Raw genomic sequence first — 71899 nt, forward strand, 5'->3', positions numbered from 1 at the left:
ATAAATAGCAATAAATTAGTATATTGAATATAAAAATCAAATATAAATATTAAGATATGTTATTTCACTTACATATCTTTTGAACCATTGGAGAAACTTTCTCATGCCTTTTTTCTATATCATTTGGATTCTCTCTTCTAAGTTCTTCTTTATGTATATTGTATATCCAACAAGATCAAAAAGAAGTAAATAATTGAGATAGTGCATAAAATATTAAATATAATATCTAAATTAATAATTATAAATATTATAATTTTTATGTGATAACATGTTATATCGTGATAACTTATTAATGATGTACTATATTTCATCGTAAATATTTTTTTTTCTAATGATATCTTTATTATCATAAATAATATACTAATCATAATAATTTTTTAGTGATATACTATATGTCATCATAAATGGTATATATTTTTAACTATATTTTATATTATCACAACTAATATAGTAATCATGATAACTTTATAGTGACGCATCACATATCATCATAAAAAAGTATCATTTTTAATGATGCACTATATGTCGTCACTCATAGTATCTTTTTTATAATAATATGTGATGTTGTCACTATTAGTCATGGTATTTTAGTGATGTTTTATATATTATCATAAATAGATTAACTTTTATGATGATATATAATATTATCATAAATAATATATTATTTATGATAATTTTTTATAATGAATAATATGTCGTCACTAATACTTGATATGTTATGACGACATTATATATCATCGCTATTATACTTGATATTAGTGACAAATATCAATATCGTCACTAAAAACTCAATATTAATGATAATTTTTCAAATCATCACTATTATATCATCACTAATACTATCAATTCTTGTAGTGAGAGTTTGGCAAAGTATTCATCTGTGATTTATATTTTTTGCCTCCTCCCTGAATAGTAGTACATATTAGCTATTCATAATGCAACTCTTCAAATATTTTATTATATCATATCTTTTAGTTAGAACTAGTTGGGTCTTGTTTATTTCATAACTTCAACACGTCTAGTATATTTGCAAGAAAGTGCTCTAGAAGCTTCTATTTTGTAGCTAGTCTATTTTATATTTTCTAGTTAGGACTCATCTATTCCATACTTTAACCAATCTAGATATTATTAGGATCTTTTGATTTTTTTAGTGATTATAAAATTAATAAATATTTTGTTTATGCATTTTAAAGTTTTTGAATTTAATATTTTCACTTGCATATGTATGGTGTTGGTGAAGTCAGACACATTTAGCCATGACTATATTATGATACAGATATATTCTCCTTATAGCTTGTACACCCATGTGCCTCCTTTCAATTTTAACCTCATATTATTTTAATCATATTTATTTTAATTTTTTGACTAAATTTCTCATATATTTAGCATATTAATTAATTTACCACTTTTGCATTTAAAAATTGCTAGATTTAGTTTTGACTTTATAACTTGATTGGCTTAATTAATCAATCATTTATTCTATATTAGGAAAACAAACTCATAACCACTTCTAGACTCAAACCTAGCTTTTTTATAACCCAATTCATTTTAATAAATCCTAAATCATGTTTTTCAATTTCTCACATGTTTTAAATATAATTTTCTTATTTTCTATCATATTAGTAGTTTTAGAGCTTTTCAAATCTATCATAAATCTACCATAGATTGACCTTAATCTTGACCCATAATGAACTTAACCCAAGAACCATAGTCTATAGCTCAATTGATCAAAATATCTAGAACAATATCATCCAAGATAAATCTTACAAGGATCTATACTTGCACTTGCTATGTACTATAATGAGAGCTTAATGAAAAATCCCATTGATTATGTCATTAAAAAGAATATTTAGTGAAAATTTTTTTATTAGCTCAAATTAAAAAGCAATCACCATACTTCCCTTCCGACTACTCTTTAGTTAAGTATTCTCACGATGCTAGAATTGAAGCAAAATCTAGAGCACAAAAGAGTGAATGCAATACAGTCTCTAATATGAAATCCAACATCAATTACATTATTTCATAAATCACTATCAAAGTTAGTTTTCAAACAAAACAACCATAAGACGTGCAAGCAACAAAAGTCTAATGTTTGTGGAAAAGACAAGGAATTGCTTTAGGATCCCCATTGATCAGGTTGAGAAGAAGGTTAAGCTATTCTTCAGTAACAATGAGATCACACATTTGATTTATTTAAATAATTTTTCTCAAATATATCTGTTTTATCATATCAATATCCAAAGAGTAAATTACAAAAATTCCCTCAGATTTGATCGAAATTACACTTACACCAGTAGTTTAAAAAATTATATCGACAACCTTGACGTCTATGATAGTTTGCAGTTTAACCCAGATCATTAGGAAACTCATTAACGATGAGTGGGACTCAGCTGCCACGTAATAATTTTTTTTTGAAATGACCTAAATACCCTTCAATAGAGGAAATAAACTTCTTATGTAAAAAGACCCTCTCCTTCCATTCTCTAAAAGTCCTTATCTTGCTCTGGTGCTGTTAGGTGAGGACAGCCTCATTTTCTGTAGTGGCTAGGCGACGACTGCCTCCTTCTTCAGTGCACCTTCCTCTCCAGCTCTAGGTGATGACGATAACTCTAGCTCTAGGTAAGGACAACCTCCCAAGCCACCCACCTTCACGGTTCTCTCCTCCCACCCTCTCCATCTATGAGGCTGCTTGATTTTTCATTTATTATGTTATTGATGTTTAAAAATATACTCTACGATGGGTTCTCTCATATTTTCTTTGCTTATATGAACTTGATCTTAATTAATATAGAGTTGCTCTCCTATTTAATGTTGTATTCTATATCCTGTTCTGAATTTTTGAAGGCTACGGCATACAGCTCCTAACTAAAAGGATGCTTTACAAGAGAAGCTTTTTATGAGGATGGAGTTAGGGCTTGCTTTACAAGAGATAGACACAATGCTGTAGAGATCAGAGATTTGTTAATATACTACTATATAAAATTTTATTACTGCTCCTAAACATATTACAATCACCAGCAATTGATATCAAATAATAAAAAGATTTGAACTGAAAATGAATTTTTCAATTTAGTGATAACCAACTACTCCTCTAAAAATATCTATCTCAAGTTATTATAGTTCATTTTAGACTACTTTAGCTTCATGCATCTATCTCTGTGTGTGTGGACTTAGTAGGATAGTAGTCAGTATTTGAATCTAACTCAATGTAATTGATTGAATCTAATTAGATATAGTATAATATGTTTGTTTTTCTCTTGCAGGATATCCTAATGTCCCAACTGAGTACAAATTCTCAAAGTAGCTTAGCTTGGCTTGAGTATTCCAATAGAAAGTGCCATTGTAGTCGCATAGCTTCAATAAAAATTTCAGCTTTTCAAAAGAATCCAAACAAGTTGTATTATAGTTGCGAAGAATATCGCTTTATGGATTGATGTTTATCTATAAATGATCAATCAAGAACTCACTCATTAATATCGCTTGATAATTCACTTCGAGATATAAGAAAAAAAATTAGTGATTTAAGGATGGACTCAAAAAAATTATATTGTAAAATTAAAGAATTAGGTGAGAGTAGTGCTATGATGAATAGACTGTTAGTTGAAATGATAGCACTACTTATTTTTATAGTTGTATTTATGTTTAAGTGACCTATGACAGTTTGAAAAAATTTGTTACGATAATGAATGTTGAACTTAAATTTTTATGGTATAATTTTAACTTCAATGTAATGAAGTGTGAATGCTAAGAAGCTTTTATATTTATGTTTAGGCAAAGCTTATGATTGTTTTATAGTTCTTTACTTCTATTTTTTTTTATAAAAGCTCTAGATTAGATATGATCTTTTGTTGACTTTTAAGGCTAGTTGTTGTGATCAAAATGAATATAAGCATGAGAACAGAAAACTCTATAACTGAACATTGTTTAAGGATATTGTTAAAGTTTATAAGTGTCAGATTTACAATTAAGCAGGCAATCATTGAGCAGAAAATCATTAAGCAAAAAATTATGATAAAGAAACATGTAAGAGCAAAAATCATGATGAATAAAATACTCATATTTTCAGTTGTATTCTATATATTCTCATGCATTTACATGCAACTATAATATCAAAATCAAGCAAGAGAATAGACTGCATCCATTTATATGCAATTATATGAAATGACACTTATAATTGAAAATTATTTAAGAGTATTGTTAAAGTTTATGGATGCCAGATTTCTTATTGAGCAGAGAATGTAAGGGCAAAGAATTAAGATCAAGACAAGGATCATATTTATTCATATTACATGAGTCGAATAAAGAATACAATTACATGAGCTAGACTACTTTATGACAGTACTCTTCATGCAAATAAATACATTTATCATATAATAACGTAGTGCTCCAAATTTTTTTTAAAAGAATCAGCATTTTACACAAATCTTTGGCATCCAGTATATACTGTTTGGCGTCAACCATGCTAACATCAACTAAGTTTAATAGATTTACAGTTAACATTAACCATATCACCAACTATTATAAAAGGCTACAATGCTTGCATAAGGCTACAAAATAGTATAATTAAGATCTATATTGTCAGATTCATAATTAAGATCTATATTGTCATGATTACAATCCAGTGTAAAACAATATACACTCAGCAAATATAAGTTCAAATGAACCAAAAAATAGACAAAGTAGACATATACCAAATAAAATTACATAATATAGTTTTTATTACTTTGATGAAGTAATATATCAAAAGCAGACAAACTATACAACCAAACATGCACAACAGATAAAGTATTGACAGAGCTAATGTCATCAAAAGCAGCAACCCTCTTAATCCAAACTAACAATCTCCAATGCTACTATGCTGGCTTCCTATGAAATCTACAACCTTTCTCTTCCAGTAAATCCAAAGCTCCCTCTGCTAACTTCTCGTGGCCTCTCTCTTATGCTAGATCCATGCTTGGAAGAAGATGCACCCCTTGAAGTAGATTGTCCTCTTGAAGTAGATTCAGTTCTTTTCTTAAGCTAGGTGTTCCATCATAAACTTGAGATTGCTGGGATCTTTCAGCTTGGCTTGAGGAGCGTGTTTGTGCTTTTTTCTGCAAAAATATAATATAATACTATAAAAAATTTATGTTTTAAGTGAACAAAAGAGCTATATAATTCAAATCTTTTTTGCCACAGGGATATGCTGGTAGGTCTTTGATTATAGCAAATTCTTGTAGTTATCACACCTCATAGTGTGGACTTTTTTCTCCCAATAGATTCATCTTCTTCTTTTCTCCTATTTTTTCTTAGCCTTCCAGACAATCTTTTGAGAGGTGGAGGCTGCAGATTCTCACATTATTTTTTGGATCAAAGTTCACATCCGATAATAGATAAATCACAGAACTATAAGCCTTCAAGTATTTTAGTATGTATAGCATTCATCACATAATTTTTTTAGATTTTCTCTCATATATCCCACACAAAGCACGAATATTTGCATGGCAATCCAATAATCTTCCATCACCACATGTACAACTTCTTAGATTCAAATTAATAACAAATTTTCTAACGCCTTCAAGCACTTGAAACTCTTGCTTACTTGCTGGTATCAACTAATGAAGCCTTGATGCTTGTACATTTTTATCCAACTTAGCCTAGCAAATGGAATTAAAATACCTTCTCAAGTACATCCCTTTGCATATCTTTTTTGTAGTCTGCTCATCAACTTCATCCTCATATTCTCAAGCAATCTAAGAATTGGCTTGCTCCTAAATTTTCCATCCATTGACTTTGCATATCTTTTTTGTAGTCTGCTCATCAACTTCATCCTCATATTCTCAAGCAATCTAAGAATTGGCTTGCTCCTAAACTTTTCCACCCATTGATTAAAGGATTCACATATATTATTTATAATGTGGTCACTTCGAGCTTCTGAACAAAAAGCATGCCTGCCCACATTGATAGAGATATTTTCATCATGTGTTCATAAGTCTAACATCATGCTCCTTCATTCTTTTCTTTGAATCTTCAAATAGTAGATGGTCATATGCCTTCAAAGCATTTCAAAAGTCAAACATAAAAATTTGATTGAAAATTACTATACAAATGCCTAGCACAGAAATGATGGCTGGCATTGAGAAATATTTTGAAACTACCTCTACCAAACCCTACATTCAATACACAGAGACATAGCATGACAAATCAGCTGTACTCAATATTAAATTTAAGACTACACATATGATAATTAAAACTAATTTATTCTATCAATCAATTTGTAACCAAATTATAAGTTAAAGGATAAAAGAGTACATACCTTTTGCTTATCAGACATTATGATAAATATACAATCTATTGTGCCACCATAAATGTAAAGATATAGATGATCAAAAAAAACCTCCAACTATCTTTGCATTCTATTTCCACCACAACAAAAGCCACAGGGAACAGTTCTTATTTTCATTAATAGAAACTGCAGAAAAAAGTACACCATAGGATCCTTTTAAATAGCACCCATCCAATCTTAAAAAGGCCTACAGCCCTCTAAATAACCTTTTTCATTACCTCAAAGCATATAAATATCTTTTTAAATATGGAAGGCTCTTTAGAGTGTAAAGACTTACATGTGACTGAATCTTGACCATTGAATCAGGATTCTTTGGCGAAGTAATTCAACATATTTAGGTAGCATTGAATGGATTCACTGTGTTTTCCCTTAACCCCTTGTAGTGCTTTTCTTTTGGCTTTATATAGCTGCATCATGTGTGGCTCGACATCATATTTTTAGTCAAAATTGATACATTAGGTCATAACTCATTTTTGGATCAGTCTTTAATTGAGGCCCTAATACCTAACTAGCTATTTGGAGTTTGCATTGTTATTCTTTATAAGCCTCATACATGTATGATGCTCCCGTAAAGTTTTTATCATGAAGGTCCTACTATTAGCGGTAATAGACACATGAATTCTCCAAGTACATCATTGACCTAAGCAATGGGCAGTGATTCTATTAGATTCATTTTTAACCCTTTTAAGTTCATAGCCATCCATGACTGCATAATCTCTTAATGTATCCTAAATTCATTCACATTAACAAATAATTGTCCATCTTGAAATATAATTTGGTCCCCCTTTGCAATCTAAAATGGTGTGCCCTGTATATTCAATGAAGAAAATTTTTTTTTCTTTCCTTACAATCAGAGTCCTCATCGCTGCTTAAAAGATCCACTGATTCAACTGAATTCATGTCACTCAACTGATCATCACTATCATCATCATCAGATCTCTCATCCTTACCCCACTAGTTGAATCATTCATATCTTCATTATTTGAGTCTTCCTCTATCATCCACAAAGTATCATTTGAGTCAGAGAAAGGATAATCTTCTTCTGAGAGATTAGGCACATCATCATCCTTACCAATTTGACCGCCAAGTTAAAGTTCATCTCCAACATCCTCTTCAATAATCCTTCCTTCTACAACATCCCTTCCTCTACAACACCCCTTCCTTCTACAACTTCCTCTCCAACTTGATCTTCAATAGAATTTACATCCCATCCAAAGGAATAATTACAGTAGGAGTGAATTATTAACATTTTCTTTAACAAATAAGTGTATACCCTCAACTCTTGATGTGTATTAAATATATGAATCACATCACTATCATTTTTAATCAAAATTTTATTGTCATATGAAATAGTAAGGTTCACATCCCTCTTACCAATAAATTTGTACAAATCGGCCACCAATTTCAAATATGAATAGAGATCTTCATCTACATTGTCGATCCAATATTCTCAATCTCTATGGTGCACAATTAAATTATGATAAGCCATTGCATCCCTGTACATATCAATTATTGCATTAGTCAGTGCACCATTTAAATCTAAATATACAGTATGATACACTATCCCGTAATATAAAACATCACTACAACACATATAAAAGAAACAGTGATAAATTAAACAGTTTCTTAATCAACTTTTAATCTTAATCATTAAACAATATCATATTATTGACTAAATCAAATTCTACCTCTAAATCTCACTTGAAGCAAAAAAAAGGATATATATCCAATTAGCAGATAAAAAAAGATATATATCCAACTGGAAAACAGATTTTGTATCAGATCTAACCATGATTGTAGGAGCATCTAAATATACTTAAATAATAAAATATCTAGTCAGCACCAACTTATATTCTACTGTCGGCCAGCACCCACTTGCATTCTAAAAAGGGTAGGAAGAAAAATTATATTTAAAACAAATGGGAAGGGGACCACCTACTAAACTTTTACAAAACTTTATTTACAAGAGTATATGAGAAAGGAGACCATCTGTGACTACTTTTAAGCTATTCCAATGAAACCCGCTACATTTCTATCACTAAGCAACAAAATTGAAGAGATATTAGCAGATTTCTGTCAATATATCGAGATGGCATGCATGCAGTTGGGGGGAAAATGCATGCTTTGTAAAAAAACAAAATCCATCAACAAAAATATAAAAAACTATACCATATCTCAAAGAAAAGGTAGTTGGCTTTTTGTCGCTTGCAAGTGCTTCGTTAATCGAAGGTCCTACTGTGATTCGAAAGCAAAATAAAAAAAATTTAGAATTTCTAGTTAGAAACCCTAATTTTAGAGAAAAAGAGGAGAAGACGGTGAGAATAGGAATAAACAAAACCACAAAAGTTAAAAAGGAGACCGGATTGCTTTAATTTACGAAGAGTATAATGGTCATTTTATCATTCTAACAAGATTCGGCTAATGGCGTTAATTCTGAGGGTGGAAGTATAGGTTTTTGAAATTACTGGATGAAAATGTAATAAAGACAAATCTGAGGGGTTTTTTGTAATTTATTTTTATATTCAAAACAGCCACAGGAGATCATTTCACAAGCAACCTTGGCAGCAGATCCAACTCCCTCATAGAAATTTATATGCGAGTGTCCGCAAGCTGGACAAGCTCCAATTGGCTACATTCCTACCCCAATCATCTCCCGTCCTCATTTCTCTTACAATGAGCCCCTATCCTTTTTGGGCTCGACGCTCTTTGCGTGCCGGAGGAGCCCTCTTCAAACGCCTCGCGATCACCAGCCATCCAAATCCCACTCCGCCGCATCCCCACCGTCGAATCTCGTTTGCCCCGACTCTTACGAATGAACTGCTCCGCACTCGCCCCGTCTATCTCGTCTCTATCCGTTCGATTCGAATCCCCTGTTCTTTCTCTCTCCCCTTCCGCGTCCAACTTCTTAGCTCCCTCTTTTTCCCTTTTTCAAATCGCCGGTTCTCTTCTCTTTGATTCGTGAATTGTTGGAGCCAATGCCGAGGAGATCGCCTCAGTGATCTGTTCACAGTTCTATGGTGAGTTCAAGGAATCATGATGAGTCATTTTTCCCCGATTTTTTTGGTGAATTGATGGCAAATTACGTTTTGGGAGACTGAATTCGAGCTTTGCGAGTTGCTGGTTGAATTTGATCGAATTTGGTAGTGGATTTCTGTGGGAATTGGAAATTAGGGTTTGGTTCTTGCACTTAGTGAAGCTAATTTGGTGTATTCTTGATAATTCTCAATTCCTTTCTTTCCCTTTATTGTGAAATTTACACTGTTATGAAGTTGTTGATGTTTTCTTTCTTTGGTTTAAGTAGTCGTTCATTTGAATTGCATGAGGTGGAGTTTTCCATGGGAACAGTCGTTGACATACAGGTTGATGGGGAGAAGGAGACTGAAGAGAGTGATTTTGGAAAGGCCGGGGTGGAGTTATCCACGGGAACAGCCGTTGATGGGGAAAAGGACACTGAAGAGAGTGATTTTCAAAAGAGTGGTTTTGGAAAGATCGTTGCTTCCGATCCGGTGGTTTACCAACTTGTCAGGGTATTTGTTTGCATTGCTTGTTTGTTATCATTTGAGTACAATTTACTGAGACTTTGTGTGGATGTAGTTCACTTGTGGCATCAGTTTAAAGAAATTAGATAGGGATTTTCGCATCATAGTTATGGGAACCAAAATGCTGATGTAAATATTAAATGAGTATGCTTGGAATTTATTTTGTGCCTCATGGAATTGTGGAGCTTGAGCTACATACTGTGTGTGGCTAAATTATAAATATTTGTTAATGCAACTCTGTTTTAGAACTTGAATATCAGCATATAAGTTTTTATTCATGAATTTATATGTTAAGCTTGCTTGCCAGCCAACTTAGGACTGCGTGGATTTTTGTCCCATGATGTTAGTTGGCATTCACCTTCTGGAGCTTCATAGTAACTCATAAAAAATCCGGTCATTTCATATTTGTCACTAAATGACTGTCATGATGGTCAACTTTCCTTTGCAATAGTATAAACTACCAATTTGGTGCTTAGAAAAACTTGATAACAACTTTGCATCATGTTATGAACAAAAGAAAACACAAGAGAGGTGATTGATGAAGATGGATAGAAGTTTCCAGAGATGATGTCTTTATTGTCACATGCACTTTGACATATTTTTGAAGGAGAATGCAAAAATGTAAATGTGAAAATGACAATTATGGAGATTTGTATGGTTTTTGTGTTTTTCCTCTTTTTAACAACCAAAATTCTGATTGGGATGGTAATTATCTTTCAGTATTTGTAAGATAACAGAGTTGCAAACTTGGGGAAGAGTATCCAAGGAGTACAGAGGTTGTTGCATGAAGCAAAATAGAGGAAACATTGCTGAGGTTTTTAGTATCACTCAGTGGATAGTAGCCATGTGAGCAAACAATTCATCTTTGGGTTTAGATGCTCTTATCTGATGTGTTAGGGTGAAGGAGGTGCAGAGTAGGAGATAAGGTTCAAAAGCTCAGCTTGGTTTTCGGTTTTGGCTGTGATCAGATGATTTTCCATTTAGGTATTTTTGGTTGTTTCAGCTGTTTTTCTCTAGTTTAAGTAGTTGTAGTTTAAGATTATGAAGAAATTCAAAAATCCAAGTGAAATTAAGAGAAGAAATACATAAGAAACATAAAATCAGCTATAAATTATAAATTAAGGATCATTTCAGAATATGTTATATTGTTTGGAACTTTGGATTTTGGAACCTTACAAGAATTGTTTTGATAATTTCCATTTAAACCATTGGAAGATTGAATTTTGAAATGAAGTGATTAAAAAAGTTATTTTAGACTACTGTAATACTGGTCATCCAACATATAGTACTACAACTTTCTAACAAAATTCAATCTCTTGAATAGCAAGAAATGTGTCAAAAAAATATATTTCCTCTCAATCTATTTGGAATCTAATGTCCTCTTGCTTCTAAAATTTTTCAAAACTTGCAAAATTCCAAATGTAGAAGGAGAAAATGATCCTGGACATTTAAATAAATAAAAATTCAATTACTTGGAAACCAAAATATTTATATATTAAATTTGGCCTCGTAATTAGTTTTGGCGAGAACTCCTGAACCAACCACATTTCTAGATTGGGTTTTAGTGGAAAATGAAACTAGTTCTGATAGAAGTTTGGACATGACCTGGAAAGAACAGGGGAGGTACTCATGTGCCATGCGGTGGCAAAAATGAAACAGAAGGATATCAAGGACAAGGGGGGTAACAAGTATCTGCATTTTTGTTCTGTTTGAGTAGTCTCTTTCCTTGCTTAGTACAGTGATCAGTGTTGAGTCACTTTCATGTTTCATTTGGTGATCATCTTGGTAATAGAACAGAAAACCCTACACTGAAATCCTCTCATTCTTCTAATTTTCAATCAACATTTTCTTTCCTGTTTATTATTGGCAGGCTTGTGAATCTGTTCATTCAGATACATATCCATCTGCTAGTCATAAATATTGGTATGGACAAGATAGTCTTCACTTTTGATATTCTAGCTTTTTTGTTTTCAGGTTGAAGGAGATGGAAGGTTAGTTCCTGCTACAGATGACGAGGTTATGGAGGTTGAGCATCTGCTTGAGGAAGACAAAAGTGGACTAGCTTCAGATGAAGCTACAAAATATTTTGATGGATGTGTTTCTAATGAAGGGTTGCCCTCTAAAACATCTGACTTTGAAGGTATTGGTGTTATGTCCTGCTTTTTCTTGTTTTTGCACTTTTCTCTTACGTACCAGGGAAATTTGTCCACTTACAAGTTACAATACATGTATTTTAACATAGCTTTTGGGTGTATACTCTTGTTATATTATTCTTGTCTTCTTGATTTGACTGTAGCCGTCGTGCTGTTAAAAGTGTCATTTTGGCTTTGTGCTTTTGAAGTATGACCTGTATGCTCTCTTCCTTTGATATGTCAAGTTTCTTCTGTCTGATGCATAGGCCGTGTACTTGTTTTATGCTGCTGCTCCAGTTTCGGTTTCTTTTGGAAATGATTGAAATTCTCTCCTCTTTATTTTATTTTTGGTTACTTTAAACTGGGGTAACTGGCTGTCAGAATTAGAAATAGATAGCCATATAATCTGTTTCTTGTTTTGATATATAATTAGACATTTATTAAATCTTTTGCTTCTTTGTGGCATTTTAATTCCCCCTTTGATTTGTAGGAAGGAATTGTTGATAAAAAATAAGTATGAAAATCACTTCTTCTTCTTTGGGCTTAGTTTCCAAAGTGGGTGCAATTGCTCCACACGCACCATGATTTCAGAAAATATGGTATGTGTGAGACCGAGAATTGGAAGAGTCTATTCCGAAAATAAGGAAGAGAAAAGCACCATGCAGTGATGTCAGAAAATATGGTAAGTGTGAGACCCTGAGAAGTGAGAATAGTCTGTTAAAAGAGAGAGAGAGAAAAAAGAAATCAGTTTCTAGGGTGCAATTGCTGGAACACCACATGGTGATTTCAGAAAATATGTTAAGCACGAGACCCTGAGAAGTGAGAAGAGTCTGCTAAAAAAAAAAGGATGGAAACCAGTCCTTAGGCCACTATTAGATTAGTATTTGGATAATTGGATCTACTTCTATATGGTTGCTTTTCTCAGAAACAAATTAGACAACTAATAGTCAATGGTGTGATCTAGGTTAGACAAGGAAAGAGTATGCTACTAATAAGAAATTCCAGACGAAATTGGGGATGAAAGTATTATGATGTGGGTGAGGGATTGGAAAGGCATGCAGTATTCAGAGCTAGTGGGAGTCTTGATAAACTAGATAGAAAGTTCTGGCTACTCAGTGTCTAAAGTATATGCCAAAGACATAGAGTTCATTTAATGTTGCTTCGGTTATTTTATCTCTTGCTACATTCTCCACCATTGTGCTTTCTTCCTTTCCCTATTATGAGTATGTGGCATGTGCTGATCGTAAATAGCTTTTTTTTTTCCCCTTGTTTGTAAGTATTATATTATGAAACACTGTTTGCATTATGCTGCATTGTCTGCTTCAAAAAGGAATAATTTTGAAATATTTCACAAAATCTGTTGTGTAGTTTGGATATACCGTTTCTAACTTCATTTCTGTGGCAGTTGGCTTCTTATAATTAATTAAGAAATAATTCCTCAAAATTAACCCATAAGTTTCTCGCCTTGAATGCAGCACACCTTTTTACTAATTGAGTTTGCATCAGATTTTTGGTTATTTCAAGTCATTGAAGGTTCAGTTATCATATCTACCTTCTAGCCTATGCATATCTCTCTTAGCCCTTTTATTTGGCAACACTTTTATTCATAAGATTTTAAGGGAGCAATTGTCAAATATATTCTGGAAGTCAAATGATGAGCTGCTTGAAATTACAACCAAAAGCATTTCTCATACTCAACACATTTGAACGTGCTTGATTTGTTGCCTCCAACTTACAAAGCAACATCCAAATAATCTCTTTGTTAACTAAGCATTTTAATGAGAAACCTCAATTTCTGTCAGGGTTGATTGGTTTAAAAATCTTAATCTACTATTTCAAGCTAGAATAGTTTACTTCCAAATGCCTGAGCATTGTGTGGCCACATATTCAACCTTCTTAGCATTGTGCGGCTGTGCATGTGGCCTGCTTAACATTTTGGGCCCATTCTATAGCCTGCTCTCATGTGGGTTTTATGGATTTAGAGCGGGTTCAAATTGGTGTTTATGTTGTATGAGAGTTTCACAGGCTTGATACAGGTATTAATAATGTTAATATATTAATTATATCATAATTATTGCTATTGCTTATATGAGAAAATATTACTGTTGTTTTGTTGTTTTTATTGTATTTACTATTTACAGTATTTTTTGTTGTTTTAAATATTTAAAAATAATTACTGTATGTTCACCCACTTATGCAGTATGCATATGCTGTCTGCAACCTGCACATGCATTATGCGTGCGGTCCCTTGACCACCCGCATACGGCAGCTGCCTTTTAAAACACTGAATATAGGTCATATTAAAGTAACAAAGGATACTCTTTTGAATATACGAACAATTCAAATAGAAATTGTTAGATTGAGTAATGAACTGCTATGCTTCAAGATTAGAAGTTACAGCTGGTCCATCATTTATACATTTGTTCAGTTAAAGTTTCCTTTTTTCTCTTCTTTCTATGGGAAACATGGCGAACATGATTTTTGGTGTCAGGCTTTTCTGACTGGTATATACCAGTGAGTAAAGCATCTTGAACTTCATTTCTGTTTACTCTTAAGAAAAGTTGTCCCACTGACTGGTGGTTGATTGATTTGATTGGATATGTGTGGCATCACACCCTTGTAGTGTTTAATATATACGTTTTTTAAGTCCAAACTAGCACTTTATTATCCTATTCATAAGGATAATAGATCTAGTTTGGCCCTCAGGGTCCCGCAATGCAGAATAGAATGGAACTTCATTATGTGCCAGACATGGTCTCACCCATCCTCATTTAGACAATTGCAAAAGTGTCTGTGGAGGCTCTGTTTCTTATTTTTAATCATGCTGTCCTTTTTCTAGAACTTTGTGTCAGTAGGAAAAAGAACTTGATTTACTAAGTTCCTATGCAGATTTTCTTTCAAGGGTTATCTATGACTTACTTTAATACTTTAGATTCCATTGGAACCTTTGCTGTTTCTGAATGATGATATGTGTAATATTTTGAATTGATTTGCCTTTTCATTGTATCTCCTTTCTAGAGAGATTACAGACACAGAGATACACTGGTAGAAAGAGAAACAATGATTAGAAAAAAGTAGTGTGAATTAACCAAGTCAAAACAAAATTATTACATGTAATCAAATAATTACGTAATTAACCCATGGATCAGCTTCAACCAACCAATTTTCAGGCCGGAAACAGTGTGAAACTTCTGATTCAGACCAATTCAATCTAATGCTGCCTATTCATGCCTAACCAAATTTTGTTCCATGTTAAGTTGCATTTAAATATTCTAAAGAGATGAAGTTTTGCAAATATATCAGCATTTAATATATTGATTTTCAAAATATATACGACTCACAGAGCAAATCCAATTAACAGTTATCTAATATTGCTGATATATATTATAATTTTAAATTTATATGTTTTGCACCATCTGTTTCTTGGTTGAGTTAAATTAATATGTCTCTTTCGCATTTACTGTCTCTATTTTCCTTTCATATGTGTCTTTATGTGTGTGCGTGAATGCATGTGCTTGCATGAGCATAAGTGCATGTTTGTTCACACACCATGCCATATCCCAATGAACATTGAATTTTCCCATTTTAATGTGCGTTTACCATTTTATTGATTTGGTCCCTGGCTGAATGTGTTTTGGTTTCCAATAAGTTAACATCATTGGGGGACTGCAAGAATCAGAGGATCGTGGCTATAAATGTTGCAAAGCCAATCAAGTAAAACCATGAAATAGGAGATTCAGAACCATAGGGGGAAAGGAATTAAAGAAGAAAGACAAAGCAGTAGTATTTCTAGTAGCACCCTCTTGGTCAGATATTCTTATAACTGCAGCCCTAATTTTCAGAACTGGGAGAGGACTGTCTGATGCTGCAAAAGCACTAATGGCCAGAAGAGCTACAAAATATTCCTTGCTTTATAAGATGAGGAACTCAGTCATGATCTCCAGTTGGTTTTCACATGTTTGACAGCTTAAATAATATTTATCTCAGTCTGAGCATTGAGGATGATAAAGCTGGTTGATAAGATAGTATTGGTAATTAGCCTCAATTCTGTTGGTTCTTGAAATCATGTAGTTTGATCCTGAAGACTGAAAGGGATGCATTGAAGAACGAATTGCACAAAAATTGTTAATTCACAGCAGGCTCACATCTATTAGGTTAGCTTCAGTATGTTTCATCATGTTGCATTTCTAGCTGGACTTCCAAAGGTATTGGCTCGATATTGAGGTTTGGTTAGGTATATGAGTAAAACTGGTCTCAACTGAGTGGAACCACCCCATGCTGCCCAATTCTATGTTGTAGTGACCTGTACCACTTGGTTTCATCAGGTACCATGCCTGGGAGTGATAAAATACTGTGTTGGTAGTTGGTACACTGTGCACACCATATTATACCAACAATATTGTATCATACCGATAAGATACGGGGAGAGCAGTGGGTGTCGGTATAACGAACCTTGGTTAATCATGTACCAGTCTCTAGGCCAATGGAAGCAATGCCCACCTCCCATGATCTGTCCTTGCCTTTTCAGCCCCAACCAAACAACACTAATCAAAATTAATAATAATTGCTTCAAAAAATGGCTCATTTTTGTTATCCTTAGGGGTCGGTTTCATGAATTTGCAGAATTGCACATAACTTGACCTATCATAAGAAGGTAGTTCAATGCTTTTGGCTCCAGTGGAGACTAAAATATATCCTTACAGCTATAATTGCTGCAATGTAGGGCAGTCGAGCAAGCAATGTGCATGCTTGTGTTCAAATGAGCCTTATGGTTTTTGCTTCTATCGGTTTCTGTCATATATGACTTTATATATTGTTTATGAAAGTTGAGTCTTTAGTATTCACTAATAGAGACTAAAAATGCCTGCTATCTGTCCACATTAGTCTTGAATTTTTGCTTGTCACTTGCTGCTCACTTCATTAAGGAAGCTCGTATCTCATCAAGCTGTTGTGTCAGGACTTTCACAAGCCAAAAATGCTGAAGTTGATTCACAAGAATTGAATGCCAGGCTTGAGGTGCGCTTTCACACTTGGTATACATTATGATTTTTAATATTATGAATCAATCTTTAAACTGTTTTCTGATTATGTCATGTCCTCCATCATATCACCCTACAGCTCCGATCTCCACAACGCATTCCCTCCCCATTGAAATCTTGAGTGATAATACTGGAAGACAATGCAGATAGGTTCAAACTTCTTAAAAGTGTAGTTTCCAGTTATAGTGACAACGTTTTGACTTCCTGGTCTCTCAGTTTAATGTAAACTATTTCTTTTAATGTTGGCTGGATTTTCCAAATACGGATGTATAGACACTTATTCTGCTACAGTTTAATTGCACAAATTTTGTGGTAGGATTTGTGTAATAGGTGAACCACGTGCATGTCTCAACCTTGTAGGACATCCAATTTTTCAGTAAACTTTGCTATAACTATATCAATATAGAAGGCAATTAGTATTGACTATACACATGGAGTCAGTATTTGAATGAAGATATAAACATTACAAGAAGAAATTCATACTCTTGTAAATGTCATCATATTGGTAAATCTATTGGAATGCTTCAGAGTTCAGATCATATTTTGTTTTAGACGCTTTGTCTCAATCTGTGGGTCTTATATTGGCAATCTGGCAACACTTTATACCAAGCTCCATAATCTTGGTACTTGGTACCGTACCAATAAATTGTTGGTTCGGTATGGTATGGTATGCATCCCGTATTGAGACGGCTCCTCCTCTTGTTTTTTCACTTTTCATCATGGTACCGGACAATTCCACTCAGTTCGGACGTGTACGGACTGGTTCCAGTATGGAACCACTAAACCGATGTGGTTTTGCACTGGTTTAGTATGGTAACACTCTGAACCAGTCTGTTCGGGTCAGTTTTGCATTTATACCCTCTCATTTTTAGTAACTAATGCAAATAATGGATTCATCAATAAGTGTAAATGTTTTTTACCATTTAAAACTACAAATCTGACTTCTTGGTAATAGCGAGCAAGGAATATTTTTCTTTATGCTAAATAGATCTTTTGAACTCATAATTTATTAGATACTTTTGTCAATTTCAACTAAGTACTGTAAGTAAATTGATCCATATTATTCAGTCACTTGATAACCAGAGTTATTCTTTGATAAATGATCATTCATTTGGATGATTTAATTTGATCATTTATCAATAAAATTTTTGGTTGCATTTCATTTGTTTGGAAAGGCTCTTTTTGCTATTCATGGCTCCGAACCTTCTGAATGCAGCCTGAGTATAAAAAGAAAATTAAATATTTTTATCTTTCTATTAAGCATACATAGAGTTGCTGATTTTTTAATTTTTTATTGGTTGTAAATCAGATCAAACATTTGTCTTAAATTAATTGGATACCTTGGGAATGCTGTAATTGGAGCAAAGATCTACTCCACTCCACGTTGAAATGAACTGAAAATGGCTACAAAATAAGATGTGAACATCACTTTGAAAAGCAAGGGTAATAGATGGCCAGTCTTGGAGATGATTTAGTAGTATAATAAGAGACTAGGGTTTAGAAATCTAGAAGATTCTCATGAGGAGTAATAAATTAAATCAAAGAAATCATGAGATTGCACTAGATCATATTGTATAACATAAAAATTGTTGCTTTATACGCAAAAAGTAAATGAGAAACAGATGTAGTATCTTTGAAGACATCAATTTTAGGAAGATCAAACAGGATAAAAAAGGACAACATATTTGAAGGGGAAACTATCATTTTGATGGGGTTGATGAGGGAAAGTAAGAGTTTAATGGGAATTTGAGACACCGAGAAGAAAGTCCCACTGGCACTTCCATCTTTATTGCAATGTGATCTAGCGTCTCCAAAATTTTGCTTATGTTGTCGAAATTGCAGGTACAGCTGTTGCCTTTAGATTGGATTGCTTGTGAGTACCTAGGCATGTCAGCTAGTGTCTGTTGGGTTCAAATTGGCTCGCACTCATTTGATACTTGTTTTGTTTTGACTGTAGAGTCTAGTATATACTATAGAAGCTTCTAAACGAGATTTTTTTGTTATCCTTTTGGATATTCGAGTTTGTTTTGGCCTCACTTGAAGTGTAGTCTTCCACTTTGAGGTTTTGAAGTGCCAATCTTCAGCTTGGACACATCAATCAACATGTAGAAATTAAGCTAATCTAATTTCCATTTATTCTTTTGGGCTTTCTTTGAGGACAAAAGTAATTCAAGGAACCTCCACTTCCATTCTCTTTATGTTGAGTGGCAACTCGAGAGTGGGCCACATATTCCTCTCACTTTGCATATGTGACAGTGCCAACATGGAGATGATTGAGTTATTGTGGTTTAATTTATCCACACGTGGAAATATGGCACATTTTATTCTCATAAGAAAGTGCTTTCCATCATCGTGACCGAAAAATCTGAAATTCAGTCTCTCCTTGTCATTTCCTCTGAACAAAATAGCCACTTCCTTTATTTTAAAGTTGTTGGGCCCTTTCCAATGAATCACAACAAACTATTCTTCGTGTTATATCAGCTATTCCATGCGCTTCAGTGGAAAGAAGAAGAGTTTGTTGAAATTCCTGGTCAGCCCCACATGTTTTCTTGATCAGATTTCTATTTATGCTTTACTTTTCAAAACATTTGGAAAGTTTATCATCTTATTAAAAGTCAAAAATTCAAATAGATTTTCATTAGACCTGTTACTTTTTCAGCAAGCTTTTGGCCCATATGGTTCTGCTGACACAATTGTGCTTGACCTGGCTTTGTACTGACTCCATTTCTTCATATAAAACTCATCAATTTGAAGATGAATCAAAACTATGAAATCATAAAAACCTAGAAATTAGTATTGTTTGCAGATGTTTGCAATTTGTCTGGACATAATAACTGCTGTTAATATAAGCAGCACTAGGTAATGTTGTTACCGGTATGAGTGGAGGTTGTTATCAGTATTAGTTGAGGCATCTCCAGAAAAGATTGGTGCTTCATTATTGTACTGGCACTGCATTAGCAAATGCCTATGGCTATTGGAATTGACCTGTAATGTTTTGGATTCTTTTAATAACTGGACTAGCTGTTCTAGATCTTTCATCCAGTATATTTTGTTTTGACTGGTCTCTATGCCATGCTACAAAAGAGAGTAATGATGATTAACAAAGATAACATAATTGTCAACTGATCTTTTATAATTACTATGACCATGAGCTAGACATTCTTTAGTTTTAATACATTTGACAATTACGCATGTACATGCTACAACTTCTCATATTGTTAATAGTTCATCATCCTTCACCACTTTATTCGTATATAGTTGGTTATGAAGTTGAAGATTGCCTTTTGTTTTCTGAGTCCATGTTTTCCTTTCTATTCTGTCTTTTTTGTTTAAATTCTATCTTGTAGTATATAGAGGTGATGTTGCAAAAGGTTAAACAGGAAGAGAGGTTGCGGTTGTCGTCTGAGTCTCTAAATCATTGTACCAAGTGTATGGATGCAAATCATCAGACTCTTGACGGTTGCAATGGGACACAAGCCTGCAAGCACAAGCTCCAACCTGAGAATACTTCAATGGAAACTGCTCCTTCTTCTATGGCTTTAAATGGCAGCCAGAGTGTTCAATTAGAAGGTGCAGAAACACACTCAGGACCTGCAAATGAGGCAGTCATTAGTAGTTCAACAGTTTCTGGAACATGCACTAGTTCAATGCCTGATTTTTCTATTCTAAAAGGGGAGATCTGCTTAGATAATCTGTCAATAAGAGAGCTTCAGGAAGCTTTCAGAGCTACATTTGGCCGTCAGACTTCTGTCAAAGACAAATTGTGGCTTAAGCGACGGATTACAATGGGACTAACTAACTCCTGTGATGTTCCAACAACAAGTTTTGTGATCAAAGATCATAAAATAGTTCTCAAGGAAGTGAAAGAAGAACCATCCAAGTTGCAAAAATCTAAGACTGAAGCTGGTTCTTTGCCCTCAGATCAAGTTACTGATCCAACAGATGGTAATTTCCATAATTTACCAACTAGCCTTACTAACCAAACCGAAGACCAGCAAGTGTCCGGCAAGCGGCTTGGAAAACCTCTTTCAGAATATGATGAGAAGAATGAAGATCTACAAATGGAGCAGTTTGCCTCCAAAAGGGTGAGGAAGCCTACGAGGCGGTACATCGAAGAACTTTCAGAATTTGAGACGAGGGAGTGTTCTGCTAGATTGTTGTCTTCGGTCAAAAATTCTGGACATGGCCAGTCCTCTCCAAAATCTCAGATCAGGCCAGTTCATGATATTGGTTCCTGTGGCACAAGCTTTTCCACTAGGCTGGACTCTCTAGGAGGATTTGGTATTCAGGTACCATACGTCTCCAGGGTGAGAAGAGGGCGCCCAAGGAAGAATTTTGTGTCTCTCATGGTATGTAAACTACTGACTTAAACCTGGCAAGCAAGCTTTGGGTAATATTTAGTATTGCAGCAAGTTGCTATCATTCATGATAAAAATTGATATTACTTGCTTATTTGTTACTCCATTCATGCTTTACCATAGTTTATTTTTGATCGCTAGAAGACTTTGGTCATTACCAATTGATGCTGTTATTGAGGTGTTTCATAGACCATACACATTGGAACAATATATCATTTATTTTTTTGCTCTCTCTCTCTCTCTCTCTCTCTCTCTCACACACACACACACACCACACACACACACACACATCCTTCCATTAATCCACACCCCCACTATTTTTGCTTCACCACCCATAATCTTCTTCTTTCTTCAATTTGTTTGGTGTTCTTCTTTAAAATAAACAAGAAAACCTATACTATTTTTCAATTTGAAACACTAACATTTATATTGTTTTTCTTTAAAATAAAGAAAACCTATCTTACCCCTAAAAAATCTGCTTCCTGTATGTTGTTGATCACATCTTCATCACTGTTAATCTTTTGTCCTTACACATTTCGTTTTCTACAGTTATGTCTATTAAACTTTAGGTAGAGTTGACCAAGGAACAAAGTTTCATGTTTTGATGATATTCAGTGAATCATCGCTATGACCAAATTGTGCCTTATTGATATTCAGTAATAACATATAGGACACAATTTTAACTTTTATAACAGTGTTATCACTATGATAATTTGGCCTTTGAACCTGATATTATTTGTGATAACATTATAGAACTCTGTTATTTGGCTCAAAGCTTCAGAAACTATTTTCATATTATTTTTAACAGTGTTATAACTTATACTGTGGAATTATCTGGCTGTAATTGGAAAGATTTTTAATTTTTTTTCAAAGTTCTATGATTTTGGAATGGTGTGGTGCATGTGCAGCATATCTGTCATGGCTGGTGGCCAGCAGGTGCACTGCATCAGGACTTGAAACCTTGCCTGTGACCATTATAACAGTTGTTATAGAAAACAATGATAGAATATGGCTTTAACTATAACGATGATGCAACTGCAACTTAGACTGGCATCTTTGTATCTACCTAAGCTTTCTTTTGACTGGTTAAACTTTTCTATATTTTTAATTGAGGACAGAGCAAGGTTAGAAGTGGGGCTGAGAAGGATTATGAAAGAGAAGGGACAGGATTGATAATAGGAACACTGGCGACACAAATTGGTGGAACAAAAATGCCTTATAAGCTCTTCAGAAGTAGATATTAGGTTGAAGTGGTTGTAAGTTTAAAAGTAGAGCTACATAGCCATTGGTAGCCTTTTTGGGTGCCATTAGATAGTTTGCATGAGAATTGAAGTCTCAACATACTGGATCGTGAAGTTATACTCCTTGAGAATTCCTTAGCTCATTAACTTGACCTTTAGGGCTTTTAAGAGTAGACACGATTTTTTTTCTTTACCATGTAATGCAAGATTCCTTCTGCAACTGATTAATAAGCATCTTCTTTTGAAGGTTTGTCTATTCCTGAGTGACATGCTTTTCACTAGGTTTGTTATCCTAATCATCTTTCTTGTTTTCACTAGGTTTATTATCCTAGTCATCTTCCTTGATACACAAAAGGGCTTGGGCGTTTAATGCAGGGTGAAGATGTCTAGTTGGTCAGTTGCTATGCCTCTATACAGGCTGGCCTTGCAGAAATAGCCCTAAACAGTGTTCTGACTTCGATGGCAAACTTCATTTCTTAGAAAGTACCTTTTATTTTCAATTATTTTTGGCTAGTTGATCTGATTCTTTTTCCCTGAAATGCATGTGCCCATGTGAATTGTTTCATCTATTTCATGAAAATTATGATTAATGGAGCCAAAGCCAAAGAATATTTCTAGATATATGTTCTTTTGTCCCCTTTCAGTTTGTTAGTTATAACAATGATAAATTTCATTGATGCAAGGTTTATTTCGTGGAATTGTTAGATCATTGTGACCCCACAACTTATCAAAATTTCAATCTGTTTGAATGGACATAGGTAGTGTTATTAAGGACCTTTTAAATTTAGGATATGATGAAGGATGACATTTTTTTTTTTTAAATCTAAGTGAACCAAATAATTTGTTCTTTCAATTAATGGTTTATAGGGATGGCAATGGGTTGGGTAGGCCAATATCTGTACTTGCCTCACAATTAGAAACCTTGTACCCATACCTTCTCCATACCTGCCTCGCAGTGGGGTGGATTGGTAGAGTAGCGGGGTGGATTGTGGCGGTTCGGGTAAATTTGCAATTATTTTTTCTTTTACATGCAAATTAAACAAATAAAAATAATATAAAAGTAAATCTCTGAACTTCCATAGCATTAAACAAAATAAGAGTCTAAAAAGAAGATCATAAACCAAGTTTTCAACATGCTCTATTTCTTCAGGGAGAGAGAAATTTAGAGAGGATGAGAAAGAATCCATGTGATTTAGTCAGTCAATTGGTCAAAGGAGCAAAGCCTTTCTTCACCAATATAATTGATGGAATATGATGCTTACCAGACAAAAAGCTTTTGATCGGATATATTTAGGCAAAAACCTATGCAAGTCTCGAAAGGAAACAAAATTAAATGAAATAAAAACACAGTCAAAACATGAGATAGTGTTAACAAGTATATTAAGTATTTCTAATCATTTGTTATACTGGCGATATATTGGTAATTAGCATTGATCATGATTCCAATGGTCAAATAAAGTTATTTGCTACTTTAACATTCAAGCAGATGCTTAAAAGGCTAAATGGCCACTTATGATGATCAAGCGAACATGGCTTGAAGATAAGCACCATACATCCATTTAGGTTTGGGTTGGGGGGGTGTTTTAGGGGGTGGGTGGTTTAGATCTTAAGTAACCGCTATCAATAACACTGGAAATAGCAAAATCTTTTTCCAATATCATTTAAGAGCATAACAGTTTCCAAAAGCCTATTGATGTCCTATTTTAACATACTCATCCACTGCAAGAGGCAGAACACAGAGAGATAAAAAGGGAATGGGCTAAAAGTGTGTCAAGCAATCTGCAAACAACCTCAACAAGAATAACTAACACAGATAGAAAGGCGCTTGCTCCGACAATTTGATCAATACATTCAACCACACATTTTGCATCAAAAGAAAGGTTAGATTTCAATAGAATTATGGAACTTAGAGTCATTTCAACATTGAATGGCATGAAAGTTGCTCATGAGAAACAGATGAATCTGACTTTCTTTCTCATTTTTTTGTTTAAAAAATGAAAACCATGGTGCCTCAAATTCAATCTTGTTTTGAAGAAAAACATTTACAAAGATATCTAAAAAGGTGAGGAATAAGGGCCAAAACATTTAGGATCAGATGAAAGAGAAGTAGATACAACCTTCCCAATGCAATTTATCACAATCTCTTATCCTAGGATGGCGATGCAGTCAATCTCATCCAGAAATTGAACTTTTCGAGACATGGGCAGGAAAACTTGCTTCAAAACCATTGGCTAGACCTCTCGTGAGCAATACAAATCAATCGACAATCTCTAGAAGCCATTGGAAATAAGAATCACACTCAGCCATATGCGCTGTGAATCGGACTACTGACAACCAGGAGCAATCCCTCATCTGCATCGGACTACCAACAACCTGGAGCAATCCCCCATCTGCTGCTTCTTGCTCATCGAGAAAGAGGTCCTTCATAATCCAAAACACAGCGCGCAACCCCACGATCATGGTGCTGATGATCAGCGATACCAAGACATTCAATCCAACATGGGTGAATATGAGGGCGACAATTGTCACAATGACGTGGGCGAACAGAACCAAGTGCTTGTCGATCTCACAACCGAAGAGCATGATGGGCTTATCATGAAAGAAATAGGCGACCTTGTTCTTGGGGAGGAGAGTGGGTGCAATGATGGAGGAGATGAGAAACTGTTCGATGGTTGTCGGGACAACGGCTGAAGGGAGGAGTGTAGAACACCGGGGCTAGGGCAAAGGGAGGGTTATTTAGGATTATATATTGGGTTTAAGGTGGTCTTTGCCATTATCTGCACCCACCCCAAATCTGCTTCGGGTATTAGAATTAAAACCCATCACCACCTCCTCCTTTAAATGGGTTGGGAGGGTTGGGTACCCAATGGATCAGCTAAAATTGCCACCCTAATGATCCATGAAAGATCCTAAGATGCAATATCTGGAAACATGTTGGAGTAACTAAAAATGGGAAAGTTCTATCAGGAAGAGATTATTTAACAAGGAAAAACCGTTACAAACTCATGGTTTCCTCGATTTATTCTTTCTTTTAATCTAAGTTGACTTCGCTTCAAATCAGTCTAGGCAAGTTCTTTTTGATGTCATTGGTGATGAAGATGATTTGAGGGGAAAATGTGATGTGTAATTTTGTATCCTTTTAGATGCTCAAAAAATGTGTGCAACTGGTCCTTTTTCGAAATTGTAAGTTATGTTGTATAATATTAACCAATAACGGTATGTCGCTTTGCACCATATCTACACTGGAAGGGTAAGTACTATAAAGAAATGTAGGTTTACTAATGACAGATGATGAGATGAGGATATGAATATAATGTTCCTAAAAATATTCATCTGGATCATATGGACTTTGCAGAGGCTTAATTTTTGTTATTTTCCCCTTAAGAACATCTGACATAGTGATTCATATTTTTTCCTTGCTCTCCCTGAAAAGAAGTAACCTTGTTTTCTATAATATTTGTGACAATTGGCAGAAATACCATCCTGGTGGCATAGCACCCAACCTGGTTAAAACAGCTCTTGGGATTCCTGCCTTGCAACAAAATAGTGAAGGTGGAAGCAGAGTAAAGAAAGCAAGAGCTCCACCTATGCATATTACACAGCTGGTAGGATGATACTCAACCCAACATGTAGTTTGTCTCTCTTGATAGTCTTGTTTTTTATCATGATTTTTTTGTTGTTGCTAGCAGAGTGTTATAGTACCTGACCATGTGACGTGTCTCCCCTGTTAGTATGTATATTTAATGGCTTTATATAGTTGCTAACAAGGTTGTTGAAATGCCTGTTTGAATTAAGAACCATCAGTGTGTCAGTATTTTTGCATTAACAACTGAGATGATTTTCTTCTACTTAGGAAATTCGATTATTATCAATTCTCAATAGTTTATATAATCTGAATATGATCTAGTATATGTAGCAGAAGAACTATGCAAAATATGCTGATATGTTTGAGGATATGTGATGATCTCTATAGATCTTTTATTTTTTAACTCTTATTTTAGTATTTACTCATTGGTTTTATATTTTTTATTTAATTCTGAACATGTTTATTGGCATATCAACACTTAAAACTCCATATTTAACAAATCTCAATATGAGGAATAACTGTCCAAGAAGTATAAAGAGTTCTAACATTCTAACCAACATCTTTAGCTGCAGAACTTTGTTGATGAGAGAGAAAAAAGGGATGCAGAAACAATTTACGGTGATGATGAGCATGATCTAGGGCTTGAAGAGTTTGATGCTGCTGGAGATAATGTAGATGGCAATGCCGATACTGAGCCAGCATCAAAAGGTGGTGTTCGAAGGAAGCATCATCGTGCTTGGACTCTTGGTGAGGTTTGAAGTTAGTTGAAGGAGTAGCTAGATATGGAGCTGGTAGGTGGTCTGAAATTAGAAGGCTGGCCTTTGCCTCTTACTCTTATCGCACCTCTGTTGATCTTAAGGTAAGCTCATTTTCATGCCAATAACCTGCATCTTCAATCAGACTTGTTAAGTTTCTGGTATTTCACAAGGCTATCTTCCTCACAGTTTGAAATAAGATGAAAGCCTCCATATTATAGAGCATTGAACTCTAATTAATGCAATTCTGATGGTTTCTGTTTTCAGGATAAGTGGCGGAACCTGCTGAGAGCAAGCTTGGCACAAGGTCCTTCAGACAAAGGGGTCAGATAAGCAGCAACTTTGGTTTTTTCATTTTTTTGGCGGGGGGTTGGGGAGATCAGAGTATCCAATTAAACCCCATCCCTGTGATGGTTCGGAGAACAGTGAAGAGAGAGAAATATTTAATTTCTTGATTTATTTCTTATTTCTCTTCTGTTGTGTCTTCAGGCCAAGAATTCCCGGAAGCATACTTCCGTCCCAATACCAACACCCATTCTGTCACGAGTAAGGGAGCTGGCGGAGATGCACTCACAGACCAGTACCGAGCTCGGTCCAAGTAAGATTAGCGGCTGTGGTGGGAGAAATGTACAGGAAGAAGGATCTGGATTTTTGTGATCAGCCTTGTAACTAGAACAGTCAAACTAATAAGGAGAAACGCCATATAGCCACTTACCACTTATGTACAATAGTTAGTTTTTTTTTTTTTTGGTAAAAGCTTTTGTACAATAGTTTGATACAAACAATCATTACCATTCTCTCTTCAGGCAATTTTGAGCATTTCCTGTTCCACTCCTTGCAGTGCTCTAAAACGGTGCTGATTTGTTACATATATAGGCTGGGAAAATTATATTTGGATCCTTCCTTGCTTGACTCTTGAAATTTGATAATTTTATGTATTTCTTTTAAAGCCCGGAGAAGTCACCTAGAGTTTGAAAGGTGCAAAAACAATGAAGAAGACAAGGTTTGGATCTACCAATCTCTCCGTCGTGGCCTATGCAAAAATTGATATGCACGCGGCCAACATTGCTTGTTGACCTACAATCTTTTTAAAGCATGTTTGGTTGATGGGAGTTGGATTTTAAAATAAAAATAAAAATAAGTAATTTTTATTTTAGATGTCTATTGTGATGAGTTTTAGGAGGTATTTGGTTCGTAATCGGTATTGAAATGGATTGGAATAGAAACCAAAATGATTATATTTTTTAAAGTATTTGGTTCGGATTGGAATTGAAATTGAAATAGAATGAAAATTTGAATTTTGGAGAGAGTCGGGATTGGATTTTAGAGCTTTGGATCATTTTATTTTGCTCTAGAATTGAAATCAGATTCTTCTCAATCAAACGATTGAAATTGGAGTCATCCATTCTCATTTTGATTGCAGTTCAATTCTTCTAATCAAATATCTTTTATTTTTATTTTATTTTCGAAGGAGAATGTGAATGATCCAAATTTTAAAATTAATTTTTTTTTTTTAATATTTAAATCTTGTTTTGATTTTGATTACAAATCAAACGAGTTGAAAGATATGATCATTTTGATATCTATTTCAATTCATTCCGGTCTAGGTTCAGTCGCCAACCAAACATGTCTTTTTCAGCCTATACTTATCGATTTTTCCCATCATTTTGTTACTTTGTACACGATAACAAGGAGCCCGACGGATCCGCAACGAGCAAGCTCGGAGTTTTCTTGCAGGGGAGGGAGGCATAAATAGTGGTTTCTTGTTGGTCTCTCTCCATGGCCCAAAAGTGGGAGATGACTCAGATGAGCGGCATCCAAGATTTGTCTGCGAAAGAAATCCGCATAGATGATTTTATGGAGTCAGCAGTTGCTACCTTCACTGGCTTTGTCGTTTCACGGAGAGAATGTTCCGCCGGTAATTCACTAAAGAGCGATACTTGTGGGTTCACGGACCAGACTGTTGGTATGCTGAGAGAGAGAGAGAGAGCATTTCTTTTGACTAAGTCACAGAAGAGCAATGTTAAAAGTTGATAAAGTATCTCGGTAGTCGATACTGATGGTAGGACGTCTATCTTCTTCTCCGAAAGAAAAAGGAAAAAAGAAAAGAAAGAAAGACCTGTCGTCCAGATCATCACCCATAATTATCAGCACTTGAGCATTAGGATTTTCTTTTAAAAAAATATAAATAGAACGCAAGAGTCGAAACACAACCTAAATCCATTGTTTCAAGAACACCGGCCAGTATGATGTTTTGATGGCCCAAGGGGGGTCATCAGTTTTAAAATCTAAGCATGGCCTTTACAAGCGAAAAGACCTGTCATTATATTGCTACCGCTGCTATATTAATGATTTCAGCCATGCACTCGTGTTAAAAAAAAATGGCATCTCGACGTAATCCTTGTTCATTAACTTAATAGAACTTGGATAAGTTTTCCTTCCCCTTTTGCTAAAACAACATTTTCTTCTTTCATCACTTACTAATTAAAGGGTTTGCTGCCCAGCAACTATAATTATTCTCGTCACTTGCATGTCCAAACCTCTCCTTCTTCCATAGAATATAGCGGAAAAGGCCAGCCATGCTTGCATAAATAGCACCAACAGCAGAATCTTTATCCCCTCACGTGGGAGGGAGACATCAGCGTTATAAAAACACAAGAACTAACAACCATTGCACCCAAAAATGCAGACAAGTACGTACCAAGTTTGGTCGTCCGTACGTGGGTGGTAGTGTCGATCACTTTGCATGGTGCATCAACAATCGTACCTATATATAACTTTTTTACAAAGATAATCAAATGATGTTTGACATTATATTCCCGGCCTGGGCAAATTACACGGATTAGAAATCCGTTTCCCAGATCTCTAACGGTCAACGTCAGGACTCTCGTCACCTTTGCTTTCCTCCCTTGCTTTCAACCCTCGGATGGCCGACACCAATTTCCTTCCGTAGTAGCCGAACACGTATCGCTTCACTGGCTCCCTTTCTTTGCCACAATTTTAAAGCATAACTTGGCAGGCTCTGATATCGTAAGAGTGCCGTGTACTGTTAACAACATTGCAGCAGATCCTCTTCCTTCCAAAGCTGGGATTTGTTTTTGAATTTTTAAATACTTAACGGCTACGTACTCCCACGCTGCACCTAATCACTTCCCGGAAAAAAAATATAAACAGAGCTTAGAGATTAGAGCTTAAAAGGGTCGTTGAGGCTTCCGGAAAGAGCTAGGGTTAGGGTTTCTAAATTCTCTCTCCACCGGCATTCACAAGCGAGGATTTTGCAGAAAGTTTTTTAGGGTTTCCATGGATCCCCAGAGAGAAAACTCCGAGAAGAAGCAAGTGGAGGTGGTCTTAGTGATCCCAGAGGAAGGGGGAGCGCCAGATTCCTCTCGGAACCACACCAGTGTCACAAAGGCGGAGTCTTTGGATGATCTCCCCAAAGATACTAACCCTAAGCCCAAGCCCCCCTCTTCCATTGGACACTCTTCGCCTGAGATCATCAAATCCAGCTCCAGCCCCAAGAATTCCCCCCGGCCTCCCCAGCACGAGGCCCTCCTCCACCGCCGCTCCATTTCCAAGCCTAAATCCAGATTCGTCGAGCAGCGTCTCCCCGCCGGTGCTTCCAAATCGGTCGAAGACGGCCGCACGCCAGCACATGATCGGTCCTCGAGTTCCCCATGCCATGGCTCGCCGAATCCGAGGGGCTCCGGCACGCCCAAGAGCCCGTTGGCTGCCGCCGACGAAGAGGAGGAGGATGATGAAGAGGTTTATAAGAAGGAGCAGTTCCACGAGAGCCGAAAGCGGGGAAGGAGGTGGAAAGTTAGGACCTTGATTGAGTGGGTAATACTAATTCTTGCCATGGGGTGCCTCGCTGCGAGCTTGACGGTTCGCCGGCTGCAGGGCTGTGTGATCTGGGGGCTGGAGATTTGGAAATGGTGTCTCATGGTGACGGTAATTTGCTGTGGCCGATTGGTAACTCAATGGTTTATCACTGTCCTTGTTTTCCTGATAGAAATGAACTTTCTTCTGAGGAACAAAGTGTTGTACTTTGTGTATGGGCTGAAGAATAGTGTTCAAGTTTGCATTTGGTTGGGTCTGGTTCTGCTCTCTTGGTCACTTTTGTTCAATCAAGGAGTTCGGCGATCGCCCAAGACGGAAAAAGTTCTTGGTTACATCTCCCGGGCCCTGGCTTCGCTTCTGATTGGATGGGTTATATGGTTGGTAAAGACGCTTTTGATGAAGATTTTAGCTTCTTCTTTCCATATGAACAGGTTCTTCGATCGAATCCAAGAGTCCCTCTTTCATCAATATGTGCTGCAGACACTCTCCGGGCCACCCGTGATGGAATTGGCTGAGAAGGTGGGGACTGCAAAGAGTACTGGGCAATTGAGCTTTAGGAGCATGGGGAAGGGGAAAGGGAAAAAGGGGGAGGAGCAGGGTGTGATCGATGTCAATAAGCTTCACAAGATGAAGCAGGAGAAGGTCTCAGCTTGGACGATGAAGGGGCTGATCAATGTGATTAGGACATCAGGGCTTACGACAATCTCAAATACAATTGAGAGTTTTGATGAGGGGGCTGAGCATAAGGATATGGAAATAACTAGTGAATGGGAAGCAAAAGCTGCAGCTTACCGAATTTTTAAGAATGTTGCAAAGCCTGGTTGCAAGTGCGGAGATTTCTGAAGCATTAATTTTCTCTTTGTTTTCCTCTTTAATATCAACTGATGTCTTTGCTTTTCTGTTGGACCACAGATATATTGATACAGAGGATCTTCTGAGGTTTTTGAGCAAGCAGGAAGTTGATATCATTCTTCCATTGTTTGAAGGAGCTGCAGAGACTGGAAAGATTAAAAAATCTGCATTGAGGAACTGGGTGGTAATTACAAATTTTTCATTTCTATGATTAGAGTGTTTTAGTTGATGCCATAGCATATTAAATTGAGATATCATTTTTTTTTTAATTTTTCAAGTTAGTCTATAGATATTCTTCAATGTTTCAGAGCATGAATTGTAGTATCTGGCCAGGTTACAATTAATAGAAAGCTGGTAAAAGTGCAAAAATCATTATATAAGATGCAATAGTTTTACATTTAGGGCATGTTTGGATAATCTCATGCAATCCAATAGGATTCACAAGATACAAGCCAGACCAGACCCATGTTCACAGTATTCAAAGAAATGTTTTCAGAATTGGCTAGCCTGAAATCCCATAGGGAGTAAAAAACAAAACCTCACTGGATCTTTTTTTTTCCATCCTATATGAATGGACTGGAAGAGGTCCAGTTTACGTAGGCTGGGCCAGACCTCATTCTATAATACTAGACAATCTGTACATGTAGTTTAGAAGATATGTGATGCTTCCAGTCCAGTTTACATAGGCTGGGCCAGACCTCATATTCTGTAATACTAGACAATCTGTACATCTAGTTTAGAAGATATGTGATGGATGGGCCAGGCTCAATTTCTGCGGGATTTAAAGCTCCATCCTGCAGAAATATTCAAACAGACCCTTCTTTTGAAATTTATTTGCAGTTTGCAACATATCTGACCACATCTGTCTGTGTAATTTTGTTTTCAGGTGAAGGCCTACCTTGATCGTAAATCGCTGGCACATTCCTTAAATGACACCAAAACAGCAGTCAGCCAACTCCACAAACTTGCAATAGCCGTTGTTATTGTCATTATCGTAATCATCACACTACTATTAATGGGTCTTGCGACAACAAAAGTACTTGTCTTTATCTCATCACAGCTTCTATTGGTGGGTTTTATGTTTGGAAATACCTGCAAGACAGCATTTGAAGCAATCGTCTTTGTATTTGTTATGCACCCTTTTGATGTTGGTGATCGTTGTGTTGTGGATGGAGTTCAGGTAAGTTTCAAGCATTACAATCTCTATCTCAGGTATTTGGTAATCGGTCTCTTATAGAATGAAATGTGTTCTCTGGTTGCTGACTATGCAGATGATTGTAGAAGAAATGAATATATTGACTACTGTTTTCTTGAAATATGACAATGAGAAGATTTATTACCCAAATGCGGTCTTGGCAACTAAACCAATCAGCAACTTCTACCGAAGTCCAGACATGGGTGATGCCATTGATTTCTCTGTTGATGTTTCCACTTCGGTGGAGAAGATTGGAGCTTTAAAATCTAGAATAAAAGCGTAAGCTATTGATTTTGCTCATTTGTTACATTGTACCTTGCTTCTTGATTGGCAAAGTGCTATTAGTTATAATCATGGTATTCCGTACCGGCCGATTTACTCCATATCAAACCGTACTGGTGGAGAGCCGTCCCGGTTCAAGTCAGATTTTCGGAAAATGGACCGAATTGGTCGGTTTGGTACGGTATCGGTCCGAACCGCTCGATATTGGGCGGTTTGGTCCGGTTCGGTACGGTTCAGGGCCGATTCGGTCTGATTTTTTTTTTTCTTTTTAGTGCCGGTGGGTGAAATTTTTTTTGATTTTTTTTATTATCTGTACGGTATGGTACAATCCCGTACGGTACGGTACCGCCGGCAACTGGCATGGGTTTCGGTACTGAGTCCGCGAATCTTGGCTATAACTTTTTCAATTTTTGTTTTTATTATTAGTATAGTGCTAATCCTAAAGGATGAGAATCCCTCCGAATGTTTCCTTATTTTTTTTTTTAAAAAAAAGAATCTCTCGACATGACTATTGCAACCACCCTTCTATTTTTCCCTAGTACCACAAATGATTGCTTGGAAATCTAAATTAGTGGAAAGCGTGGTATACTGATTTACTGTTATTTTATCGATGTTTGATAAACATATGGGGATTAATGAGTTCCTCGTAACAGAGTTTTATCTGTCATACTATTACACCTGCACTGTCATTGAATTTTTTATATTGAACATATATACATTGCTTTATTGATATTACAAATAAATCCATTGTAATGCTTCCTCTGATGTTAGAAGAAAATTCCTGTTATTTTGATTATAGCAATCATTGTTCATCCTGCGCTCCATTCGTAGGGTCTATTTTATGGTTATAGTTTTTGCCTTCTTGTGCTCTCAGGTACATTGAAAGCAAACCCAACCACTGGCATCCTAATCACAGCATAGTGGTGAAGGACATTGCGAATGTGAATAAGATGAACATGGCACTGTATGCTACGCACACTATGAACTATCAGAACATAGTGGAGAAGAACAGCAGGAGGACTGATCTTGTTCTTGAGATGAAGAAAATATTTGAGGAACTCTCAATTCAATATCACTTACTGCCTCAAGAAATTCATCTTAGCTACACTGGCTTAACCCCGTTACCTGTAAATATTGGCCAAAGCATTTAAGATGGTTCGCCCTATGCACTCTATGGCTTCATTCTTTCCGAATTAGTGGGCACCGGACTGAAACTTTTGACATGATCCTGCATACTCCGCACATGATGTTTAGGTATTGTTGATAGAATTCTGTCATCTTTTCATTTGTTCTGTCTCTTCTAATCTTGTACACCTGTCGTAGGCTGTCAAACAACCTCTTATAAACAGATGCACATGTATTGGAAGTGTCTGCAATTAAGGTATCTTGTTGTGGTTTAATACTAGCATTTGGTTATCAGGGTGCTTCTTGCTGGACAATTGAGCTAAAATTCTGGTAATTGATGCCACTGTAATTCAGAACATGTCAACATGTTGTAATGCGATGACATAATGATTTACCTCTCCTGCGTCTTAGATCTTGCAACTTTGGAAAACCAATTAGGCTTTAACTGCTCATAATATTGATGCTAACCATGTGGTCCAATCCCTGCAATTCTACTAGAAATTCTCTCAATCTCATACACTGTCATAACATGTCTTCTTTTTGCTTACGTGCTCAAACAAATCCTGATAATTATGCTACAGCATGCTGTTGTGATGGGAAACTATAATTTGAATCATTGCAATGCCCAGAATTGGTTAACCAAAATGATACTTGTCTTTCCTCATCTCAGGAGCTGCTAACTTTAACAACATGGATGTGATCAGGGCAACCTCGGTTACATGTAATTGGCATCAATAACATCTTTTCTGTGGCACACAAAAGTTTAGGACCAATTTGTTTAACCTGTTAAGCAACATAAAGATGATTGAAACACGTCCAATTTTTGTATCCTTGCGTTAAAAGGTAATGCAGGGTCGGTAGAGTTCATTCAATCTTATTTGCTCAAAACTGTCATCTATGGCTTCGTTAACCTGCAGAGACTCTCCATCTAATAACCTTTTGATATCCACAGACTCCCAACCCAGCCAAAACCAATTATTAGAGTCAGGCTTTCTGGCTTTAGCAGACCTCTGGGAATGCTTTGTGCTCTCTGTGGAGCTGACGATATATGATGTCCTTGCATTTTTTTTTTTTAACATCCATTGTTTCCATGTTTTCTTATGAAATACCTTTTCTAATTTAACTGTTTCCCCTTCAATTTTTCATCCTTCAAAGTAATATAGATAGAAAAAAAAATCCTTTCTCTGAATGGAGAATAGGTTTATTTATATTTTTCTCATGAAAAAATGATTCATTTTACACTATTGCATGGGACTAAATCCTTGATTACCGCTAGCATACGTAAATCTATATTTGTAGATCTAGAATAACCTTGTGCTCTAGATTTGAGAATATTTGCCCTTTGACTTGATTATATATTAGCAGAAATTAATTATGCCAGTCTAATATCTCTCTTGTTTTTTCCCTTTAATCTTCTCCCTGTGCACTTTTAAAACGATGTAGTATTATCCTTCACAATGCATACCATGCATAGCACTGGATTTAGCTTAATCTTATCAATACACCATACCTCTTTTTCCAGGATTCTAGCTTCTTAAATTTGTAAAGTTTTCACCATTTTTAATGTGTTGATAAATTAATAGTAATAATCTTTTAGCTGATCTGAATTCTTTGTTACTATGTAAGAAGACTGTTATCCACCTCCTCCCTGCCTTTTTTTTTTTTTTGTCCTCTTTTCGAACCTGTGCACGTCAAGCTTTGCATCTGTCCGGTAGCTAATTTTTCCATTGGGAGAGATCTGACCACTGCTTCCATCCCTTTTGAAGAGAGTCTCAAGATAACCTTATCCCATGATCCCAGAACCAGAAGCCTCCACATAGGATTCAGATGCTGACCTGACATCTCATAGCCATCTCCTAACCCCTCATCTTTCCTCCCACTCTCCACTCCCTTCTCCTTATCCACATTAAAGCCGCTCCCCACATCACTCTGTCCATTACCCTGCCTTACAGTAGCCACCACTTCTCAATGGCCTCTACTGCAGCTGCAGTGACCATGGCAATGCCCTCGCCTTCCTCCATTACCCTGAGGAGGGCCTTAATAGGCTCCACTGCCTTGTTCCATCCAATGAGACCCTTACCAAGGGCCACCATTTCTACCAAAAGATCCCACGGCCGCCTTGCGGTCCAGGCATCATCATCATCATCATCATCGACGAAGGAGCAGGCAGTAGCCAGACTAACAGCTGCAGCTTTGGCGGCCGCCCTGGTGATCCCAGACATGGCAGAGGCAGCTCAGCCAGGGGTCTCACCATCACTGAAGAACTTCCTGCTCAGCATTGTTGCTGGTGGTGTTGTGCTCGGCGTCCTTGTTGGGGCGGTGATTGGAGTCGCCAACTTTGATCCTGTCAAACGGAGCTGAAAACCAGCAAATTATAATTAATTGGAATATATATTCTCTAGATGTTGTTTGATTTTTCTATAAATCATTGTAACTTTGCATCATCGGTGTTATTTGTAAGTGGTACTTCCAAGCAATGTTACTAGAACCTTGTGGGAAAGATTTCTTTGCTGTGAGTTAACAGCCTCCTTTTATCTCTTGTTTGTTTTGAATTGACACAAAGATGCAATCTTAATACCCAAAGCTTCATCAGAAGCAGCTTTTCGCGACGGACAGGTAATTTGAGACTTCTTGGTGAAATAAGTTACCATTGGTGAAAAGGAGCTTTATTTGGTAACTCCAATTGCACTGTAAGAAGTCATCAGCAATCAAGGATTAGAATTTGGAATTTCCAAATTGGAAATGATCAAGGCTTCGAAATGTGACATTAGGAACGGATGGAACCCAGCGTACAGAGCGGTGCAGGAAAGGGAAGAAAACTTAAATTTTTAAGTCCATAAAAGAAGGACTCTTTTCTGGAGGTTACCACTGAACAGAGAACACAACTCAAGGATTCTGACCACTCTGATATAGCCAAAAAGTTCTCTACCAGTCTTCAAAATTTCAGTTTCTTGGAGTTTATTCATTATTAATTCCCTTGGTTGCTCAACAGGTTTGCTAAAGCCAATCATCAACCAAATTCAACCACCTGGAGGCCTCTTCAGCCAACAAACAGCTTTTAACTATTTCAAACAGTAATAGTGAAATAGCGAACACAGCTAACCACTAGCTTAAAGAGATCTGGCATCATGAGTCATGGTGGGAAAAATTAAAGCTAGAGCAGCCACGCCCTGCTCAAGCTCCACAGTCATTTTATAATTAAACGTAGCATCAAAGGTGAGTATCTAAAATTTAGCTACAGGCCTTCTCTTTCAGGAAAACAGTGGATTTAAATTTTCTCTGGATAAAATCTGGGTCAAGAAGCATAAAAATAGATGCTATGAAAGGCAGAAGGCAGGATTCGAGTCAGAAGAATGTTGGATGTAGCTCCACGAGAAACCAGCTCACACCTGCAAATCAAGTGGTTTAGACATCTGGAACGTCAATTTCTCGGTACAAAATAAACCTGCAGAGGTATGACTTCAATAATTGATCTGATAGAAGACTTAAAAATGGTGGACTTTTGGTGAATAAAGCATATCAAATGTGGCGGAGAATTAGGATAAAATAAAACTGTCCTTGGTCTTTTGATAGGCTAGAAAATGTGAAAGAAGCATGTGTGAATTTTTTCACACACAGCAACCAGTTAACCTACATCACATCATGCAACTTGATCCATACCAAGAAAGAAAACCATACCGTGGATCCTTCATATGATACATCCAATGGATCCTTCTTATTACACATTTTTACAAGAAGCATTTTGTCAGTGATTAAGAAGGTTAAATAACAGGAAATTGTCTCCTTCAGTATTTATGAATTGAGAAATTTATAGATGACAAAAAGAAATTTTTAGATGATATGTCAAGTCTAAGCATGCCAATCTTGTATAATATAATATTTTTCAGCATGCAGACAAGTGTGACAAAAACAGCCTAAAAACAATTATCAAATAAGAAGCAAAAATATACCAGATTAATATAGATTACAGAAAAAAGGTAATCTGCACTAAGAAATCCAGCCAAATAACCTAAAAATTAGTGTTATATTATGACAATGACCACAAGCAACAAGCCTTGTCATTCCCCACAAAGAAAATCCTTCAACTAGAAGAAACAAGAAATACCAAGATGTTGTTAGTTCTTATCGCAGCCCATCTATTAAAAATAGACACCTCCAACGTAGAATTCTTCATAACTAAAATGGTACATGATAAAGGGGGGAAAAAAAAATCCAACATCAACATTAGGTTGTCAGAAAACTAATTCCTTTAACAGGACTAAGGGATCGAACAACTTGTAATTACACTAAGCGGATTTTACAAATGAGCCATCCACTGCACTTAGTATTTGTTGTATGTGGAATTGACACATGGATACACCTGATATCCTGAAAGGTGCAGTGGTAAATTGTCGACGTGTCATTTATTAAAAGAATCTTTAATTTCCAAGCCATTGAATCAAGCAAATATATGGGTATGAACACAAATTCTTCTCGAGTCAACTCTAGAACCTTACAATAAATCAGAATCAGAAAAGCCGTATGTCCCACAGTGATGAATGAAGGACTGCTCATTTCATGAAAGATTTGCATTCATGCAGAATGCTTTAAGATCAAATCTAGTAGGTATCTGCTCTCGGTGGATGGATTCACTTTCTCTGCCTTAATGACTGTGATTTTCACTCGCTGCTCATCTCCAAAGTGTTCTTCTTTTATTTTGAGCTTAAATAGGTACTGCTGAAAGAGACTACGACGTATGATCTCCCCAAACCTAGTATCATCATTCTCTTCATATTTTAGCATGTATAGCTCCTTTGCTGAGCAACCTAAAATCTCCTCCCCTGACTCTTGGAAGGCTGTTACCCAAGTTAGTCCTGTATGGTCTTGCACCTGGGCCTGAAGAAGATACCTGTAGTCACACTCTTCAAATTCTTTATCACACCTATCACAACACCAGTTTCCACTAGCCAGCCTCGACACCTTCTTGCTACATCGTCTATCACCAATCATCAGAGGACAAGCTGTATAACAGAAAGTATCAGTCTTGATGAACGAAATGGTAGCTTTCACTGTCACCCAGTCAGGTTTATCACCCCTTCCAAGACCCTCATGTTTGATCTGTGACACTTTCTTCCGGATATCATTCGGAGAAAGCTCTGGCATGGCATCCCTGGAGATAGACTGAGAGGCAGCATTCTTTCCTCCTCCATCAAACCACTTTCTCAAGCTATGAGCTTCAGAGGAATTAGGATCTATATAGAGTTGTGTAGAAGAAATTGTTCCAACAGACTTTCCACTGAAGTCATTTACTTTTCCTGCCTTAACAGCCAATACTGGAAAAATCCCAGAGTCGAGCATTTCTTGCAGTTGCCTACCTTCTCTGTTGCAAAAGTCTCCCCATAGAGTTAACTCAACACTTCGACCAGACACATCTTTCATATTTAGTATCCTTCTCAGAGTTTCCATACCATTTTTCCTCAATATAGTGACTGAAGGATTAATTGATGTCACTATGCCAATAATATCCACAATTGAGTTATTCTCTGCATTCTCAATTTCACTAATTGGTCTGAAATTAAACTGTTGTGTTGGTATGGAGTTGTCCTCATCAGGACAGAGCTCTACAGTTGATGTTGACTCCAAAAATATTTCCCATTCATTGTTAAGATGGTTGAAGCTCTTCCGAGCAGGCTTCAGAGTTCCCTTAGATATCATATAAACCTTCCCAACATCCACAATCTCATAGAAACGGTCAACTACAGCATTAAAACAGGTTGCACGTATCTCTCCTCCATCAGAATCAAGGAGGTCAAAGGAGAACACTTTCCCATCTCCCCTGGCATTGTTATACCTCCGAAGCTCTCCCTTTGCAGTCACTCTTGCTTTGATGGCCCATCGCCCCTGATAAGGATTCAGAGCAGCTATCGGAATTATCCGTGCAGGAGCCTCATTTTTCATGATTGCCCCACGGTTCTTGTAATTTGGTGGAGGCTTGTAAGATGGTTGGACGGTTGGGTGGAAACTCTGAACGTTGTTGCCGGGGTTTGTTCCTGAACTGGATACAATTCCTGCCCTGCTGAGTGATGCTCCTTTTGAGTTACCAAAATTGTTATTAGATGATGCCTGCAGAGTGATTTCTGCAGCTTCTGGAGGCAGATTAGGATTCCCAATTATCTCACACTCTATGACTAACGTTTGCATGTTCAGAACAATAATAATCCTGCATCAATACAAGCTCCAGCATTAAAATAGTAAACCCGAAATTCAAAAGAAAAAGAAAGGAACAAGAAGATGACAATTTGGAGGCTGGTTATCATTTATCAAACGCACATGAAACAATATCAATTAAACTTTGATAAACACATATTACCCTTCTCCATAATTAAACAAAATATTTGAAGTAAAACTTGCCGAGAAATTTTTTTTTCCAGTTTTTGTGATTTTTCAAAAATATTACCAATCTGTGATTCATTGCAGGAATGAATATTTAAATGACTTCCTTCCATAGCTATAGAGCATACTTCTAAGGCTCTGATCAATAATTTAAACTTATCATGAGTTCAATTTTCTTAGTAACTTATAACATCCACTAGTTTAACCACTTCCTCGGCATCAGTGACAAAATTTTTGGCAAATTAACCCCCTTCACGGTCTCCGATTCACAAAAATTACATTCTTTCTCGCGTCGTTCCCTTCCACCGCTTCCCAAAAAAAAAAAAAAAATAGAAAAAATAGAAAAAAGTTTGAGAGAGAGAGAGAGAGGAATGAACCTTCGACCCTGGACGGTGCTAGAGATGTACTCGAGCAACTGAACGACCGAGCCCTTCTTCACCTTCTCCGCCTTGACAAGTACACCGAGCTGCGTCGCCAGCAGCGCCTGCTGCGTCGCCGACCCGTCCGACACCACCATCCGGTACCGCTCCTGGGCAGCCGATATCAGCCTCACATCCAAAACCTGCACCACCGGCTTCAGGTTCAGATCCCCGCCGTTCACCACCGCGATCGCATTCGCCGTCAGGCTCGCCGCCATTCCTCAGAAATTTGCCAAAAAATTAGCAGCAGATCGAGGTGAACAAATCGAGATTTGGAGATAAACCGAATTCCAGGGCTTAAAATGATCGGAAAGTACTAGAATTTGGGGATGGTAGGAGAATATGGAGAAGAATAGCGTTCCAAGAAGATCGAGGAACCCTGGAAATGAGCGAAAGAAGGGGATTTGGGGGGTCGGAAACCCTAGAGGCTGGACATCGACAGTTAGGTTTTCGGGGGGTAGGCGGGGTTGGAGCCGAGAGAGGGGACATGGGGCGCGGACTGGACTGGATAATTGGATTGGAGCGCAAGACTTGAGGGATTTATATATGTTTCTATCATTGGGAGGAACGGTGAAGAACCGTGTTTGTCTGATACAAATATAATTTCTTTATATTTTTGGTTCACACGCCCGCTCCTTGGGTCCTTCCTGGCCATAAAAGAGGCCGTTGGTGCAGTCACATGTGAAACTATAGTTATGAAAACTCGATCAACCCGGCCAACATGTTGGCTAACTACGGTACATTTGGTTAGTCATTAAAAAAAATATATATTTTTTTATTTTTAATTTTTAAAAATTAAAAATTTAAAAACAATATTTGATGACATAAAAAAAAATAAAAAATAAAATCAAAAAAATTAAAATAATTACTTTATATGTAAAATATTTTTTTTTTTACTTTTCAAAATTTACTTTTCTATTTTTTTTTTTTTTTTGCTTCTCCACGTCTGAAATGCCAGGTCAAAAAATAAAAAATCAAAACCTTTTTCTTTCGTCGAGCTCTTCACCTTCCCACCCCATCTCCCTCACTTTCCAAACTCTTCTCCCTCGTTGAGTTCTTCACCCGCCATCTTCAAACGTTGCCTTTTACTTTATAGCAACATAGCTACCTATCATACTTTTTGCTTTTTTACTTATACGCAATACCAAAAATAAAAAAAAATTAAAAAATATTTTTTAAAAATCAAAAATCAAAAAATGTAACCAAATGCACCATAGGTTAGTATCCGATGAAAAATTATATCCTGCAATATGTGCATCATATCAATAGTGCATCATGCCAATCACGCACCATAGTTTGGTGACTCCACTCATCACATGCTTGTGTTATATTACCACCTCTATGTCTCAATTTGGTTTATCCCTATGGTGCACCGCTGATATGGTGCAAGAAGTGCAAGACATAATTTCTCATATCGTGACTATTTTGTATTGGATTTACATTAAAATTTAAAAAAAATTAATAGATATAATATGAAATTAATTTTTTTCATTTGAATTATTTGATTTCCTTCTTTTCCAATTAAATAGGACCCCTTGGATAAAACTCTCATGCAGATTGCACTCCATCTCTCTCTAGTTTGACTCACGTATAGGTGACTCCTCGATTTGCTCCACACTAGGTTGGAGTCTAGCACTACTTTCTTTTTCATATTTCTTCTAACAAGCATCGCATATGCCCCTATTGCTGGTCTAGATATATTATCTAATTTTCATGTTTTGGTGACAGGGAGTGAAGACGCTGCCTGCAAACATATGAAGGTAATGACAAAAGGGTTTGCAGTAATGGATTGAGTGAGAAGTGGAGGAAAGCTCTTTCACCATATTTTTTTATATTGTTTAATGCAAGTTATATTTACCAAACAATCAACCACCTGATTTGCTTATCGAAAAATATGAAGATGAGCAAAGTTGGACGATTGCTGCATATCATCTTGATGTTTCTCAAGGCTGGATGATGTGAAGACTCATTTCCATTAATCCATTTCACCACTATATTCGAATCCCCTTCTAACAAAATTTATCACTATGAACCATATCAATAGCTGTTTTCAACCCATACCATGTAGTCATAAGTTCTGCTGTAGCTACAAAATTTGTAATTATGGGGAGACTTCCAAGATACAATGGTTTCATTTGGATGATCTGCAAATACTTGCGGTAAATGGCAACCCTACATTCTAGAGTCTTTCAACCAAGTACCTCTTGAATGCCTCTTATACTCATTTGGAAGAATGTGCACTTGGTGAACAATTCTACTAGCATCAGCAGTACGATTCTGAAACACTTATCCATTTCCACCTTATCAGATTAGCCAAAGAAAATAAGGCAAAAAGGATTTAGCCTCCATTACCAAATAAAATTTGTAGATGAGGGCAAATAATCTACTGCCTGTTGATATGAATGGATCTGCAGCAATTCTGGGTTTTGAATCAAATGCCAATAAAGTCATTGTCAGAAGTTTACCAAGTACCAATCTCCATAGAAAGTGCGGAACACGAATATGAACTCTAAGCTTCCGCACTTTTGCAATTAGATTGTTGGACACATTACCAATCCACAATATTGGTTGATGACAAACCTCCCTAACATCCACCTTGTGTTTTCAGCCTGTGCCCCAACATAATAGTCACCTTTTTAGTCAATGGCAATAGGAGTTTGCTCAATCTGATGTGCAATAGTAGGAGGAAAGCATTGATACACATTCCAAACACTCTCTTCCAAGATAAAACGATTTATAGTGGGTGGTCCATCAATGGATGTATATTATCTACTTTGAACCAAAAGTTTCAATTTAAAAGAAAAAGGAAACAGGGGAGTCCAATCAATAGATCGTTTTCGTCTATTTTTCTATCCAATTGGTTTCTATTCATTATAATACAATGAGTTAAAAATAAAAAAGAGCCACTTATATGGTATCTGAAGCTCCAAATTATTTAAAATAAGCCTGTTGTGGTTCTAATAATATGGAGGGCACCAATAGTCTCACATCGGTTGTGAGTCAAGAAGGACTCATGCTTGTAAGGAGAAAAAAATTATTCCCACGTGAGACCTTTTAAAGGGCAAAACCGTGAGGTCCATGCGTCAGAGCGGACAACACCTCACGTGACAGGCCGAGTCCTTGTCTGCAATAATGGCATGCCAGAAAAGAGTCGAGGCCTCGATTTTCTGGGGCTGAGATCTGTCTCGACTGACTGTGGGGTGTACACATCGGAGTCCTCCATGAGTCAAGGAGGACTCGCGCTTATAAGGAAGAAAAAATTCTTTCCACGTAAGGCGCCTTTTAAAAGGCAAAACCGTGAAGTCCATGAGCCAGAGCGGACAATACCTCACGTGACGGGCCAAGTCCTTGTCCACAACAAAGCCTAAAAAAAATTTAACTATTGTGCTATTAGAAATTAAAAAAAGAAGCTAAAACAAGGATGGTTCTTACTTATTTATGCATTTCTACAAATATTTTTGTTATCTAAGAGTATAAAGGATAGGTGAAGTCACTTTTGGTTTGAGGTTTGTCAAATAGGAATCCAATAGCATAGTTATGCCAATCTTTAGAATAAGTAGTTATTCCTTATTAACAGTATTGTGACCAAGGTGTCTTATTGGTTAAGAGGTCAAACCAAGGTGATTTAGGTCGTTCAGTAACTACGCTTGAATGATTTTACATTTTAAAAGATATTTTTTTTTGGGAAAAAAATGGATTAGCATGATCTCATGAGTTGACGGGCAAAGAAATTTCTTTTCTTAGACAACTGCATAAAGCTAGCTTGTGGGTGAAAAGCTTTTGATTTGAAGCGACTAAATATACTCCAAGACTCTAGTGCTGCTGCCTGTAAATACGGACTACCTCAATAGTCCATAGTCCCTGATGGACAAAAATATGGAGATCAAAATGTGCTATGGCTGCTAATTTTGACTTTTTACAAACAAGTTTATTTATCTGTTTAATTATTTAACTACCTTATTTAGGTTCGAACTAGAAGCTCTCTCCAGTGTGTTCACTTGGAAGGGCCTTTTCTATATGTTTGTTTCAAACATGATGGTGATGCCACCACCAGGGGTGTGAACTCTGGATATCGTCCAAGTGAGAAAAATGCCAACCAGCTGAAGTAAGATTTCTTGCCCTCTTCTATGCCCAAGTCCCAAACATGTTCGATCATAGACAAATGCAGAATACTTATGTATTAGTCTGAAACCTATTATAGATGTAGCCTAATTAATCTACTTCACAAAGTGGTTCTTTGTATCTTGTAAACTCAAAAATATGGATACGCAACTGCAAAGACCAAATACATATAGCTCCCTAAAGAGTGAAAGGGAGTTTCAAGTTAGGAACTTATTTGAATATCAGATAAAAGCCAGATTAACATAAACTATGGAAGAAGTTTGCTTATGAGCATATTGATGAAAAATGTAAATGTAGACATGGTCAACTATGCCGGAAAGTATGGAACATATTGTTTGAGTTCGTAATGCTTCCTTTGGTTTTAAGGAGAAAAAGACACTTGACTGGTGATGGCATAAAAATGATACTATGAGAGATTGTTGAGAATAAATTTAGGAGATGTTTGATACGATACGAAAGGCATAGAGAAGATTAGCCTTGCCCTACAACCCTACACATTTAGACACAATCTGGTTTGTGCTATCATGAAGATGCTGAGGTCTGATAGAAGTAAGACACTTGGACAGATGATCTCCTGATAAGCAATCATGTATTCAAAAATTAGCTATAAAGCCTAAGAAAACATTATCTTGCTTTATTCAAAGTAAAATCAAAGTAAAGCATCATCCATGGAAGGACATATCATCATGAGAACTGCTCCATGAAAGCTCATTACATAGGAGGAGATGACTGAATTCTTGATGGAGCTCCCGTGCTCCAGAAAGCATGACATCCAATCACAGTCTGCTAGATTTGAGTTGACCAGTTATCATCTCATGATATTTGGATTTTGTGCTCAATTCAGTTTATGAACAGCATTACTAGGAGGGTTAGAGTTTAGCTTAGGAATAACAGGGAGGGAAGATGAAATTGCGCTAGTAAGTTGGAATATAATCTTTATGCAGATCAAAAGGGTGGTTTACACTTCATGGTTCTAAACATCAACCAGCAAACTTTTTTAATGACTCATTTTTTTTAAACTATTGCAAAAAAAAAAAAATCAGTTCCAAATACCCTTTCTCAAAGTGTTACTAAAATGAAAGATGATTTACCGTTTTCTTGAGAAGGTCAAAGCTAGGATTATATGGAGTGTAGGAGATTAGACGATCAACATTCTTATAGATAACTGTTTGCCAGAGCCTCCATTGGGTTGGAGAGTTTGCCGATTGAATATACTTATAGATGGGAATAATAAATGGAACAGAGATGTGTATATAGAAGCATTATTTAAGAGTTTGAGAATATCTCCTTCCCAAGTACCAGCAAGGCCATATTACCACTTGCATTAGCTGAGCTGTTGAGAAAAGATCTTGCCCATGTTTGAAACATGAATTGAGTTGCTCAGGGGTCAGTTTTCAAAGATAAAACCAAAATAAAACAACAACTCCTAAAGGAGATGTCATGAAGAGTTTATTGTTTACTGTGGCTCATTATTAAGAGCTTTAGATTTATTCTGAGGAGATAAATTTAAATTGTTGGCTATATGGATAATTAGATTTAACCTTTTTTAAGTAGATTTTAAAAATTATTCATAACTAAAATGCTTAATTGATAGAAGTAGACAAAATTCTCCTAAACATGAAATTAGAGATGCCTTGCATATGTCACTGAATTATAGAAGCTTTAGTTCATTTTCTATCAGAGACCAGCAATCATATTCAAATCTATTTTCATACCAAAAAGAGGGAAAGAAAGAATATGAAATGCTGGATAACTAAATATCATACAATTTATTAGAATTTACTTTTTATTTCATCAGATGAGTCGTGGTCAACACAATTATTTTTTTTGGGTATAAAAGAAGCAAAGAATGCTAACACCCAAACTTCTTCATAAGATTCTTGCTCTCTTTGCCCCAAGTATTGTTCATTTAAAACTCCATATCCATTTGTCCCTTGAATGAAGAGTCCTAAGCACAACATGCCCTCCCATGTCCATGTATAAATCTTGCATTTTCCTCTGTGTACACATGTGTTTCATTCAACAATCTGCAATGTTCAAACAACCCAACCAAATCCAGTGTTACACTTATGTTTAAACAGCTAAAGAATATGCCGTGCTAAAGATATACAACCCTCAATATATTTGCAAGTTGGGTTGATTTACATCAGTTTAAGTCATCTGGGTTTGTTTAGACCAATCTTTTGAGGACATCTTAGGTATTGATTAATGCTGAACTACATAAGGTAAACACAATTAATTTGGAGAAACTTGGTAGGGGTTTAAATGAATCCTATCAATGTTATTTATGCAGCTTAATCTTGCATGCTTCTTATAAAACTTGTGATAGAAAAGTAAAATACCTCTAAAAACTACAATGAGCATGAGGTATTTAAATTAGACTTTGCAGTACAAGTGAAGCATGCAGATGCTACGTATGTTCTGTGCTTTAGGTTGGCATCAAAATTAGACTTGGTTTACCTACTGACCTACTAATTCTTACAACCAAGTGCCACAGTTAAAAGTTACTATAGCTTAACCTCTTTAGCATCCTAAACTATGCTTATGAGGAATGTGGTGATATTTTTCTAGCACCAGCTGATGAGCCTTCCTGAAGTATTGAGTATAATGGCACCAGTAGTATGTGCATATATAAGGAATGTAATTCTCACAATTACCATCCCTGTGACTGATGATATGATCACAGAGTAATGATACTTACGATTGGTAAACACTCTTGTTCATAGTGGTTGCAGATATGAGGAACTTGCCATTTAAGTACAGCAGCTCTCCGGTAATTCTCTCGTTGATCCTCTCATCAATTTGTTGAGCATTAAGAGTAAATGGTTGATCAGATGCCTTAAAAGCATATGCACAAGACCAGATTAGCTATATGGATCATGACAGTTTTAATCTTATCAGCAAGCATAAACTCTTATGGAATTTAACATAAATTTCTAGATAGATGCAACTTACCATAACCCATCCCCATGTATCTGCAAAGGAAGGCACATGAGCTGTGTATGCAAGCACATCTACATAAATAATGAAAGAAAGACTGTGAGTAACCTAAAAAGAGATGAAAAGTGACAGCAGAAACTAGTCTATATTTACAACCTAAGTAGGAACTCTCATCATCAGGAATAACCAAAGCAATCATTTGCAAATTAGCAATATCATGTAATTAAGCTCTCATAAACAGGAAGACAAAAATCTTGTGGCTTGTGACTTTTGGATGTACTCCATGATTAGCATATCTTAAAAAACATACTTGTATCAATGTTATGATAACCTAAGTTTGTGGTAGTCCTTGGTGAAAGTAAGACAACAAAATTTGAAGATGTCTTGGATTCTGTTTACATAAAAAAGCGGCTCAGACTTGGTAAGTTAAGGCTCTGAAAGTTTGGCTTCAAGCTAAAGTAGTCTTAGGTCAAACTTGAAATTGGTATGGACTTTGTGGTGAAACTAATCCAATATGGTTAGGGCATCAGGTGATGCTTCAGACATAAGAATAGATATTTTGGTTAAAAAGAAAGCAAATACTCTTCTATCTCAACAAAATAAAAAAAGAACTAGAAACTCACATTTAAAAACATGCTTAAGGGTGTTGTATATAGATGAAAAGACCTCCTTATGTGTTAGAACACCAGCTGGTCCAGCCTTTGCATGTCGAATTAGAACAAGTGAAAAATTGGTCACTGAAGTGGGAGAAAGAGATGATATTAAACTTCGAATGCAATAATAGGTAGATGATAGTTAAGATGCCCACTTGGGTGACAAAGATGCCATCATGATGCAGCTTGGGCTTGAGCACTTGTTCATAGAATGATTTAGTGTAGAGCTGATAGCATGGTCCTCCTTCCACAGGGTCAGCCAAATCTCCCACTATTACATCATATTTCTCCTCTCTCTTGTCCAGCTCCACCCTATTACAACCAATTTTAACAAATCAAATAAAATATCTATATAATGAAATGCCATTTCACTTATCATCCATAATCGCATTTGATTTTCTTAAACTTCCTCTATTAACATTTATACCAGAAAAAACCAATAACGTAACCTTTGAAGAGAAATATTACTATGTAAAAAAGTAGAAATTCCAAGTTATGTTCGCCATTTGATTTATTAGTGATTGATCTTTAACCTTTTGTTTTGTTCCTGAAGAACAGTTAATCATATTAGCCGCCATGATCGAACAACGAATCCAATCTGAGCAACCTATATCAAAGAACTAGTCTGACAGAATGGATGAGATGAAAGATTGGAAAAGAGGTTATTATTAAATATGATGGTTGCTGTTCTAATAAAATTAGCAAGGTCTCAATGCTATAAAGGCACTAAGGCTATAAATGGGGCCGGATCTGGCCTGAATTTTATAGAACGGTATGAATTGTTTTTATAAATAATAAGATCAAATATGGAGTAGACTCAAATCCATAAACTAGGATCCTTAATAACCAGACCTCGCCATAGGCTTACATGGATCTAGCCCAAGAGACAAACACTTATGTGATAATATATCTAAAGCTTAGAAATTACATACCTCAAGTATCTCTTTAAATGGGATCGTTTGATGTTTACTCTTAAGGGGGCAGCTCAGTGTTGCAACAAAGTGAAGAACTGAATTCTAGTTCAAGCTCACTTGTAATACAAGTTAGATTTTTATGAATTTTGTTGCACTTTGTGATAAGACTCGTTGCATCATAGAGTACATGATAATGAGCAAAAATCTCAAAATCGATCAAGTTTTGCAAGCAAGCTTGCAGGAAAAAATTGGTTCTCCAAAATACAGTAGCCATGCCCCTTCTCTTAGCCCACTACCTAAGAGCAGACTAGCGTTGTTTGACCACAAAGTTCAAACATGTATAAAATGAACTAGGTTATAAGTGAGTTGAGTTAGGTCATTCTTGCTCGGACTCAACCTAACGTGAGTATGATGTTTACAAGTCAGCCTTGGACAACATGTGCCCAACCTGAGTCCGATCCATTTCAGCCCAATATGGCACATCATCATCATCTCTCTCTGGGATTGATGAAATTTTTAGTTAGATCAGATCCACTATTGAGCTCGTAGACCAGTCTAACTATGAATTAACGCACAATAACACATCTATATTGCTCCCTTTTTTCCTTCTATTTTTTTGTTTCCATTTTTGTACAAGTTGATTCATGGTTGGAATGGTCCATTGCTGAGTTGGTGGATTTGATCCAACCAATAATTACACCAAAAATTAATTATATTGTTCAAAGACAAAAACTAGGACTTTTGCTTAGTAGTATAAACTGCACTTACTTGGCATCGTTGATGATGAGATAGAGCTTGTCACTAGCGAAAGCTTCTTGGTTGGCAACCAAATACATCCGACAAAAGTCCACAACCTCCTGCTAGCATCCATGCCCACATGTGTCACACTAAATTTATTTTCAGTTAAATACAAAGCATTTATTATTAATTATAGTTATATAACATATATATATATATATATATATATATATATATATATATATATATATTATATATATATATATATATATATAACTACCATTATTGTGTTAAACTTTTCATCCTAACAATAATAGGAGGACATGGTGGCACCTGGTCAATGTCACACATAACCACTCTCTGGATGGTGTCGTGCTTGAGGACTTCTCTTGCAGCAGACCCTTCTCCACCTCCCATTATAAATACCGTCTTAGGACTGTAATTATTGCATAAAGAGAAAGGAAAAAAAATATATTATTATACAATAATTTTTTTTTTGTAAACTTAAAAGAAGCAGAAGGATGGGCAATATTAATTGCCTATTGTTGTTAATGATGTTTTAACCATATATGGTTGGAAATATTTTACATGGGAGTTACATGTCCAACTGTCCTTTGAAATACTACTAACCAATGGAACTGTGAAAAAAAAAAAATGGACTACTTGGGGTGGCAGAGAAGGGCTGGGTGTATCAAGCATTCATGGTAGATGAACTCATCCATCTCGGTGCTCTGCATCTTCCCATCGATCACCAACGCCTAGATACAATATTGGGAACAAAAACAATTAAATCAATCAAATTAAGGCAACATTTTTTTCCTTCTTCTTAGAGAAAGCTTACCAACCTTTCCAAAATGCTTTGTGTCAAGAAGAGCTATGTCTTGGTACTTGCTGGTCCCTCTATGCAGCACGCTAGCATTACAAACATAGAATTTTTTTTAAAGAAAAAAGAAAGCAGGAGTTTCAAATATTTATAATATACCAATCTTCATAATGAAACAACATCAGATTCGGTTAGAACTTACTTGAGATAAGATCATATTAACGTGTAAGTATAAAAAATTATAGGATTATAAACCCAACAAAGGATCTAAAATATGAGTTTTTTGCTATACATATAAGATATCTTTGTTACCTATTCAAAGCATAAGAAAATTTGAGATCATCGTCGATCTCCTCCTCATACCATTTGCATTCATCTACACCCTCCTTGGCTTGATGGCTATCGTAGCCATTGGCATCATAGACATCCTCCACGGCTTCTCCCATCACTCCTTCAGAGGGAAACAGAAGGTGAAGAAAGCGTGGGTGCTCGAGAGAGTAGGGTGGTATTTATACAGTGAGAGGTGATAACGTTGGAGGTGGAGGAAAAGGCAACGGCTGCAAATAAGAGAGAGAGAGCACGCGAGTGATACAGTGAGATCTGTATGCTATGCGTATGGAAACTAAATATTTATTCTCTTTCTAGCGGAAATTTTAATAGAGGAAAGAAGGCGAGGTGGAAGGCGTGAAGACTAATGGGGGCCACCACTGCCACGCGTTACGCAAGTGCCGCGTTTGCCAAGTCCACGTGGCATGTGGGTGGGAAGGGGCCAAGAGTGACGTTCGAGAGGTTTGGGTTTCGGGGGAGCCCTAAATGGGGACGGAGCCTAACGGGTTGGAAAGCTCGACATCTTGCAGCCGACCCGTTTCGATATATTTCCTCACATCCAACCTGCGGCCCAATTCACCCATTGCCATACAAGTATTTTTTTTTTTGATGGAAAAGGAGACTGAGGGCCAACCTTTTTAACCTAAGCTTTATTTCAAGAAGAAGTATGATATAATAAAAGAAAAAAAATGTATAGCAGAAAAAGGAGCGAGAAATATTCAGAGAACATCGGACTTCACAACTAAATAGAGATCAGTGAAACAGAAGAGAGCGAGCTTTGAAAATAGAACTCAGCAACTCCTACGCCCAATACGTTCGTCCAGACACTATGAAATGTAGAACCTCCAAGAAACAACAGAGACAACAAGGTAATCGATACTCAAGCAAATTCATCAGTTGCTGAAGCAACGATTGAAGCTTTCTCCAAAGTGTTTCACGGCTATCTTGAACTCTTGATGTGTAGATGTAGAACAAGCTATGAAAAAATGAAGAATTTTATGAAATATTGCAGCTTAGAGCAATATTTCTTCTTAAAATTTCTTAAGTTACGTCCTTTCCAAACTTCCCGGCATAGAGCAGCAAGTAATTAATTAGCAGCTTTTTAAATGAGGCATTAATTTTTTTCCTCTAATTAATCCACAAATTATGTAAATTTGAAGGGCAACTTTCTTTAACAAGTACAAGTACTTAGTTTCAAACATATGCATCTTTTATCATAATAACATTAACAGATACTATATTACTACAGATATATATACAACACATCCCATGAATCATAAAATTATTTTTTGTAAAGAAGTCAATTTAGCATTATTATTTAACTAAGTTTTAATAAATCTATTATTCAATTGCAATGATTTTGAAGCTGTAATTTAAAAATAATAAAAATAAAATAACATCTTATTTTTTAAAAATTAAAAATATTATTTTTCTAGTATAATTGGTTGTGACTCATTAAGTTGTTGTTATAATAAATGATCTTGAAAATCAAGCTATAGATGCATCCTATTATGCTATTACCAAATAGTGAAGGTTTTATATTTTAAAATCTTATTTAAAATATGCTATTTTCATCAAATTGGTCTTAAAGTATTAGAATAAATAATATTTAGTTATATCGAAAAAAAAAAATCTGCAAATAGTTGTGATGAGAGTTACATTGTATAATGGTTATTACGGCATTTGATAGCTTATCAAATTATTACAAATATTATCTTGACCCATGTTTTGAAGCATGAACCATGATGCATTGAAACTAACAAGATGCAGCTCAAGGTGTTTCCTAGTGATTATCGGATCGGGTCATAATGCTTTACCCGACCCATTTTTCTGCACACCGCCAGCCCCATAAAAGTAGTGACGGTGGGGCCCGCGCCTTGCTGGACCAGGCAGATATGGAAGTGGAAATTTTTTTTTTTAATTTTTTTTTAATAGGGAAATAAAGGGAGAGCAATAGATGAGTAGATAAAAAGGTGCGAGATCTCTCGGCTGAACTTGGCCTGTGGGGCCCGCACGTGACTGGGAGCTGTCGAGCGTGGGAGGAGTCCACTATGAAGAGAGAGAGAGAGGAGAGGAGAAGGAAGGGAGGAAGGAAGGATTAGGTTTGTGGAGAGTCCACCTACTGCCTCTCCACCACCACGCGCGCCCAAATGGCTCCTGCAGTTTACCAAACTGGCCATGCTGCCACTTGATATTGACACTTGCGTCTACTATGGTGCACATGTGCAACATGGTTAAAATCATCAAAAAAATTCTTCCATACCTCCACCATCCCTTGTCCTCGGATGACTCATTATCTGTATGGATATCAAATTACCATACCAATTAGGGTTGGTCTACCGGAAAGAACCCAGCCCCCAACATTGCCTACCTAGCTTTCTAATAAGAGCAACATATGCAATACAAGCACTACCCAGTAATTATTGTTATCAGCATATCGAGTGAGCGTGGCACAATGCCTATCATGATCATATTTGATTAAGATGTATGCTCAATAAAAATTGTAGAGTCTAACCAATTGGTAACAGCGATTAGTCCTTAGAAAAAAGGATTGTATTGTTCTTTGGAGGAAGAAGGCATTAGGAACTCATAAAAAAACTCTAATTTTATGAAGAAACAAGGTGGAGAGATGGTCTTAGCACCGCTAAGAAAAAAAATATCATGTTAGGTCTTTGTCTTTATTGTCTTTATATAACTTAAGGACAGAGAAAATAAAAGTAGAAATCTATCTAGAAGCCAAATGCATCATTGTATAAGAAAAGGTTTTTAGAATATTTGCGTTCAGGATTTGTTGTACAAATATCATAAAATTTATCAACAAATAAATAAATATACTAAAAAAAAAAAAAAAGACTCATATGCAAATCTTTAGAATTGGTCATTTTTTTAAGAAAATGTATCTCTACCGATTCTAATTCATTAAACCAACGATGAAAATCGGCTCTATCTAAATGGATAGAGTAGGAAAAGATTGTGGGAACATGATAGGTGCATCTTCCTCACTTTATATTAAAGTCATCGCTTATTTTCTTGAATGTTACATCAAAATAATTTATTAATCTTTATGATGAATTGGCAATGCATGTATCATTTTATAAGAGATCATAATTTAAGTCAACATTCTCATCGTATTACAGATTATGACTTCTATCTATTTCATATTCGTATCTATGCCATACATATTAGATTCACAAAATAAAAGCACATATAGACAATGAAGCACATTTCCTAAAGATGTAAAATCTATATTAATATATTGAAAGTATACCGGTGAAATTGGTAACCTTCACAAAGTTTATATATTTTTTTAACTTTTTTGACTTATTTCTTGAGGAAGTAGGTTTTCCTTTCACACATATTATCAATCTTGAGGCAAAAAAATTATGCAAGGTGCATTTATACGAAAACCTGTCAATCATCTTCATATTTCCATCATATATTACATAGAATGTCCAAGGAAACTCTAGAAATTAAAATGAATAAAAGGTTAAACAGAAAGGAAAAGCCTTAAAACTTCTCTCTGATAGATCCTTGCTTGCTTGTAAATAATGTTACTTTGAGGCTTGGATCATAGGGACATTAAACAAGGATGTTTACTTTACCCAAAAAAAAAAAAAAAGGATGCTTTGAGGGACATACATGGAAGTGCCTTGAGTTTTTGTAATTAGTCTTTGGACTAAAATACTCAACAAAATACTATATGGTACTCCAAAAACTCCTAATCATTTTGGTGCGTTCTGGAAAAGGATTAAGTAGATTGTTCATCATTTCCTATTAATATTCCCTATCTTTTGTTGTGAACAACAAATCATGAGTCCAGTAGTCCGATTTAAGACGCAAGCTCAATTTAAAAACCAAAATACTATTTCAGCCTGTTAACACCTCAATCCACTTCCACCATCCATTAGCTGGCCATTTGCATCTGTGAGATCAAAGATTAGGTGTGGGAGGGCATTGCGGTCACTACACAGGCCATCACGCGTGCGGCGTCCTCAACATTCCTCAGAGCTCTGCTTAAACAAAAAAGAAAAAAAATAACACCACCACTTTAGCTATTTGACATTAGTCTAAGCATTTAATAATAAGAGTGATGAACCCCCTAATGAGGTCAAAGCTTTTTCCAAGCTTCTCTTTTATTCTCTCTCTCAAGTCAAGAGGCAAAGAAGATTATGGACGGGATGGTGAGTCACTCCAACACAACAACAACCTAAAAAGGGTTGAATTTGGAGAAGTGCTTACTTTGGGAGGCTACTGCATTAAAGTGGGCAATTGAGTGTTTGTGATCATGGGAATTTTATTATGCGTGCTGGTGCTTAAAAATATCTAATGATCGCAACCCCATTGCGTCAAAACGTGCCGGCTTCCTGCCCAGCATGGCCATGCCAAATGCATCGGCCGTCTCATCGCCGATATTTAGTTTGGTGGCCTGATAATGGCTGATGAAGATTGCGATGACATAGGGTCAGATAATGCTCACAGGAAGTGTGCCAATCAGTTGTAAAGGATTAATCATTGCTGCAACGACTCGCCAGCAAAATTAAAAGAATTCAAACAACTAGGCTAGACAAAGATTTGATAACCGCTCACACCATCAAGAGTGGAACGAAGAAAAATGATCTGAGAGTAAAGGATGCACCTTTCCTTCACCCAAAAAAAAAAAGAAGAAAACGATGCATCTTTCAACAATAAAATAGCAAGAATCTTGAAAATGCCCATTTTATCAGTCTACATATTTCTTCCTTTATTTATTTATTTATTTTTTTGATCGAGTCACTCCCAGCATATTAAGGCATACAGGTGCCTGAAGAAGTACCAGCCATCTGATTGTGTGAAGTTAGAGAGCAGAACCAGACAAAGTGGTTGTGATTGAAATTGGCATGTGTGGAACTTCTTGTCAGAGAAAGGGAAGAGATGACGCGGAGTACGAAAGAGTGAAGATAGGAGATGTAGGGATGGGATACAGGAATCAGGCACCAGCAACCCCAACCCTCCCATCTTCCACCCCTATCCCCCCTCGCCTTGTGCTCTTTTTCTGCTCTATCCTGCCGGGTTTTCCCAAACACTCTTACTAGAATGAATATATAAAATATATACAAATACATACATATACATATATATAGAAATGGTATGAGATTTATCTGCTCGATCCTGATTAGATTATGTCATTTTCTAGTGTTCCCTTAAATGCTTTCACATTATCTGCAGGGTATGTAAGCAGGCATTCTAGGTTTCCATGGACGGAAACCAAGAGTAATCAGATTAGTTCAACGAGGGCTTCAAGCCATTTTTGCTTTTGTAAGACGTCAACCTAAAGAACAAAACGTAAAAAGTTCAGCGAATCAATTAAATGGTGCGAACCATGATCCCAAACTCAGCCTCCTCCTAACAGAGTAAGGGTACAAAAATAATCAACATTAGTTCATCTATTTGACAGAGTGAACAATTCAAACCATCAAAAAAAGAAATTCTTTGTACACCGCCCGTGGTGTAAGTAAAAAAAATAAAAAATCCGATGTGGAACGCACTGTCTCATCCAATTGAACCATGTAGCCACCATTTTTCAATGCGCATTTAATACCCACAATTTTATTTTCTCATTTGAAATTTTGAATAACGAAAATCTATTTTTTCTAAAAAAATTATGACATCTTATGTCGATATTATGACATTCTACGTTGAAATTATAACTTGTTGTGACTTGCTGCATAAGATATCATAATTTTTCACATAATATCATAATTTTGATAGGGATATTTTTGCCATTAAAAAATTTATATGAAATTTTCAATGACGAAAATATCCTTCTCTCTTTATGACATCCTATGAAAAATTATGACATCTTATTAAGAAGTAATAATTTCAATGCAGGATGTCATAATATCAACACATGATGTCAATTTTTTCAAAAAAAAAAGCATTTTCGTCGTTCAAAATTTCAAACGAAAAAATAAAACTATGGACATTAAATGCGCGTAACTATAGATATTAAATGCGCGTTGGAAAGCGATGGCTACATGGTCCAATCGGATGAGACGGTGCACTCCACGTCAAATTTTCTACACCGCAGGTGGCGTACAAAGAATTTCACCCATCAAAAAATAAAGATAGTAAACCACTCCTTGAACACACAAATGACCACCCTACGTCATTATGTAACTAGGTTCCCTAGTTAATTCCCAACTTAGTTTGGGTGGGTTATATACATGCAGCATAGATTTTCATCACTTAGCATGGATTTTAGGAAAACAATAGTGTTTTTTTCATATAAGTTTGGGGGTGTGAGGATACCTGCTAATATGACAAAATTAGCAGAGGAACTTAAAGTCAGGCCAAAATGCTATCCAGCCAAACAACAAAAAAATTTCACAAGTATGGTCTTGAAACTCTGAGTGCACTAGTAGAAATTTATCAATAGAAAGAGCTGAAACGAAAGAATGCAGAGACTGCAAAAAAATTTCAAATTTCTGATAGACATGTAAACACTCTCACAGCATACCGATCTCCCGAAAAAAGTGCTGGACATACTCGCCAAAATATGGAACCATGCATTCAACCGGCAAAACTTTCCTTCATTTACATCCTGTAGGAGTTCATTGCACGGCAACTAGCTCAACATCAAAAACAAGCCATGAGTTCACTGGTATTTTCCCTGCACCTTTTTCCCCATAACTGCATAACCAAATAGAATCCAACAGGCAAGATTAGATATGACTCTGCGAAGGAAGAAGTTAATAAAAGCAGAAAATGAGAATATATATAAATGTATCAACACAGACCCCATAGATGGTGGGATGGTAAGTCTTCTTTTATCCCCGACACGCATACCTAAATATCAAATAAATCAAGCATCAGACTAGATTCAACATTATATATGGAAGCACATACATTTACATACCATACCAACTCATGTTGATATGTATTTCCGAAATAATAGAATAGCAACAAATTTTAATTTTCAGTACGTACCATTAACACCAACATCCCATCCCTTGATAACTTGCCCGATACCTTTAACAAACAATAAAAACGTTTATGTTAGACCTACAAAAGACATAAAAGAAATGAAGGTTTCCCAAGTGATAATTAGTTAACTACAATATTACCAAGACGGAATTTAAACGGCCTTTGGCCAACATTAGAGTCAAATATCTTTCCATTCTTTAACTTGCCAATGTAGTTAACAGAGACCTGAAAAAAAAAATAATAATAATAAGAAAGTCGATTTAATCCGCAAAACCTCTTCCACAAGATGTGGTGAAGGAGAAAAATGGATTTATTGGTGGAAGCCATAGCAACAAAGAAATGAAAATAACCAACATATGGACGTAAAAATTTATTCACAAGCACCCACGCACTCACGCACGCACTGAGAGAGAGAGAGAGAGAGAGAGAGAGAGAGAGATTACCTTACAACCTGGAGAAGCTCTTTTGCCATCAGGTTTGCCCATTGCTAGCTCCTCAATCGTCAAACCATTGGCAAATGTCCTCATTTTGAATGATTCTGCCTTCTTTTCTTCCTCAACAAGATTTGATAACTCCTGGTTTGCATTCAAATCCTTTAATTGGTTCTTGTTCTTTTTTTTCTTCTTTTTCTTGGCCTCTTCTGGAGTAGCATTGGCAATAGTCTCAGCATTATTTTCCGAGGTCCTATATGCAAGATGAAACCATATAAGTTCACATATATACCGATGTAAGGCAACAGAGCCAGTAGTTCAGTTCAATAACATCATGTTACTTCAAGTTCTCACTTATTTTGTGACTCAACAAGATTTTCACTGGTCTTGCCAACATCCTCCAAAGATATTTGCATGGTGTTCTCGTTTTCCACCTGTACATCATCCCCTTCTTGAGCTACATCATCTTTGACCTTTTTCTTCTTATTTTTCTTCTTTTGTTTCTTGCTACTGCTGGCCCTGCATGAGGAATCATGATACACCAATTAAAAACTGTATGAACAAAATTCAGGAAACTATCAATATGCCCAATACGGAACTTCAAAGGTCTATTAAACTGAAAGGCCACAGTTCTCACTTATCATTAAAAGGCTCATCTGGCTCAACAGGATGACTTTGGTCCATGCCATCAGTATTGGGAGCTTCGCTTGGATCTCCATTAGTTCCCCCCGTTCTCTCTGTTGAGAAAACAGTAGTGCTTGTTTCAGATGCCTTTCCCTTCTTAGCCCTGTCTTTTTTCCCCTTCCCCTTCTTTAGCTTCCCATCACTTTCTGGTACATCCATATGAGCTTCTGTTGCAAGATCTTTTTCTTCAGTCTCAACTTTTGCCTCACCAACTACTGTGGCATTTTCATCATTCTTTTGCTCGATAATTAATGTTTCCCCATCAGATGATTTAGATCCATTTTCATGTGGCTTTTGATCCTTAACCTTCTTTTTCTTCTTTGAGATATTCTTGTTTTTGGCATCAATCTCAAATGGCTGGTTAATTTCCCTGCCAATAAAAACTACCATATCATAGTGTATAAAAGACGTAAATATTAAAAAAAAATCTTGACAACATACACCAGACAAACCTTGCAGATTCGGGGACATCAATGACATCAATCTTCCTTTTTCTGTCAGCAATTTTCTTGTCATCTGGTTTTGCATTCTCTTCCACATTCTTAGCAGCACTTTTCTTTTTCAAGGAAAACGAGATTGGAAAGCCATCTTCATCCTCACTCTCCAGTACTGCGGAGCTATTAGACTTGACAACAAGTTGACGCTGAGCGTCATCATCACCATCATCAGTATCACTTACCTGATGCTTTTTCTTTAAGCGACGGTGATTGGCATTTTCATTCTTTAACTTGTCATCCTCTTCAATCTCCTCAATTACAACTATCAATTTGAAGAAATAAAACATCTTAAGGACAAACATTTCAACAAAGAATGATGTGGCATCGAATATCACAACATCAAAAGGCAAGCATGAAGCAGTTACTGCATTTTCTGAAATGCCATAAGAGAAAAATGTATATGCCAATGAACTCAACTAGGATCATGTAACTTTATTTCAATTTCTTTGTAATTTTGGATAAGTTTCAGGCTATTTTAAGATTGAAACCGAGCCCAGTGGATTTGATGTCAAATAGTCCTATTTTTCATCCTATTTTAGCTACAACTCCAGTAGTGGAAGTCTACAAGTCAATTACGATCAAGCTTTAGCAATAGTAGGAGACTGCTTGATCCCTGATAAAGGCTTTTTTTCCTCCCCATTTTCCTTTTTTCCCCTTTTCTAAGAATATTAGATATAATTGTTTCTAGTACGAAAGAACAGTTCTTGCTCATCCGAACTCGGTTCCATGATTTGAATGTTTATTCCCTCTAACCCTAGCTGCAAGAATTCGCCTATATGTACTACAACATGCATGCAAAAGCATGCATGTGTCCACACCTGCACATGCATCTAAACATGAATATCAACTTGTCCCCTGATAAATAAAGGATTCTTTCTCTCTTTCTTTACTTTTTCTCCTTTTCCAGGGAACCTAGACATCCATCCAAAATAATACATACTTCAAGTTTTTAGTGCCAAATCAAAGTTCCTTCTAATCACCACTCATTTCCATGATTTGATCGTATAAGCTCTTCAGACCTAGCTGCAACACTGTGCACATGCATGCATGTGGGTTTAAGTGCATCCATGGTGCATGCACAAGCATGTATTAATATTGTTAAACCCTTTGTAATGAAGTTAACAACTTTTATAATAATAATTGTACATCAAGATTGGTACTTATAAGATCAAATTCTTATAAAGGATGTGGTATGGGTCATCAAATCATTGGCACCAATCTAAAGGCTAATTTAAGCACCAATCATGATCCATGTTGATGCGAAAAAGAATATTAATAAACTCACTATCAAGTATCAAGGATTTATTAAGAAATATGTTGTTCATGACAAACATAACACTCCAACAGAGAATATGCTATCGCATTTAACTTCCATGCATCCAGTCCGCATGAAATTCTTCTGCTTTTAGAACTTCTCTTTTTTCCATTGTCCTTACCATCTTAAACACCACTTCTTGTTTTGTTATATGACTAAAAAGTTTTGTTTGACCTCATCATAGCCACTGATGCAATATTATCTTTGTGGAACATGAGATGGGGATGATCAACCTCACACAATTTGACATCAACTTTTTGTTGAAATCTTATGACTCGTATGATCTGGAACTTACAATCTGATTCAAAATAAACCTAAACGATCTAGATCCCATCAATGGATCAAGATCCATTTTGGATTACAAGATTTAGATCGATATGATGAACTATATGTTCCTTCAGAGCACATGGTACAAATTGATTATGTTGTTTACATACTAAATCGCGTGCAGGTCTGCTTTTCTATAATTGGTCCGTAAATGACTTATCACTCATAAATCTCAAATAGTAAAATTTGTAAGTCTATTTCATTTCAAATCATAAGTTAAAAATAAGATGTAACATATTGTATTTTTGCAACCTTATATTAAATTATTATCCTCATTTGTCGAAAAGCATTCTATCTAATATAAAGACTAAATTGGCAGATAGCAATATAAATATCTTAAATAACCAAATAGAATGCTTGCTTCACCGATAGTAGTATAAACATCTTGAATAACCAAATAGAATGCTTGCTTCATTAAAAATACTATATGCAGACTTAAATTGGTGAGAACTATAATTGTTGTATGTATGCCTTTTATATTCCATTTATCTACTTTACAGTTGACTCATACTTCAATATTTATATTTCTTTTATATTTAGCAGTTTCTGAAAAATCAGAAGAAATTTTAAGAAGATCCGATTCACAATTAGATCCAAATTAGCCCCCCTTTAATACTTACAACTTCATCTCAATCTTAACAGCAATTACCATCCATTTCTTTCACATAAATCATTTATGCATGTTAACGGTTGATATATTGCATTGACATGCCAATACCATTTCTGCAGATCTATGACCATAAGACAATAAATAACAGATCCATGAACATGTGTTAAAGCAATGTGAGGATAGGAGCATTCCACACTCTCAATAATGTATATTATGAATTGATAAGATATTTTCATTCATAAATTATTCAATTCCTGCTTCCTGTACATATAGAATCCTGCCACTTCTTTATATGAAGCATTATGGTAGCAACGTCTCAACCTTTCCTAAGACTCATCTACTCTATCTTGGCCTAGTACAGGTCTAGTGTCTGTTTCTTCTAATTTTTTATAAGTTCTAATTATAAAGGTGTGTGGTAAAGGATCATATTCATATACATTTCTGAGTCCTGGGTACAGGTAATCTGAGTTCAATCAAAAGGTCCAAGCAGCATACTCTCCTATACAAACAAGGAGAACATGTATAACAGCCTAATTAAACATCTCCCAAATGAACAACAGATCTCATTAATTTAAATCATAATTTTTATAAAATCTAGTGATGTTCAATATATAAAATCTAAGGTATCCTCAAATAGTTAACTTAAGCTGAACCCAAGCTAGAATCTTCCAATCATTCACGACATATTGCCTTCATAAGATTCTTCTTGTCCTATCCCTATCATCCATAACCACTAGGTAATAATTTCTGATCGCAACTTCCCAATTGTCCATGCTATAAAGACAGGTATGAACTTTCAATTTCAATAACCATTGTTGTCATGGAAAACTATATAGTCTCGATCAATAAACTGAATTCTCGTTTGATGAAATTAGGTTTCACTAACTGCAATAGTACAAAATTTAAATTTTGGAAAGTTTTCTACTTTTAAGATCTAATTTAGCTATAATTTTAGAAGCTCTACCAGAAGATCGATAACTTTAGAAGCTCTACCAGAAGACAGATAATTTTACAGCTTTCCATGTATCATTGTTGATGTGTCTTAGGGAGAGATGGTCTTAACATGTATCGGAAGGACTAAGAGGGGACAAGGTTAGAGCCAAGAGTTCTTAGTTGTTAGAATTATAGCCACTTACCTATAAGTGATGCATAGGGCACATGCACCGCATAAAAACACTCACGCTCCATTTACCCATTCCTTTAAAAATGAAGCATCTTTCTTCACTTGACATGAATTGCATCGGATGACACATCTCAAATTTGACGAAATAAATTGTCTTTTACCTGATCTTTATGTCCTATTTGTGGAGAAAAAAAATTAAATCTCATCTTCAATTGGTCGGCGTATGTGAATGTTAATTTTTTGGAAACTCAAAAGATTTTTCATAATTGACAATTTATTCTATGATTAATTGAAAATGATTAGTTTATAAAAACACAGCTGCTCCTGTGAATCTCTCACAAATAATGGAACAACTCTTAAGGAAATGGGCATTACATGTTCGTAGCACTAAGTTGCGGCAATGGACTCACACCAGCTACAGTGACAAAAATTGGATTGATCTCTAATGATTTAATAAAACAATTTCTTACAAATAAAAGTTGAATTTATTCAACAAACTTCTAGATCATCTCTCTGCTAAAAAATTAATGACATAATCTAAACACGTATTTTTATGATTGGATATTCATAACCAATTATTCTTAAAAAAATAATTTCACTATAATAAATCAAATAAATAGCAGCTCTCATATCCCAGCAGCATTATCAAAATAGCTCAAGATATCTAATCCCCAAAAATTCTAATAAGAACAAATTCTAAAACATCATCTGTGTTTTCTCTGAAAAAATATCAATGTATAATGACAAGACCAAAAAGCACCATAAAAAATAAGAAGGAAACAAATGTTGTTTGAATTTCGGTTATTAAACACAAATACAGAAAAAATGGTTGTTAATGTTCTCAATGAAAGCCTTTAGCAGAATCCAACTGCCAATTTTCTCAGAATTACTAATATAGCAGGAAACATTTTCAGCAAGAAAAGCATATCTAAGAGCAGAACGCTAATATGTGCAATCCTGCAATGCTGACAACTGAGCCCTGCCACTAAGGATCAAAAACGACAATTGGGATTTCAGCATTCAAAATCTACCACAAACTAATTCATACTTCAATGTAAAAGACGGGGCTGAACTCAAATTACCACTGCTTTTGCGGTGAGAAGGAGAAGGAGAAAACATTTCAATATCACCATCGTCAATAAAGTCAGACTCATACTCATCTTCTTCGCTGTCATAAACATCGTAGCTGTCTGAATTCTCCGCCCCAATATCTTCACCATAGGAATCACTAGAGCAGAGTCAAGGAGATATTCAAGTAAAAATAATGCCCACAAAATTTTAAATCACACATGAAGCTCAAATCATTAAAGGATACGTCTCATCTCCACCAGCGTGAGTATTCGAGCCGAGATAGTAACCAGAGAGGTGCACGCTTATCTGTCCAAGGACTGAGAAGACGACCTCCTCAACCTCCTCAAACTCGAGCTCCAGATGGCACGTCTCGCTGACATTAGGAATCAAACTACAGAGAAGAATGGGACTTTTATTGCCAACATTGCATTGCAGAACACTCTTCTTCTCCCCCTTGCCGTTTCCCAATGTCGCCTGGATGATCCACCATTAAAACTTCAAGATAACGCGTTAACGAATCCCAAACAAAAATGTTTCATAGAATTTCTGACAGAAACTAGGAACCTTAAATCGAAAGAACAACGAACAAAATTCTAACTCGAAGGATGGGATTTATAAGGGATTTGCTGGGAGAAAAAAAAAAGGACCTGACATACGCGAAGCCTTCCGCGGGCGCTGTCGTAGAGATGGGTGTAGGGTTTCCCGGGCCTCACCTCGATCCCTGTGAGGGAGATGAAAGAATCGAGTGAGAAACCATGGAACTCGAGAAGGGAATTTAGAATTGATGATGAAATTTCGAGGATTTCTCACCCCAAAAGGCCATGGTGGCAGGGAAGCGATCGAGATTGGAGGCGACTGAGAGTAATGGAGCCGATATGGGAAGGAGGGATTCAAAAACCTAGGTATGAGGCTGGGGACAAGGTTGGCTGTCTAAAACCCTAGCAGCGAACTGGGAAGAGGAGCGGCGGGCGGTGGCTTTAAAGGGACTTAAATTACAAAAAATCTCTTGAAGTTTTCATTTATTACACTTAAACCTAATAATTTGTAAAACCTTCGAATTACATCCATGTGAATTAACGAGAACCATTTATTGACAAAAATAATCTTAAAATTATATTTGATGTATTATCAGACAATCTTAATCTAAATTATCTAATAATTTGAATTATCTGTATTTGATATACACAGATAATATAAGATAAAATTATTAAAAATTTGATTAATTGATATATTTGATATGATAATCAGATTATTGATAGTGTAACATCAAATTTTTAAAATATTTTTAAATTAAATTATTAATTTAATATTTTAAATTTTTATTTAATTTTTTTAATGATAAAAATTATTTTAATATTTATTATTATTATTATATTTTTTTATTTTCTTTTTCTTTTTCTTCTACTGCACGCCACACCCCGACACCCCCCTCCCCTCCTCCTCCGCAGCACCCCACCAGTTGCACCTCCACATCGCCCTTCGATCGTCGCACCTCTTCCCATCCTCCCCACCACCCCTGTCTCCACCCCATGTTAAACGGCCGCCGTCGGTGGTGGCGGTGTCGGTGGCAATAAAGAATGGGGGGTAGAGGAGATCGCTCCATCCCTTCCCCCCTCTCCAAATCCGGCTCAGCCCCCGAACTTCAGCCACGATAGATCCTCAAATCCCTACTCAGAAGCCTCCTCAGTAGCAGAATCTGGCTCACCGACGACTTTATCCCCTGCTCCCCTAGTGATCCCAACCCGAACCTTAATCCCAACTCCTCCTCTGACACCCTAAACCCCTCGCCCCTCCTCGCCGGCACCTCGATCCTCAGTTCTGGACCTTCCAAATTAGCTGAGGAAGATCCAATCCCCTCCTCCCCACCACATCTGGAGCATAAATCGCAGGAGGGATCGCATCTTCTCCCCCTCCTCGAACTTGGTCAGGCACATCGTGTAGTCCACGACCCCATCCCCATCCCTGCCGGCGGCGGCAGAGAACACAAAGATGGAAGAGGAGGAGGAAGCGCGGAGAAGGTTGAGGAAGAACGCCAGGGAGGAGGATGATGGAGGAGGGTGGTTTCGTTCAACTATTTCATTCCAGATTACCAAATATTTAATAATCTGGATAACCATCATTCTCTTAGGTAATCCGAATTACCAAGACAATCCAGATTATCATCCAAAGAACGTACCAAATGCAGTCTCTTTTAAATTATCAGTAATCTGGATAGATTGCCAGCTACCAAACGTAACCTAAGATCTATCTCATTAGATGTGGGTGTGATTCATGTGTAATGTATGAGGTTGACCATAAACAAAATCAGGTGCAAGGGATATCCTATAACCATGGTGGTAAAGATCCTCTAAGATGGTAGAATCATCAAAACCATATATATTCTATGTGATTTAGCATCATTCTTTATAAAACAAGATTATTCACCATGCTCGATTGCTCCATGTGGGATTGCCCATGCTTCTAGTGAGGGTCAAGATACAAAGCATCCGACATTGAACCTTGATTCCTTTGAAAAGCCATGTGGCAATGCTCACAAATACTACTCCCCTCCACAACATTGTGAGAATGGCTAAGTTACAGTCTTTTCTTGGATGATGGCTGCCAACGGCATGGAAGGGGGGGTGGGATGGCAGAGCGGGCTAGGTTAAAGGGAGAATAAGGTGGTCAAACCCTGGGCATGATCGAGATTGATGTTATTAATGGTGTGACTAGTGAGATGGTGCCACCATGGACAAGATAGTCCTTGGTGGTGGGTTTATGATGCTTGGCTATTTAAAAGATGAGGAGGCGACAAGCTAGGTAGTACGGTCAGATGGGTGGTTCTACACCGGTGACGTCGGAGTCATGCATGCAGGTGGGTACCCGAAGATTAAAGATGGGTCAAAGGATGTGATCGTAAGTGGCGGCGAGAATTTGAGCTTGGTGGAGATGGAGTCAGTGTTGTTTGGCCATCCGGCAGTGAACGAGCTTAGGTCGTCGTCTACAATGGCTATCTAGGTCGAAGATGAGCCGAGGCTATTGGCAATGGCGAGCATATATGATCCGCTACATCTCCTATTGAAACTCTTCTCGATCGACAGCACCACTATGGTCGCAGTCGAACTGGCCGAAGATGGAGTTGTAAAGGATGGTGACTTTTGTCGGGGGTCACCATTCTATGTCAAAGTGAGTCTCTAGGAGCCAAAATGTCTCCAGAGCCCAACGGAGCTCCGCCTAGGAGAGTATGCTGTCACCATTGAGATCTAGGGAGGCAAACCACTCCTCGACGTTGATAAACACCCGACTATAGAGCTGTCTAAGACTGCTACTCCGACATCTCTCTCCATCTCTTGTTGCGAATTATGTCCTAAAATTAATCATATGATGATTGAGTTCATCTTTGTATATAAATTATTGATTAAAGAATAATAATTATTCTGATATTTTTCATCATAAAGTTACATCCTCTTTAAACTCTTGTGCTGTGATAAAGTTCTTAGAACTATGTTAGTATATGATAAAGAGAAGATTTATCATATAGTTCTTAAACATATTCACGATCAAATGATATGTCATTACAGGACGATGACGTTTATCGAGTGAAGATCGTTGTATGCCATATGGATTGATTGTCCTCTTAATCAAGGAGTGTGGTGATACTGGTATGGCATACAGGAGAAATATAGGAGTACATCATCACTGAACAAGTGACTCATCTACTGAGCATTCTATTGTCAAGAGCTGCTTGCGAAGCACATGGGTATAAGTGTCCTTCAGATCTGAGATCACCATAACGACTTGCAAGCAACTCACTGTACTTTGGTATCGGACTATCTGGATTTTTAATGCAGTGATGGAAAGCTACTGGATACAGTCAAGTACTTGCGAAATCTGTGTGTGGATCAAGATGGGATTGACCTCTCCGATTATTAGAGTTGATATATCGCTGTTTTTCAATTTAGCAAAGTCTTGACTAAGATAATCCATAAGATGGATTTGAAAGGTTAAAATACAATGTGAAAAAGCAATCTCGGTTGACAGTTAACCTAAGACCATCCTAGAGCATTCAGATTAAAAGGATGAATTATATGGCAACCATATGTATGGATTCTGAAATATTTTTTTACGATAATTCGACCTATCTGGATATCAAAATTATTGCTAGATAGTATCTTGATTAGTGCAGGAATTGGTTCCTATGCTACCGGCTTAGTATTTGAACCTATGGAGTCACACACACAAGTCAAACAAAGTAGAAAGAAATTGATCTATGTTTATATGTCTAATTTGAAAGTACTTGATTTGATTGAATATATAAGCTAACTTGATTGAGAATTAAGTTATGGATCAAACGGGATTGTAGAGTTGACTATGTCTAGCTAGCACTACACATGAGATTCAGGTTCGATCTCGGAGATAAACAGTTTCTGATCTATGATCCATGGAGCATATAAAAGATTGGATTTAAGTGCTAATTAATTTTAGATTAGATCTGAGTTAATTAGACTTAATTAGATTCAAAATTTTAAGTGAGACTTGATATAAAAATCCTAAAGAGTTTGGGATTGACAGCCTTTGAAATTATTTCGAACCAGTTTTGAATTGGATTTGAATCGGATCCGTTTTGAATGAGATATGAGAAATCCTTCTTGCACTAAGATTCTTCTCTCATATGGACTGACCAACACTTGGAATGGTGCCGGTTTGGGGTGTCCCATGTGAGTGAGAGATTGGGTGCAAAGCGGTTGTCATAAGTGATGGCAATTCTATCTCATGTAAGAATTTTTCTTTCATGAGTATTGAACTGATTCAAATTAGATTTGAGTTAGGAGTCTTATACTTATTGGGTCATGAGATTTATCTATAAATAGAGAGAATCTCTATCTATGGATGCATAGCAAAAAATCAGATTGAGAGAAGAGAGAAAGAGAGAGAGAGGCATGTGAAGAGAGAAATCCTTCTTCTTCTTCTTAGCCTCTCCCCTTTGGTGCCGCCCCTCCTCCCTTGGGCATGGGCCCTCCTTGGGTGTCTCACCTGCTGGTGTGAGGTGTCACACCAGCACATCTCCTCTCTCATTTAATTGGATTGCGAAGATCAAAGTTCATCCTATTTTTTTGTGGCGTCTGGCATACATGCGAAGTAGAGGGTCTGTACTTTCAGACCTCCGTAAAGATTTAATCTAGATTATTTGAGTTTAATTTCTAATTTTACTGTTAATCAGGTAAGGATTTGATCTTTATTTATGTAGATTAATAAAAAAAATTTTAGATGCAACCTGGATCATTCGAAAAGAAATAATTTTTCTTCCCTTCAATTGGTATCAGAGCAAGTCTAAAATACATACATGCATAACTAAATTTTTTTGGATTAATTACATGAGATGTAATTAAGATTTTTTGTTAAACTTTAAATCTAATTTAAATCTATTTATATAAAATTTTTTATCTAATTTTAATTAGATTAGATGAGCTTAATCAATTGTTGATTAAGGTTGTTATAAGTTTGTTATAACAGAATTTTGTTGCTGCTGAATTTTGATGGAATAACAATGTGAATTAAAATTTATTTTAAATTTATTTTAATAAAATTTTAATATTATTATTTTTATAATAAATAAGATTTATTTTAAATTTAAATTATATCTATTTTGATGGATATTTAGATCTGAATCCTATTGGAATTCAGCACTGCGCGAAAATAAATTTTACCAAAAATTTATTCCTTATGCATTCATGTTTGCATCTAATTAATTTTTTATATGATATTAAATTTAAAATTAATATTTTATAATCAATATAAGATATATTTTAGATCTGATATGATATATATAATACATCGAATCTAATTAGATTAGATGAGGAATATGATTGATAAGATCAAGAACATGTTCATGACATAAATAGTTTTATCAATAATTGCATGTTGATGTGATTATATATGAAATTAGATTTCAGATCTTAATAGTCTAATACTCAGATTGATGAGATCATCAGACTATCCGATCATAGAAGATTGAAGAGATTAATCTCTCTTTTGCCTATTTGATGGATTTTCTTATAACAAGTAGGGGTGTCGTTGTGATCTGATTTTATGAAGAAAAAAGTGAATAGATTTTTATAGATTATTTTGATCATAAATATATTTAGATTAAATCTAAAATAATTTATAATTTATTATAATAAAATAAAATTCAGATATAAAATTATTTTAGATCTGAATTGTATGTTACATAAGATGTAATCAGTATTGATCTAAAAGTTATCATGATACATGAGATGTATGTATAAAGTTTAGATCATAACTATGCATATCTAATTGTTAAACATATTATAAAAATTTATTTTTATAAATTAAAATATATGGTATGCTTACCTGAAACTCTTATAGAATAATTCTACAGACTGAAACATATGTTTCACATACTTAATTTTGAATTAAGCTTTGAATGATCTAGATTTGAGAATTGAAGATCATTAAGACACTATATAAATCGATGGACAATGGGTTAGCTTGAATCAGATCCTTCTAATAGATTAGACCTAGGGTTAGAAACACATATGAATCAAGTAGAGAAATTAATTAAATCTAATCAAGTGTTGAATTAAATTAGGTCAGAATTTCTCTCAATCAATCTCAATAGTTGAAGTTTGATCAAATCCATATGTTTGACCCTAATAAATGGACCATGATCATGGCTTCGTAGTTGAGTCTGAATCTTCTGGTGGACCAAATCAAAATTAATTAACCAGTTGGTGTTTAAGGTAAGTTTGATAGATTCGATCAAGTGATTTTTAATTGAGAGCTATTCACTTAGATACGTCTATGGTGAGTTAAATATACATCCCTCCCACTGATCTCACTTACTTAGCCAACATGGTAGATTATATTTTGATTGGGTCACTAGTCGATTCATGTAGACCCATGCCATTAAGGTGAATCAGTATGACTGATTTAGGTGTCTTTAGATCAGATCGTGTCTAATCCTCTATATGACTTAGTGAAGTCAATGAGAGGATTTGCAGCTTGCTGATTGACTTCTTCTCTTATTCTCAGATCAATGAAATCAAATCTTCTAAATTATTAGGTTATAAAATGATAAAGTTATGAGATAACTTGGTTATAGCCCCCCATTAAGGTATGTGATAATGAGTTTAATATTTCAAATAGGCATTGGAGGCGCCACACACTTGGTGTCTATTACGCATTGGAATTATCATTCATCATATGACCATCATGATGTACCTTTAGATCAATGCTCAGGTTGGTCGAACCACACTCGAATCTGGATATTCGTTTGTTGAATACATTTGATATGTCATGTTAAT

General features: G+C 36.1%; 6 protein-coding genes and 1 non-coding gene across 9 annotated transcripts; 3 read left to right on the forward strand and 4 right to left on the reverse strand.

Annotated features, from left to right (window-relative positions):
- The first annotated feature begins 9009 nt into the window (after window positions 1-9009).
- Window positions 9010-27809, forward strand: LOC105041815 (uncharacterized). The gene is given in 10 exon segments (XM_073253925.1): window positions 9010-9342; window positions 9627-9852; window positions 11839-12004; window positions 16954-17012; window positions 20383-21384; window positions 26108-26239; window positions 26787-26970; window positions 26973-27079; window positions 27243-27299; window positions 27465-27809. Coding segments are annotated over 9 exon segments (2067 nt in total). The 5' UTR covers window positions 9010-9342; window positions 9627-9660; the 3' UTR covers window positions 27633-27809.
- A 2341-nt stretch (window positions 27810-30150) lies between these two features.
- Window positions 30151-34541, forward strand: LOC105041817 (mechanosensitive ion channel protein 10). The gene is made up of 5 exons (XM_010918857.4): window positions 30151-31639; window positions 31725-31848; window positions 32551-32844; window positions 32936-33138; window positions 34016-34541. The coding sequence occupies exons 1-5, from the start codon at window positions 30276-30278 to the stop codon at window positions 34290-34292; spliced, it is 2262 nt and encodes a 753-aa protein (XP_010917159.1). The 5' UTR covers window positions 30151-30275; the 3' UTR covers window positions 34293-34541.
- A 1602-nt stretch (window positions 34542-36143) lies between these two features.
- On the forward strand, window positions 36144-36766 carry LOC105041818 (uncharacterized). Its single transcript, XM_010918858.4, has one exon. The coding sequence runs from the start codon at window positions 36235-36237 to the stop codon at window positions 36625-36627; it is 393 nt and encodes a 130-aa protein (XP_010917160.1). The 5' UTR covers window positions 36144-36234; the 3' UTR covers window positions 36628-36766.
- A 1866-nt stretch (window positions 36767-38632) lies between these two features.
- Window positions 38633-41509, reverse strand: LOC109505580 (replication protein A 70 kDa DNA-binding subunit A). The gene is made up of 2 exons (XM_019848921.3): window positions 41016-41509; window positions 38633-40465 (listed from the first exon to the last, which is right to left on the reverse strand). The coding sequence occupies exons 1-2, from the start codon at window positions 41273-41275 to the stop codon at window positions 38839-38841; spliced, it is 1887 nt and encodes a 628-aa protein (XP_019704480.1). The 5' UTR covers window positions 41276-41509; the 3' UTR covers window positions 38633-38838.
- A 5416-nt stretch (window positions 41510-46925) lies between these two features.
- Window positions 46926-51805, reverse strand: LOC105041819 (thermospermine synthase ACAULIS5). Of its 2 annotated transcripts, none has more exons than XM_073253927.1 (10): window positions 51611-51805; window positions 51270-51336; window positions 51088-51182; window positions 50758-50860; window positions 50455-50543; window positions 48928-49084; window positions 48743-48818; window positions 48135-48193; window positions 47881-48017; window positions 46926-47206 (listed from the first exon to the last, which is right to left on the reverse strand). In XM_073253927.1, the coding sequence occupies exons 1-10, from the start codon at window positions 51691-51693 to the stop codon at window positions 47128-47130; spliced, it is 945 nt and encodes a 314-aa protein (XP_073110028.1). In that variant the 5' UTR covers window positions 51694-51805; the 3' UTR covers window positions 46926-47127. The 2 variants fall into 2 exon arrangements, with proteins under 2 accessions (XP_073110028.1, XP_073110027.1); XM_073253926.1 differs by having other exon boundaries at window positions 51560-51802.
- A 6130-nt stretch (window positions 51806-57935) lies between these two features.
- LOC105041866 (peptidyl-prolyl cis-trans isomerase FKBP53) lies at window positions 57936-65552 on the reverse strand. 2 transcript variants are annotated; one of them, XM_019849465.3, is made up of 12 exons: window positions 65406-65552; window positions 65252-65316; window positions 64840-65069; window positions 64607-64752; window positions 60105-60411; window positions 59606-60022; window positions 59323-59487; window positions 58981-59221; window positions 58678-58762; window positions 58541-58582; window positions 58351-58399; window positions 57936-58243 (listed from the first exon to the last, which is right to left on the reverse strand). In XM_019849465.3, exons 1-12 carry the CDS (start codon window positions 65416-65418, stop codon window positions 58165-58167), a joined length of 1839 nt encoding a protein of 612 aa, XP_019705024.2. In that variant the 5' UTR covers window positions 65419-65552; the 3' UTR covers window positions 57936-58164. The 2 variants fall into 2 exon arrangements, with proteins under 2 accessions (XP_019705024.2, XP_019705023.2); XM_019849464.3 differs by having other exon boundaries at window positions 65243-65316.
- Window positions 64337-64488, reverse strand: LOC114914066 (small nucleolar RNA snoR135). Its single transcript, XR_003800499.1, has one exon. It is a non-coding gene; the product is annotated as a small nucleolar RNA snoR135 (small nucleolar RNA).
- Window positions 65553-71899: the final 6347 nt, after the last annotated feature.

This window comes from Elaeis guineensis, chromosome 3, assembly GCF_000442705.2.
Source record: "Elaeis guineensis isolate ETL-2024a chromosome 3, EG11, whole genome shotgun sequence".
Classification (NCBI taxonomy): Eukaryota; Viridiplantae; Streptophyta; class Magnoliopsida; order Arecales; family Arecaceae; genus Elaeis; species Elaeis guineensis.

What these genes read in the sequence shown, in the direction of transcription:
- LOC105041819 (XM_073253926.1), bottom strand. Translation starts at nt 51,693, where the DNA reads ATGGGAGAAGCCGTGGAGGATGTCTATGATGCCAATGGCTACGATAGC. An exon ending in CTCATCATCAACGATGCCAA is followed by an intron (nt 49,085 to 50,454) that starts GTAAGTGCAGTT and finishes TGGTTGTAATAG; the next exon opens with GGTGGAGCTGGACAAGAGAG. An exon ending in CCTTAAGCATGTTTTTAAAT is followed by an intron (nt 48,194 to 48,742) that starts GTGAGTTTCTAG and finishes TTATTTATGTAG; the next exon opens with ATGTGCTTGCATACACAGCT.
- LOC105041817 (XM_010918857.4), top strand. Translation starts at nt 30,276, where the DNA reads ATGGATCCCCAGAGAGAAAACTCCGAGAAGAAGCAAGTGGAGGTGGTC. An exon ending in GTGTTGTGGATGGAGTTCAG is followed by an intron (nt 32,845 to 32,935) that starts GTAAGTTTCAAG and finishes CTGACTATGCAG; the next exon opens with ATGATTGTAGAAGAAATGAA. An exon ending in TTAAAATCTAGAATAAAAGC is followed by an intron (nt 33,139 to 34,015) that starts GTAAGCTATTGA and finishes TTGTGCTCTCAG; the next exon opens with GTACATTGAAAGCAAACCCA.
- LOC105041818 (XM_010918858.4), top strand. Translation starts at nt 36,235, where the DNA reads ATGGCCTCTACTGCAGCTGCAGTGACCATGGCAATGCCCTCGCCTTCC.
- LOC105041866 (XM_019849464.3), bottom strand. An exon ending in CACGCTGGTGGAGATGAGAC is followed by an intron (nt 64,753 to 64,839) that starts GTATCCTTTAAT and finishes ACTCTGCTCTAG; the next exon opens with TGATTCCTATGGTGAAGATA. An exon ending in GAGCTTCTCCAGGTTGTAAG is followed by an intron (nt 58,763 to 58,980) that starts GTAATCTCTCTC and finishes TTTTTTTTTCAG; the next exon opens with GTCTCTGTTAACTACATTGG.
- LOC109505580 (XM_019848921.3), bottom strand. Translation starts at nt 41,275, where the DNA reads ATGGCGGCGAGCCTGACGGCGAATGCGATCGCGGTGGTGAACGGCGGG. An exon ending in AGCACCGTCCAGGGTCGAAG is followed by an intron (nt 40,466 to 41,015) that starts GTTCATTCCTCT and finishes GTATTGATGCAG; the next exon opens with GATTATTATTGTTCTGAACA.